The 61,136-nt window shown below is 43.6% G+C and overlaps 5 protein-coding genes across 7 annotated transcripts; 4 read left to right on the top strand and 1 right to left on the bottom strand.

Moving 5' to 3' along the window:
- The first annotated feature begins 8,350 nt into the window (after positions 1-8,350).
- On the top strand, positions 8,351-22,964 carry LOC105183804 (MAP kinase-interacting serine/threonine-protein kinase 1). Of its 2 annotated transcripts, XM_011142162.3 has the most exons (6): positions 8,358-8,746; positions 8,846-10,235; positions 16,595-16,729; positions 20,023-20,379; positions 20,476-21,046; positions 21,163-22,964. In XM_011142162.3, exons 2-6 carry the CDS (start codon positions 10,181-10,183, stop codon positions 21,620-21,622), a joined length of 1,578 nt encoding a protein of 525 aa, XP_011140464.1. In that variant the 5' UTR covers positions 8,358-8,746; positions 8,846-10,180; the 3' UTR covers positions 21,623-22,964. The 2 variants fall into 2 exon arrangements, with proteins under 2 accessions (XP_011140465.1, XP_011140464.1); XM_011142163.3 differs by lacking the exon at positions 16,595-16,729 and having other exon boundaries at positions 8,351-8,746.
- A 7,805-nt stretch (positions 22,965-30,769) lies between these two features.
- On the top strand, positions 30,770-39,268 carry LOC105183802 (uncharacterized). Its single transcript, XM_025301106.1, has 3 exons — positions 30,770-32,650; positions 38,664-38,811; positions 38,883-39,268. The coding sequence occupies exons 1-3, from the start codon at positions 32,515-32,517 to the stop codon at positions 39,016-39,018; spliced, it is 420 nt and encodes a 139-aa protein (XP_025156891.1). The 5' UTR covers positions 30,770-32,514; the 3' UTR covers positions 39,019-39,268.
- An 846-nt stretch (positions 39,269-40,114) lies between these two features.
- On the top strand, positions 40,115-50,187 carry LOC105183801 (uncharacterized). The gene is made up of 4 exons (XM_011142160.3): positions 40,115-41,614; positions 43,673-43,836; positions 49,361-49,569; positions 50,023-50,187. Exons 1-4 carry the CDS (start codon positions 40,735-40,737, stop codon positions 50,099-50,101), a joined length of 1,332 nt encoding a protein of 443 aa, XP_011140462.1. The 5' UTR covers positions 40,115-40,734; the 3' UTR covers positions 50,102-50,187.
- A 4,720-nt stretch (positions 50,188-54,907) lies between these two features.
- Positions 54,908-56,306, top strand: LOC105183799 (vacuolar protein sorting 60). The gene is made up of 4 exons (XM_011142158.3): positions 54,908-55,157; positions 55,346-55,663; positions 55,740-55,967; positions 56,047-56,306. Exons 1-4 carry the CDS (start codon positions 55,089-55,091, stop codon positions 56,095-56,097), a joined length of 666 nt encoding a protein of 221 aa, XP_011140460.1. The 5' UTR covers positions 54,908-55,088; the 3' UTR covers positions 56,098-56,306.
- A 110-nt stretch (positions 56,307-56,416) lies between these two features.
- LOC105183800 (tubulin epsilon chain) lies at positions 56,417-59,145 on the bottom strand. 2 transcript variants are annotated; one of them, XM_011142159.3, is made up of 10 exons: positions 59,072-59,145; positions 58,642-58,678; positions 58,326-58,555; positions 58,112-58,227; positions 57,829-58,017; positions 57,467-57,718; positions 57,252-57,398; positions 57,026-57,175; positions 56,765-56,939; positions 56,417-56,609 (listed from the first exon to the last, which is right to left on the bottom strand). In XM_011142159.3, the coding sequence occupies exons 2-10, from the start codon at positions 58,664-58,666 to the stop codon at positions 56,463-56,465; spliced, it is 1,431 nt and encodes a 476-aa protein (XP_011140461.2). In that variant the 5' UTR covers positions 58,667-58,678; positions 59,072-59,145; the 3' UTR covers positions 56,417-56,462. The 2 variants fall into 2 exon arrangements, with proteins under 2 accessions (XP_011140461.2, XP_025156887.1); XM_025301102.1 differs by lacking the exon at positions 59,072-59,145 and having other exon boundaries at positions 56,436-56,609; positions 56,710-56,939; positions 58,642-58,785.
- Between the last annotated feature and the right edge of the window lie 1,991 nt (positions 59,146-61,136).

Here is a 61,136-nt window from a genome sequence, read left to right as displayed (position 1 = left end):
TTCGCGCTCGACGATACGCCCAATCGCGGCTCGCTCGTCGAGAAGGTCGTCGAGTTCGTAAAACTCGGAGGCGGGAATTAAAAAGAAAAAAAAAGAAAAGAAATCGGGAGAGGAGAAGAGTCGAGAAAAAGAGACGAGAGGGAGAGAGGGAGAGAGAGAGAGAGAGAGGGAGAGAGGGAGAGGGAGAGAGAGAGAGAGAGAGAGAGAGAGAGAGAGAGAGAGAGAGAGAGAGAGAGAGAGAGAGAGAGAGAGAGAGAGAGACGTCTCTCGCGGATCGAGTTCCTCTCGCAGCACTTTTGTGTTCCGAGTTCTCGCGTTCGAGTTCCTCTCGCTGCAGTTGCTACACACAATGTCGATCCGTTCGATCCGCGTCAAAAAGATCGCGAGAGATGATCCGGCTCGGAATTAATTCGCCCGGGACGCAAACGAGAGAGATAATCTCGCGGAGGCCAGGCGAGGGGGGGGGGAATGATTCGCTCGTATAAATCTTACTCTCGATATCTCTCTCTCTCTCTCTCTCTCTCTCTGCTTGAGTTTCTCCTTCGGTATCGCGAAGAATGCATGTGTGCACGCTCGCAGGATCAGACGGCGCATTTAAATCAGACGGCGGCAAAGTTTGCTATATACGTCGCCGGCGAGCGTTGCGGTTAAAGCTGACGTTCCACGCGAACGGCGCGAGCGTGCAGTTGAGGAGTGTCGAAGAAGGCCGGAAGGCTTCTCCGGCCGGCATCTTTCGGATCTCGCAGGATAATGGAGCTCTCGAGGCGCTTTGTCACCGTGAGACGCAGACCTTTTCGGTCTTTTCGGAATCGGGAGTTTGGCCGGCATCGCCGAGGGAACGATACCCGCGTCTGCGGAGTATATACGAATATCTCTTTCTCTCTCTCTCTCTCTCTCTCTCCTTCGAAACCGTCGTTAAAGCGCGATCGATACGCCTCGAGAGAGCGTCGAGTGCGCGCGATAAAGTTTCGTAGCAGATCGAGCGGCCGATGCGTCGCAGCGGCAATAAAGAGCGATCATCCGATCGAGACAAACATCATTATCTGCGAAGATGACTTCACGCGTGCGTGTGCGTGCGCACACGTATGATCGTTAGCCCTGCTTATCAAGACGCTCATTGGCGGAGTCGCGCTCGCTTGGCCGATAGAAAATTGTCCGTTCCTTTGTATTTTAAATTTACACTGAGTCAGCCGCGTGACAATTACCACGCACGATCGTTTGCTTTTTGACTCATACGCACACGCACACACTCACACACACACACACACACACACACACACACACACACACGCGTGCCCCGCCTCGGCTCGATCAAGTCCTCATCCTTTACGGGAAAAGAAGAGAAAAAACAATTCCGCGGAGTCGAGTCGGTCGCGCTCGTCATTGTTATTCGACAGCGTGAAAGCTGTTTTCGCGCGTCCTTATCGACGCGATTCATCCATTCGCGATTTACAAATCGGATCCGACGGGTCCCTTCGAGAGGCCGGGAGATACACGTGTGTGTACACACGTGTGTGCGCAGAAGAAGCATGAGCTCACCGGCGTAAATATTGCGTTACTCAGATTGCACGATCCGAGCGCGTCCGGGCAGATGACAAAATACCGAGGAGGCGGCTCCTGCGCGGGATAATTCATTCTCTTCTGCGCGTTAGACGCTCAGGAGTTTTCGGCCGCTTCGCGCGGCGCACGGAAGTCCGATCGTCGCGCGATCGAAAGACGCCGAGGACGCCCGGTAAAGCTCGTCCAGTAAAAAGAAAGTATTCCATTTGCAAAGTGACTTTTCCCACAGTCTCATATTCTAAGCGGTGTCTTTTACAGAAAAAGGATTCCTCTTTCGATTAAAGTGAATTAAGGTGAAGCATTCATCTGAAATTTATTAGATATTGTTCCGACTGTGTTTCCTCTTATATCAAGAGGATTTTTTCTTATTACTTTCTTTCTCTCATTTTTCTTTTCTCACATATCTTTAATTATATCAATTAATTTCCCTGTGATATGAAGAGCAATTTGTTGATTCAAATGTCGGCTTCTTTTGTTCAGTCATGCTCTACGTCCAGACATGAACGATAAAACAACCACACGCTCACAGGTCAGAATATTTGGAAGGCTTTTTAAAAGAAAGTATATGTGTTGCTGTAACATATAATGAAGATAATTTACCCATATTTCGTTAAATATAGTTTATAATCTATCGCAAGAAGTTGAATAATATATTCTTCCTTTTAACTTTTATGTCATACAATTGATTACGATGAACATCTTTGTAGCTACGAGGTCCATAAGAAAACTGATTGAAAATTTGTTATGATGATCTTATTTCATTCGTGCCTACTTGTTATACAGAACTGGAGGCAGAAGTGCATCTATATATACAGGGTGTCCCATTTTATTTTTGACAGACAAATATCTCGAGAAATATGGAAGATGTGGAAAAATGTTTCAAACAAAAGTTGTGTGGTTTCAAGGGGGACATAAAATAACTATAACAGTGTTTACAGATGGCGCCATTTTCGAAATATTCACTGATTATTACCTTTCTTAAACGGAAACCCCAATTTTTTATTATTACTCCTTTCTTACCAATTAATTTGAACAACTTTTGTCTGAAACATTTTTTTATTTGCCTTATATTTCTCGAGATATTTCAGAAAAACTTGGTAACTTTTTCAATATTTAACTTACGATATCTCGCTAACTGTTTATCGGAAGAGAAAATGGTACTAGACTTTTTTATTCTATTTGGTCACAAGAATATATTGTTACAATAGTGTTCTAACTTTTGTTATCGACTTTTGGAAATTTCAAAATCATCAAATTAACAAAAGTCAGAGCGCTATTGTGACAATATATTTTTGAGACCCATACAACTTTTGTCTGAAACATTTTTCCATATCTTCCATATTTCTCGAGATATTTGACTGTCAAAAATAAAATGGGACACCCTGTATATTACTTTTCGCTGTACATTATAATATTTTTTTTCAAATTAACTAGTATAACCAGTAAGAATAAAGTACAATAAGAATAAATAATAATCCTCTTAAAAACAGATTAAATAATCTGATTAATAATCTCTGTAAGAGGAAATTTATATCAAAATCAATAAGATTTGCATTACACATATAACATATAATCCTTCTAATTTGAAGAATAATCTGTTTATAATTTTTTCTCCCTTATTTTCTTTCTTTCTTCTTTCTTTCCTTTTCTTTTTACTTTTTTTCCCTATTTATTGTATATGAGAATCTTCTTACTCGTTATATACTATTGTCTCAACTATTGCACATCAAAGGGGTCAGACTCGTATATTATTAATAAATAAATAAATAATATTCTTCTTTTAATCTTAGAGGAATCCTCTTGTGAGGCCATACATAAGAATAAAATTCTCCAAAATTTAGATGATTCCGCTTGTTCCGAAATTACTTTTTTCTTGGATGTCGCGCCTATTTGGCGAAACTATTGCGTCGAAGTGCGAGACGCGAGATGCTACGAGGCGATTCGCTTTCGTTGTTCTTTTGCTGGCACCCGGAACCTCGAGCGGCCGGCCGGCCGGCCGGCCGGCTGGCCGGCTTACGTAACTCCACGGCGCCGGCGGGCGGCGAGCATCGTGATCCTTCTTCTTTAACTTTGCGCCGTCTCGAGACGTCTCAAGCCTCGTCGCGGCCAACTGCGTCGCAAATGCGAGCGAGCTGCCGAATCCCGAAATCCCGCCGGCCGAGTTTCATCGGGTTCCTCCGCTCGGCTCCGTATAACGAACGCAAAACTAGCGATATGAACATTTCGTTAATAAGCGAGGAGGGCGAGAACGTGCTGCGGGAATATTTGCCTTGTATCGGCGTGCAGGTGCGCGAGGCGCTACGACACGACACCTGTGCGCCGGTCGCGCCGATACTCGGCCGAGAGTCGCCGCTAAGGAAATATCGCCGTGGTCTCGAAACAGCGTGACGGGAAACGGCGTAATCGCCCACAACTTTCGGCGCCTCGCGCCGATAACGCCTCGCGTTGAAACGGCCGAGTTTCAGCCGCCGCGACTTGTCGCGCGCACGTGAAATGACTGATTATCTGCGGACGAGTCCGGAATCGTCCGGATGAGTCGCCGGGGTAATTAGCGCGAATGCTCGGCGCCGATTACCTCGCCGATTACCGACGCCTGCTTACCGTCGCTTATTATCGGCCTCGCTCTTTCCTTCTTCTTCTTTCTCTTTTTTTTCCCAACGCGCTTAATTAATCGCGCGAGTGCGATTGCTCGCGTTTATCGCGGTGAACGTTATTGACACGCGGAACATCGGTAGGGCGGGGGGCACCGTACGAGGCACGGATAAGCACGGGATAAGCAGCAGATAAGGGAGTGTCGGCTCATGACGAAACGGCGTACGCACGTTTCGTGATGTTCCGCTGCGCAATTCCGCACGCGGAGGACACGAAATGGCGCGCGCGCGCGCGCGCTACTGATTACACAATGCGTGAATCGGCTGCCGTTTCGTCGTCGGGGTTGCACAGGTCGCGAGACGATAAAGATTGCTACCGTGAAGAGTGAGTGAGCCCCGGGCCATCGCCGGGAGCGATACGCACACACATGTATACCCTCCCCCCTTCTCTTTCACTCTCTTCTGCGATAATCTCCCACGGAAAGCGCGTCTCGAATCTTCGATCGCGCCAAGGCGAAAAGAGAAGAGTCACGGTGCGCGTACGAGCTCGCTGACGTAGGTGGGTCCAGTTTTTCGTCGCCCTCGAGCACGGGCGATCGCCGCCACGTGCGGAAACCGGTTCGCGCGTACGCGATTATTAGGAGCGACCGAGAGCGCGGGCCCGGCGGTCTTCGAAATTTCCGGCCGACGGGCGGTCGAAGTGGAGATTTTCTCTCCCACAGAGGGAACGAACGACAGAGTGCGTTTCTCGAACCGTGTCGACGAACCGGCGCGGCGGCTGAAAACGCTCTCGTCGAGGGGAACGGCATTCCGGGCTCTCACGAGCGAATTTGTATCAGCCGAAAGAAAGTAATTTCAGAATAACAAGCGGAATCATCTAAATTTTGGAGGATTTTATTTTTATATATGGCCTCACGAGGATTCCTCTGAGATTAAGAGGAATATATTACTTATTTATTTATTTATTAATAATATACGAGTCTGATACCTTTGGCGTACAGTAGTTGAGACAATAGTATAACGAGTAAGAAGATTCTCATACAATAAATAGGGAAAACAAGTAAAAAAAGAAAAAGAAAAAAGGAAAAGAAAGAAAGAAAGAAAGAAAATAAGGGAGAAAAAAACAGAAAAAAAATTAATAAACACTTCTTAAAATTCTTATTCTTAAAATTAGAGGGATTATATGGTATTTATATATAATGCAAGTCTTACTGATTTTAATACAAATTTCCTTTCATACATAGATTATTTCATCTTTTTTTAAGAGGATTGTTTATTTATATTATATTATTTATTATAAAATATTTATTCTTACTGGTTATATAATAGTTAATTTGAAAAATTATTATAATGTATAGCGAAAAGTAATATATATATATATATATAGATGTATACTTCTGGCTCTAGTTCTACAATAAGTAGAAATAAAATCACCATGACAAATAAACTTCTAATCAGTTTTGTTATACTTCTTAGCTACAAAGATGTCCATCATAACCAATTGTATGAAACATAGTTAAAAGAAAGAATATATTATTCAACTTGTTGCAACAGATTATAAATTATCTTTGACTAAATACGGATAAATTATATTTGTTATATGTTACAGCAACATACATACCTTTTTCAAAAGGCATTCCAAATATTCTGACCCAGGAGCAATATGGTTATTTTTCGTTCGTATCTGGTGGATAGAGCACGACTAAACAAAACAAGCCGGCATTCGAGTCAACATATTCCTCTTCATATGAGAGGAAAATTAATTGATATAAGAGGAGATTCTCTCGAAATAAGAGGAAAACAGTTAGAATAATTAGTCGCTTTGTCGAGAGAGGAATCCTTTCACTGTAAAAGGCTTAATGTAAAAGAATATGCGACTATGGGGAAAAACATTTTACAAATAGAATACTCTTTTGGGGTGGAGGATGATCGCCGGGGGAAGCAGGAATTCCGTTCCCTCTAGCGCAAAACGCGTATGCTCGCCGTTCATCGTCACCTCGATTCAAGCGATCTTTTTTTCTCCCCGTGTGCTTAACCGCTCGCAGCGTGCATTCGTGTTAACGGCCGCTCTAAATATGGAAATCCGACTCGAGTCTCGAGGGTAGATGCAGGCGTTGCGTTGATAAAATCGATGTTTATTTCCATCCAGCCGCAATCACAAGCGTCGACGACGTCGCGTACAATAGTACTCGGCGATCGATCCAACCTTGAGGATACACAAGGAACACAAAGGTCGCGGTGTCGCAAAGTAAAGAGTTAAAGTGAAAACTAATCGATGCTGCGGGAGGGGTGGAATAATGATACACGGAAGAAGATGAGTCTCCCTCCCCTGACCCGCATGGGAAATGGTCGATGGCCCCGCGCCATCGTCCGTTTCCAGGAAGGCTCCCTCGATCCTCGCCGCTTCTAGCACCGATCGTTCTCTCGACGAATACGGCGACTGTGACGCAATTTCGCGAGCTCGAACTCGACCCGGCTGGGATATATATATACTTTTTCGCGATTCTCTCTCCGAGTCGGCCGTAAACACTCGTGAGACGAAACGAGAGCGATAGTTGACCCAGCATCGTCCTCGTCGTCCTCGCCGTCCTCTCTCTCTCTCTCTCTCTCTCCTCTCTCTCTCTCTCTCTCTCTCTCTCTCTCTCTCTCTCTCTCTCTCGACTTCTTTCTCTCGCCGACCTTGAATCGAACGTCGCCTGAAACGTACGCACGCAGGGAGATCAGCTCGCGATGACGCGCGGCATTTTCACCTCTCTCTCTCTCTCTCTCTCTCTCTCTCTCTCAGGCGACAAATTAATCAGCCGGCAGATACTTTCGCCGCGATAACGGCGCTGATATACGCATGGCGCAAAAACACTCGTAGCGCTCGGCGCGCGATAGCGCACAGCTCTATTTTCGATCTCTTGTACATTTTTCCGAAGCAGTCGCCGACTGCAACGTGCTTCGCCGCCTCGTCTTTGCCAAACGCTCGTGCGTTTTTACGCGTGTGCGTGTGCAGAAGCTTGTGCGACTATGTCGGTCAATCTCCCCCCTCCTTCTCTCTCTCTCTCTCTCTCCCTCTCTCTCTCTCTGTCTCTTACGCTCCCTCTCTCAGGAACGACGAGCAAACAAAGTTCGCTAAACGCAATAACAGAGCGCCCTTGTTATCCCCATTGTCTAACCAGGATTACGCAACAGGAGTGTGACGCCATTCTCACGCGCCGCGGCGTCGTGGCGGTTCGGCCGCCGCGAACTCCCGCGGGGCGAGGCGTGTTTTGCGAATTCCACGATTGTCACGCGCGCTTGATACGCGCGCGTGTATGTTTTCACGTACACACGTATGCGCGGTACGCACGTGTGTAGTGTGTTGAACCGCCGTGAATTTAAAAACGAGGAGGAAAAACACTCCGTGACGCATTTAGATAAAACGGATTAGAAATAATCGAACGACGCCACGCTCGTGTACACATACGCACACAGGCGTCCCCGTAAAAAGAGTCCCGCCTTTCCCCAAGCGAGACGACGACAAATAGAGATCGCCTGTGCGATAGCCGGCGAGGTTAGGGGAAGGAGACGAGGAAAGAGGGAGGGAGGGAGCGAGCGAGCGAGCGAGCGCGAGAGAGAGAGAGAGAGAGAGGCGGCTCGCTAATCGCCGGGTTATTGAATCGCTAATGCAACGGTTGCGTAACGATAACGCCGCCGTAAATAAATTCCCGCGGTTCCGATCTTACCCGCCCCGTCTGCCTGCCTCTACCTCACCTACTCACCCAACTACCGGCAACAACAAGTCGCTCGGTCGGTCGGTCGGTCGGTCGAGAGAGAGCGAGAGAGGGAAAGATGAAAACAAGCGCGCACTTGTGCGTGCGCGCATCTCGTGCGCATCGGCGTTACGGGGTGGGAGGGTTAGACGAGCGCGGCATACGTGACCGGAGAACACCTTGCGCGCGCATTCTTGCGCCGCCGAAAACAAGTGACCACGCGATCGCCGGCGTCGCGGCGCGTGCGCGCTCGCGTCGTCCTTAACTAACCGCGAGCTGAAACGAGCGGCATAACAGCGGAGCTGCCAGCGTGCCGGACGTCCCGTGGCTCGGCGAAAGGTCGCCGAAGAGGCGACGATGTCCGTGGTAACGAGAGAGAGAGAGAGAGAGAGAGAGAGAGAGAGAGAGAGAGAGAGAGAGAGAGAGAGAAAAGAGCGAGGAAAGCCGAGAGCGCATTAGAGCAGAGAGAAGTACGAGAGTGGCGCCGTGCGGCGCGCGCGAAGGAGATCGAGCGCAAAGCGCGAGCGACCAATCACAGCCGAGACTTACCGAGCACCCGAGCACCGCCATGTTGAAGCTCGCGGGACTCGTGCGATCGGTCGATTCCTCTCCTCCGCTCGAGCTTCGTCGCTTACGTTTTTGCATGTATGTGCTGCCGGCTTTATTACGCGCGAAATGGCGCGACGCTCCGCTCGCGCGTCGCGCCTCCCCTCGCCAGTCCACCCATTCTCCTGGTACCGGTCTATCCGCGGCGCGAAGGGCGCGCGGGGTCGCTGCAAGTTTGCCGCCGTCGAATCGCGCGAGTGAAGTCGGAGGTCGGTGCAAGGATCGGTGTGGAGGTTCGAGAAGCATGACGCGGTAAGCGCGAGCCTTCGCTCGCTTCGTTGCACGCTCTTTTTTTCTTCATCCGCGAAAAATGATCACGCAATTCTCATGGAGATTTCGTCCGCTCAATAGGTGCTGACGTTTATATCGCAGGCGTATCGCCGCGTATGCACCTCGCAGGAGCAGATTCGAGTCGGCCGCCGCCGCCGCCGCCGCCGAGAAGCCGTAGCCTGAGAGACACGTTGCCTACGTGACTCTCGGGGCGTAGACGATGCCTCACGATTCGCGCGAAGCGACGCAGGCGACGTCGTACGGCGAGGTGAGAGGAGCTGAAGCGGGTCGGCTCGTCGCCGCGGTGGTGGGGTTGGCCGGAGTGTTAGTAAGCAGAGCGGCCATCTTGTCGTGTTCAGTCGGAAACCAACTGCCGAGCAGTGAGGGATGGTGTAGAGAGGAGACGAGAGGTCAGATGTGTTAGGCGAAGGATTTTTTAATGCGCTTCCGAGCCCGGCTGCCGCTACGTGCGAGAGGCTGTGCGATAGCGACGACGGAGCCACAACGACCACCGCGGGATTTTCGCGTGCGAAAAGGCCCGGTGCATCCGGTTAAAAACCTTGTGTGGAGGGGGAGCTGCGGAGGAGCAGGAGCAGGAGCAGGGGGAGGAGGAGGAGGAGGAGGAGGTGGAGGAGGACGAGCGAGAGGCTGACTGCGAGCCTAGCTTCTCATCGGCGAAAAGGCTTGGCCGCTTGGTTGTGTTGAGAGAGGAGTGGACGAGAGAGATACGCGGCGAAGAGGAGAGTGAGAAGAAGACCAGCACGTAGGATGACCGACCGAGAGAAAGTGCAGTGTCAAAGTCTGTGATAGTATTTATTCGAAAACAACAACAACAACAACAACAAGGTTTCGCGCGTCTGTAGCGAAACATCGTCGGCAACAGCAGCAGCAGCAGCATCTCTCGTGGACAGTGTCATCGTCGTTCGAGAGATAGAGATAGAGATAGAGAGAGAAAAGAGAGAGAGAGAGAGAGGAGAGAAAGAGAGAGAGAGGAGAGAGGCAGGACGAAGAGGAAGAGGACGAAGAGTCGTGTGCGCTGAGAGAGACGAAGCTGCGGAGTGTGAAGAGAGACACGTAGAAGATAGACTTTATATATTTATTTATATCTGTGATACCGACGCGCTGATATACATCAACCCTCTTCGCGCGAGATACGAAGACGTGGACGAGCGAGAGGAGCAGAGAGGGGGAGATTATATCAGTCTCTTAGTAGATAGGCGTTTTTGTAAATACGACTGACTCTTTTTTATAATTACTGCTAGCGGTGCGAGTCGTGAGACAGAGAAAGAGAGAGACAGAGAGAGAGAGAGAGAGAACAGAAAACGCGTGCACGGACGGATCTCTCATTGGAGGTGAATCGCCGGAAAACTCCCAGATATTGTCCGAACAAGCAGCATCACGCGGTCGCAGGGAAACATGGTGGAGAAGATCTTGGAGGAGAGAGAGGACGGCACTCAGGAGGCCGGACGGGGTAAGCAAGATTTCTGTTCAGTCACTTCGACTCCCGGAGATTCTTCGGTCGGGAGAGACAATTGTACATTCGGCGAATATGTCAAGACAGCTCGCCGTTTATCGCGCTTGTCCCTCTCTCGGCCGCTAGTTGTACTCGGCAACTAGTCTAATCTCATCAGAATCGTACGATTGTTTGTTCCCTTTTCCCGCTCGCCGCTTTTTTACTCCGCGAGAGAGAAACGCGTCCTCTCGCACCTCGAGCATCATATATCGATGGCTCTTAGACACTCTCCAAAAGGGAAATCTGTTCAAAATTCACCGGGGAATCATTCTCGCCGAAATTAAGGTCGCCAGTTGTCGAGTATCGATGTTTGTTTTTCAAACCGGCTAACCTCAGAGATGGCGGCGGCGGCGGCGGCCATTTTCGCCGGTCAATGTGTAACGACCCAGTAACGAGTCGAGGTGTTGCTGAAGCGAATGTTCCTTCGCGTTTTACGTATTCATCGATGTTGTATGGTGTAGGGAGAAGAAGGCAGGAGGGAGAAGGAGAGAACAGACCGCAAGAGAGAGAGAGAGAGAGAGAGAGAGAGAGAGAAGAGAAGAGAAGAGAAGAGAGATGAGTCTCACGCTCTCGAGCTGCCGATAGGAAGAGCTCGGCGACACGACTCGACTCGACTCGCTCGACGTGACGCGACGCGACGAGAATGTCAGGTTCAAACATGCTGGCCGCGCTCTCAGCCATTCGCTCTTCGTAGAAAATCGCATTGCGAATATGTATGAATCGACGCGGAGGGATCGACGATAGAACTTTCTCGTAGCTGGCGGAGCCAAGGCACACGTCCGTTGAGCCCGCCGAGATGTTTTCTCGTCGTCTCGTCTAATACGGATGAAATAAGGGAGCGAAAATATTCGACTCACCCGCTTCGTCGCTCGCCTCGAGACGCCGCGTACCGTTGCCGACGATCGTCGCCGTGGTGTCGACGACGGGGCTCCGAGTCGCGTAAACGCGCGAGCGGGTTTCGTCAGCCGGCTTACGTGGAAATTGCGTGGCGAAGCGGCTTTTTTCTTCTTCCATCGGGAGGTGCTTCAACGAGCATTGTCGGGCTCGACATCGATTCTTCTCGCCTTACGCCGCCACGTCGCGCCGCCGGCGCTCCGAAGAGAGATTCTACGCGTTTCGCCGCCGCGTTGTGCTACCCCCCTGCGACTGACCGACCCCGCTCTCGGCAAATGTGAGAGGCCGCGGCGTGTGTAAATTTACGCATTATAAACTCGTTCGCTCGGCTTTACCGGCGACGAGCTATTTTCGTTCGGCGTCTTTAACGCGGCGATTTGAACGGAGTTATTTCGCCTTTGCTTCGTTCGCTCGCTCGCTCGCTTGGGTCAGATTTCTCGCGTGCGTCGTCTGACTCGCTGACGCGTCGTTTCTCCTCGCGAGGAAATTTTGCGCCAATAACGCGAATATTCTCTGGTATTATTTTTGGGATTGTCGACGAGAGAGAGAGAGAGAGAGAGAGAGAGAGAGAGAGAGAGAGAGAGAGAGAGAGAGAGAGAGGGAGGGAGAGGAAAGATAGGCCGACGCCGGCACTGGCGTCGCGTTTTGCGACGTTTCCGACTAGCGCGCGTCGTTGGCACGGCGTATTATTTTCGGGGTTAGAGCGCGCGGGGGGTGGCAGGGAGGGCGAAGTGGGTTAGTCGGTATACACGGCGACGGGTTCGGCAAGTTCGGCGCCGTATCACGATGCCGAACGAAGGGAGAACGCGCGCGCGCGCGCGAGTTGGTTGTAGGGCGACCCAAACAAAGAACGGAAGGGAGAAAGGGTCTCGGGACGGCCGCGCGCGCATGTCAGTTCCATGCGCTCTTAAAGGGAAACGCACGATTTGAAGGACAAAGAGATACGCGAGAGAGCTCGAGGCAAGCGCGAGCGCGCGCACGCGGCTCCGAATGCACGCGATGGTATCTCTGGCAGAAAAGAGAGAACGAGGGAGAGAAGCGCGCGCGATAAGTGTGAGTGATGAATCGAGCTTGCGAATCGCCGCCGTTGTCTCGTCGAGTCGTCGTCTCTCTCTCTCTCTCTCTCTCTCTCTCTCTCTCTCTCTCTCTCTCTCGCGAGAAACGCGAACAGCGAGATATACTCGCCTTTATTTACCCGATCCGGGCGGACAAGAGTGTGTATACAAATATCCCGTGAGCCTCTCTGCGCGTGAATATACCCGGGCGTACGGATTTTCGCGAGGCGACGTGAACATTCCGAGATGTAAAAATTGTCGCGTTCGCTCGGAAGGAAATATTTTTCGAGCGGGAGAACGCCTTTCTCTCTCTCTCTCTCTCTCTCTCTCTCTCTCTCTCGCTCGACCGACCTCGCTCGCTCGTCACTCTCGGTTTGATCTCGCACTCGTGTGTTCTTTAATTCCTCGTGACGATTAACGGTGCGTTATTGCCATCGCGGCAGCTTCCACTCGGCGTTGGCGCGAGCACGTGCGGATAGAGCGATATCGTGCATATCTCGCGTAAGATGGCGGCGTTCCTTTTCTGTGCCAGTCATTGAACTCTCGGAGGCTCGATGTGCCGGCCGGCGGCGTCGTCGTCGTCGACATCGACGACCACGACAGCCACGACGAAGACGCACGAAAATACACTCTTCGCCGGCACCGAAATTACGACGACATGAGCGACGACGAGCGCGACGCCTCGGGATGGGATGGGATCCTGACGAAAACAACGTCGTCGATCCTGTCGTCCCCCAAACATACGGGAAACTCCTCTCTGTCTCGCTCGCTCTGAGACGCTCGCGACGAGCCTAGTTTCGACTTTCCAGAACTCTCCTCGCGAGCGCATCAATGAGTGCCCGATGAACTCTGCGCCGCCGCTGCGATTGAATAACTTTCCGTTTCGCCGGATCGTTGACCGTGCGTGTCTCTCTGTCATCGATTGACGCGCACACGCGTACGCATGTCGTCGTCGTCGTCGTCGTGATCTCACGCGAGAGTTTAAATATATCCCGCGGCGTTTCCGCGAGCGAGTCGCGCGCGCGCGCGCGCGCGCGTCCGCTCGGATATCGCGAGCGGCGAGGCGCGTATCGGCGCGGACAATGGCAGAGGAGTCGATCGGCTTACAGTTACGCGCCGTTCTCGATCTGCTCTTGTCGGCTCTGATTTCTCCTCGCGACCCACGCGAGCGAACGGTGGTTGTCCACTCTCGAAGGAGTGGCGCGACGCGACGCGACGCGGTCGAGACTCACTCGCGCGCGCTGTGCTTTATTATTCATCGCCGTTATACGTTACATATTGCGAGGGAGCGCGTCGCGAGAGACGCGCTCCTCGCCCACGCGAACAATACGCGCGTCTTCCTCGCAGCGGCCGCGACGGACACGCGGTTTTATTAATAGGGATAAAGCGCGTGCGCGTTATCTTAACGAACCGCCTTCGATGTGTGCGATGGATTGACGTAATCTTTTCTTATGCAACTTTCGGGAATCTTGGGTCGGGAATCTGACGAGTCTTGCGCGGCGTATTTATTCCGGTGTCTCGATCGAGACACTCTTCTGGTACGTCCAGCCTCGCGCTGGTGGAAATACCGTGACCCCCCGCGATACACATCTCGCGTAAATCGCCACGCCGTATATATTATCTCCGTGAACACGAGGATCGTGAATCGCGTACCGATTACCGGTTCCTCGGCGAGCTGCGCCTTGCCGAGCTCTCGAGCAGCGAGTGAACTTTCCCAACGCGAGAAGAGAGAGAACAGAGAGGGAAACACCGAAGTGCCGCCGCCGGTACGGCGGCTGCTACTATCGGTCGTGTGTCGGCGCGCGACCGACAGTCCCATTTTTAGCAGCTGAATTAGAAAGTGCGAAGACCGAAAGAAAAGCTGCGTGTCACCGTTATCGCGTGTACAGACTAGGGATGCCGATTTTTTTTCAAACAGATCGATCTAAAGATCGATTCGAATCACGAAGAAAAGGATCGATCTTTAAAAAATCGGTTTGTAAAGAATCGATTTCAGAAAGTCGATTGGAATCGGTATACGCATGTAAAGTGGAACCACTCATTAAAGTATACCATCTGTCAGATTTCCACACTCTAAAGTAGATCTCGTGTAATTCATGTAAAGTTTAACATGAATTAAAGAGATTAAACAGATGGGCACCTCTTTTGGTTGTGTTGTGTGGCCATAACAGGATAGAAAAAAATCTTTAAATCTTTATGCTAAGGATTTAATTAGTTTGATTAAACATCAATCAAGGGTTTTTAAATAAATAAACGTTATTAAATAAGAAATCACGTTTACTATTATATGCATATACATATGTATATAATATATGCTATTATATAAAGTGGCTGTGATTGGCTGTGGTTCGCGCGTTCCGTTCCGCTGAAAATTTTCGCCCATGGAACATCGTTGCCTAAAGGGAACGTAATGTGCATCGTGCGGCCATTAAGTGAGTTCAAATATTACAATTGAAAAGAATTAAAAAAAAAAACTATATTACTAGTAGAAACTGAAGGAATCGTGTCGGCGATTTTTTCAGAGTTTACAGATCGATCCTTGAGTCGATTCAGTTCCAGAAAATTGCTTTGAAATTGATCTTTTAGGCTCCGATTAATCGATCTTCGATTAAATCGATTTAAAATCGGCATCCCTAGTACAGATGCCGCGAGGCTGACGCGTTTATTGTCGCTCGCCGGGCCGCGCCTCATTTCGAGCGGATCCTCTTCTTCGGCGGTCCTCTCTCGCGCGTCACTCGTCGCGCGGCGCAACGCGCGAATTCCGGAGCTCGTCTGCTATTCGACCCGCTACTATTTTCAAGCGCCCACACATATATCGGCCGAAGTGCGATAACGCCGAGCGCGACGGCGCGCGGCGCAACTTTCGTCGGCCAGCGCTTTGGCGTAGCCGTTGTCACGCTCGAGCGGAATTATTCCCAGTTTTCATTTAGCCTCGGCCGAATCGATGACGGCGCGCGCCTCTCGTTTCGGACGGATACAAAAGTGTACCGGCCGCCTCTATAATCGAGACTCTCCCCTACGACGGGGACCGCCTCCCGGCTTTCCTCCGCTCTCCCTTTTCGCTTTTTATCGCGCGGGGGAAGCGCCCACGACGACGCGAAAGCCCGCGGCGGAGGAGGAGCCGCGAAATATTCCGTCGATGAAACGGATTCTCCGCAATACCCTCCCCTCCCCTCCCGTCCCCAAGTCGACCTGCCTTCGTCGCTTTTAATCGTTATCTCTCGCCGTTAAGGCAATTTTCAGTACTAATTATTGCAGTCGGCCTTCGTCACGCACCAGTGCGCGAAACGGTGCCGCGACGCACACCGCAGCAGCGGCGTTACTGCGTCGTGTAATTGGCATGTAAAAATGTAAAAGGCAATATTTTATCGCGCGTTGGAAATAACCGAAGATACGCCGACGTCTAGCGACGGCGATGTAATTATAACGGAGCGAGCATTATTTTAAACCTTGGACCTATTAAGAGTACGGCTTTATTCATAAAGACTGAGCGCGCGACTCGATGAATGCTCGAGGAGAGTCCGTCCCCTTACTGGCGCCGTATGACGCGCCGTAATCGCTCCTTTTTTCCCCAACATCAGTTGCGTCATATTTATCGGGAAGAAACGCCAGCCGCCGTTAATTCGGCGCTGGAAAATGGCGCGCACGTGGCCGCGTTTCGCCGCGCCGCGCTGCGCTACGCTGCGCGCTGCTGCGCGCTGCTGCGCTCTCGCACGTCGGCTGCGGCTGAAACGGCAGCTGCGAAAAATTTCACGATCTGCGCGCGCGGCACTTGAACTTACAGTCGTGAGTGAAATTCGAGGCTTCTTGTTTTTCAGCGAATTAAGGCGGGTAATGGGTCGAAGCGAAAGTCTATATTCGTCGCGAAAGTTATCGCTAAGCTGCGATCGCGCGCGCGCGCGCGCGCGCGCACGCGGGCGGCGGTGAACGAACGTGACTCTCGCGAGAGAGTGAGTGACTAATACTCGGTGGCGGCGTTGCGCACGATGATACCGCGGTGTCGATAAGCTCCGCAACAATAAAAATAAACGATCGCGCTTGCGCTCGCGGGCGACGCCGCGATAACGGGAAAACGCGTGTCACGTGTGGCTGGTAGGCGAGCTACTTTTTGTCCGCAAATAAACGCACCAAAGTTGTGCAACAACTGCGTGTGCGTCTTTTTTCTCTTTCTCTCTCTCTCTCTCTCTCTCTCTTTCTCGCTATCTCGCGCGCTCCGCTGGAGGTGCGCGGGGAAGGTGATTGATACTTCCGCGGCCAGCGATTTACTTGGTGCGCGTGAACTTTCCGCTCGCGTAACCTGCTCTCCCTGCAATTGCGAGTCAAGAATATACCGACCGATTTCGACTAACTGTGTTACGCTGCTTTCAGGCGACGGTACCTGCCGGGACGTGGCGTCGACGGGGGAGTCTATGAGCGCGGTGCAAGCCCGTCAGGAAGAAGCGAGACGCAAGAGGCGCAGGAAGAGACGCTCCGGCTCATCCTTGGTGTCCTCCTGCTTCCAAGGTAATGATTCACTCGGATCGCCGGGGAAAATGTACACGCTCTCGTACGCACGTACGCACATCTTGATGGAAATTCGTGCGATCATGTATATGTATCTCCGTCTCACTACGATGTCTTTTGTTTCGAGATGGAGGGAGGATAAGGAGGAGAGGGACAGCGGAAGCGTGCGGGGATTCCACGCCACGCACTCATCCGCGCGACGAGGTCTTTCGCATCGCGGGGTAATTGGCGGTTTTCTCTCTCTCTCTCTCTCTCTCTCTCTCTCTCTCTCTCTCTCTTTTTCTCTCTCTCTTTCTCTCTCTCTCTCTCTCTCTCTTTTTCTCTTTTTCTCTCTCTCTCTCTTTTTCTCTTTTTCTCTCTCTCTCTCTCTCTCTCTCTCTCTCTCTCTCGTCGTAGGTGTACGTGTGTGACCTTGGACAAATTCGGAACGCCCGAGAAACACTCGCGATGGCGCGTGAGGCGGCGATAATCGATCGCGCAGCGGGCGCTCCGGAATTTTGCACGTCCACGCGATACGCCCGCTTGTTTATAAACACCGGAAGTTCGCTGCCCCGCCCACCCCCGAGCGCCCCTTCCCCGCATCCTGTCCCTTGGTTCCCCCACCCGGAAATACTCGGACGGGGTCGCTTTGTCTGCCGTCCTTCAGGGCATCTACGGACTAATAACGACGGCAGAAAATTGCAGCTGCGAAAGTACGGCTCGTTCGGCTGACACGCATCTTTGAATTGCACAGTACGAGAGAGGATCGCCGAAAACTTGGGAGAGCTGAAAACTCGTTTATCAGGATCACCGCGAGGGTTCGCGGAAGATCGAAACTCGCTCCCTCTTTTGTACGAAAACAGGTACGAAAGGACCCATCTCGCCGACACTTGGACTTTCCACACAATTCTCTATTCCGAGTTTCTTTTCCAATTTCCTCGCTTGTCGCTGTTTGCAAAACTTTCTCTCTCTCTCTCTCCGTCGATCTTTCCCACAAATTTTCTCCGTTTCATAATTTAATTCTGGAGAGAGAGAGAGAGAGAGAGAGAGAGAGAGAGAGAGAGAGAGAGAGAGAGAGAGAGAGAGAGAGAGAGAGAGAGAGAGAGGGAGGGAGGGAGGGAGAGAGACATCCCATCGCGGCACGGCCTCGATACGGTCGTTTCTCACCGCGCGCCGTTTGTTATTTTAGGGAAAACGCGCGCGCCTTTCTTCGTGCAAACTCGTAACCGGCGCTTGTCTTATTTCAGAGAGAAAGAGAGAACGCGAGATCAGAGTTAATTCCAGCCACAGCTGGCAAACACGGTTATTCGGGCACGGAGTCGCTCGCTCGTTCGCTCGCACGCGCGATCGATAGCACTGCTGGCCCACAGAGAGAGAGAGAGAGAGAGAGAGAGAGAGAGAGGAGGGAGAGAGAGAGAGAGAGAGAGAGGGGGGGGAGAGAGAAAGAAAGACGGAATCACCCTCCTTTGGCACACATTTTTGGCCCGAGTTTACTCGACTTCGAGGGTGATTCTCATTCGGCGAGTGTTGTGCCGGTTGGCGATGTAAACGCCGTGATGGAGTTCAGTGCCTCGGTCGGATAGCCGGCCGGCCGGCCGGCCGGCTGGTGGTCGATTGGTCGGTCGGTCGGTCGGCAGGCCGGCCGGCCGGCCGGTTGCATCATCTGATCGATTCGCTAGTTCGAGAAGCTTCTCTACCTTGCTTGGCAGCGTACATGTATATCCCAGCACGGTCGATAGAGCTCGGCCGAGAGAGAGAGAGAGAGAGAGAGAGTCCCGAGCGAGAATCTGTATGACGCGAGATTCTCGTTACGTTTCTGCAGGTTGTCTCGCTTGATCACGTACAGCCATCAAAGACAATTCTTCGCGCGAACCGGAGGAAGAGGGAGAAAGAGAGAAAGAGAGAGATAGACGGTGTGTATTCTGTTGTACGCAGAGCGGTGATAGATCGCGGCGATCGATCTTACGCGCCTCCGCGTGCATAATCAGCCCCCGGGAGAATCGGCGCTTAATTCGGCGCGAGTCGACGATCGCGCAATTCTCGAGAGCACTCTATATTTACTTGGACCGCGCGCTGTTAAAATTGGTATAGAACGGCGTAGAGAGACGTGGTGGAGGCGCGTATTATCGGCTTCTGGTTGCTAGGCGCTGGCGACGTTGCCACGCGCAACGCTCGCGTATCCTGCGTATAACCGAGTGGAGGAAGCAAAAAGGGGGATTGCACGATGAGAGGGGCAGAGAGGAGAAGCACGAGGAGGGCACACTGGGGGGGGAACGACACGCAGACGCGGCAACATAGCTCCGTAGCACTCGACGTGGTGGGGATGAACAGAACGATAGGCGTGCGAGGGGGGAGTTACGGAGAGAAGAGGAAAGGAGCCGCGATAGCGCGCACTTCCGAGAGAGAGAGAGCGAATTCGGTGTTATGTGCGTCGTAGTTCCGCGCTGATCTCTCTCTCTCTCTCTCTCTCTCTCTCTCTCTCTCTCTCTCTCTCTCTCTCTCTCTCTCTCTCTCTCTCTCTCTCTCTCTCACACACTCACTCACTCACTCACTCACTCACTCACTCACTCACTCACTCACTCACTCACTCACACACTCACTCACTCACTCACTCACTCACTCACTCACTCACTCTCGGTCACCCCCTTTCGACCTTGACATTGACTGTCCGTCAGGATATACGACACGCTACTCTGTCGCGCACACCGCACGCGTTTGGAGAGAGAGAGAGAGAGAGAGAGAGCCTGTTTGAAGTGCGGATAATTGGGCCTTTCATATCGATCGGCTCGCAGGGATAAAGCTCTTATTCCGAGACCGAGACGAATTTTCGCGTCCGCCTATTTCGAGCTGAAAGACCGTCGACATCTCCCTACTTCCTCGTTATTGATTCAGCATTGGTGTGATTCGCGTGATATGTTGGCAGTTTCACGTGATTCTCGCCGAAGCTCTGAGATAAGCGACGAGATGGCAATAGCCGTGATGATGAGGAGAACTTGTCGAGTCCGGTCTCAGAGTCTCCTTGTCTCTCTTTACCTCTTTCGTTCCGCATACGCGACTCCGAGCGATGCGGCGACGTAATCGTCAAAAGCGTCCGCAGGACGACGCGCAGTATCATGCCAAATGAGTGCCGTATTGATTCAGTAAATTTATGTATCGTCGTCGCCTTTACATTTATAAGGCGGGCAAAACGTACGAATGAGCTGTTCGGATGTGCGATACGTGACATTACTCGTTTTTATACTTTTTCTCCCTTTTATCTTGGATTTTGCGAAATTCTTGTTCAAAGAGGCACTCTCCTCGTCGCGCTGTTACAGAACTGTACAAATTGACTGGTGAGGTACTCGGTGAGGGCGCTTACGCCTCGGTCCAGACATGCACGTCCCTCTACACGGACCTTGAGTATGCCGTGAAGATCATCGACAAGATCCCCGGGCATGCTCGCGCCAGGGTATTCAAAGAGGTCGAGACGTTCCACCATTGCCAGGGTCACCCGAATATCATTCAGTTGATCGAGTTCTTCGAAGATGAGGAGAAGTTCTACCTGGTATTCGAGAAAGTCAACGGTGGTCAGCTGTTGAACAGAATCCAGGAGCGAGTTCACTTCACCGAGAGGGAGGCGAGTCAGATCATCAATGAGATTGCGAGCGCGCTCAACTTTCTTCATAAGAAAGGTAATTTGCCGAGCAGTCGATAAGAATCGAGAGTCATAAATCGTCATGAATAATAGAACGTCGAATAACGCGTGCTCTTCTCTGTGTGCGTTTCAGGGATCGCCCATAGAGATCTCAAGCCGGAGAATATCTTGTGCGTGTATCCGGACAAGTTGACGCCGATCAAGGTGTGCGACTTCGATCTCGGTTCAGGCATCAAGTTCAACAATTCTTTGTCAAGTCCCGTGGCTACACCGCAACTTTTGACACCGGTCGGTAGCGCCGAGTTTATGGCGCCGGAAGTGGTCGAGGCGTTCATCGGCGAGGCCAATTATTACGACAAGCGTTGTGATCTCTGGAGTCTCGGCGTGATCATGTACATCTTGCTGTGTGGCTATCCGCCTTTCTACGGGAACTGCGGCACCGATTGCGGCTGGGGTAGGGGCGAGAATTGTCAGGCTTGTCAGGAATTGCTCTTCACCAGCATTCAAGAGGGCAGGTACGAATTCCCGGACAAGGAATGGAGGTGCATCTCTGAGGACGCCAAGGACTTGATCAGAGGTCTGCTCGTCAAGGAGGCTCACCGAAGGCTCAGTGCAGATAATATTTTGAAACACCCCTGGATCAATCCCGGACCGACCTCCGTCGAAACTTGCGATCGACCACTTACCACGCCTCATATCATAAGGTGAGTCTCACCTTTTCATTTTTCACTTCATTATTCGCTGATTTTCGTTGATCTTCTTCTTTGTTAATACCGACCGCTCAATACCATGCGCTCGTCGCGTGCGTTTGTTTTTACAGGAGGAACAACTCCGCTAGAGAACTCTCAGCATTCGCTGAGTCCGCAATGGCTGTGAATCGTGTGGTACTTCAGCATTTCTCTCTTAACCTCGAGGATTTGACGGAGAACAGGGAGCCGCGATTGTCCACGTCGTCCACCGATGACGACAATCATCCGTACGGACACATGTCCGACTCAAGCAGCGAACTGTCCGAGAACAGCAAGCACTTCGCGACGCATTCCTCCAGCGAGTTCGACGCCACGCGAACGCAGAAGTCGTCCTCCTCCGTGCTCTCCAACGTCGACCTGAGCGATCCGAAGATCATCGGCAAAAATCGCGTCCTCGGCAAGGACTCGCTGCACCTGTTCGGCTTGTCACCGCCGTGCGAGAGCCGTCTGATGCAACGTCGTCTGAAAGCGCGCTCGGATCTGCTCGAACGTCAGTCCGGCAAAGCGGTAATCGCATCCCCGAGTGGCTAAGATGGTTGTTGTAAAGAAAGAAAACAAAGTATATCGTCCTTTCTCTCGCTACAGTATAACTTGTCTCTTTGTAACTTGCACGCGAGAACGCGAAGATGTACAATACTTTTTCCAACGGCTTAGATCGGTAATGATAGTATGTAAAGCGACAAAAAAGATGTGCCGTTGAGTCTTCGACTCTGCGCGGACGAAGGTATATATTGGATACGCGAAAAAAAAAAAATGGAGAGAACAGGCTCTCGATCGTTTACACAATAGAGAGCAGTTACGACGGCAAACACAGTAACTCACCAGATAAATTCTGTAAGATCCTGCCGCGAGATTATTATTGGAGAGAAAAAAAAATATATCGTTATCTTCTTTTTTTTTTTTTTCTTTTTCAGTAGCCGTAAGCCTCATTTGTCTCTGAAACTTTCCTTTTTAGCGTACGGTTCGGATGATAAGCAGATGTTTTTATTTCCAATGTCCAAAGTCCTCCCTCACTTTCTCACGTGTCTCATCGATCGCCCAACAATTAACTTTTAATCAATCGGTTAATAATAATAATAATCATCATGACGTGTTACATAGAGAGCGTAAATACACTAAACGTATTTAAACCAAGAAAAAGGTAAATAAGATATAAGTACACGTACGATTTCGTTTAGAGCGTAAATCTTAATTGTAGCGTGTAATAACAAGGCAATGCGCTGTGTGTGCGCATTCGCGAGAAAGTGTACCTCACTTTACGCGCGGTACGTAAATAAAAATCGATACTTATCGCGGATCTTCGGGCGAAAGGGCGGGAAAAATCCGCTGTTTGACTTCGGCTCTCGACGTCGCGCGCGCGCGCGCGCGAATAATCCTTTCGTTTCCCTTGGAAATAAAAGCAAATCTGATTACATCTAACCCTGTCAAATCATCCGCGCTGCGTGTCATCGGTTATTCCACGCGGCTTATGTATGTACAGTTATACGTTGCATATTGTACAGTATCTAGGAGGTATCTACGCAACACACGCGCATCGACAGCATCCACATCACACGTACACACGACACGAACGAGAGAGTCCATGTACCGAATCTCACACACTCTTCATTCATCCGTACACATCGACGTGATTCGCGCGAGTCAGTCTCGCGATTTGCGCGAGATGACTCGGGAGAATGTATCGTTGCGTCAACCGCCGTTGGCGCGCAGACCTTTATTCTTATCGTCACGATAGTGCACGTCGAGTAATAACACACACACACACACACACACACACATATACACGCATACACACATACACACACGCGCGCGCGCACGCGCGTTCATGTGTAGACAGGCAGATTACAAAGAAAACGTAAAAAAGCAAAAAAAACGAAAAAAAGAGGGAGGAGAGAGAAAAGGAGAGGACCCTCGAGATCGTGTGATAGTTCACGCGCCATCGAACGCACGGAACATCCCTCTTACATTACGTAAATATCATTTTCATTTGTTCGTCCGGGAATTATTTGAATGTGAAAGTTGGGGGAAGAGAGAAAGAACACAGAAAGAGAGAGAGAGGGGGGGGGGGAAGGAAAACGGTCGTTGGACGCGACAAGCGAGAGCGAAAGATGTTCCTTTTACCGCACTTTTGATATTGTTTGAAATATATTCGAGCCATGAATATGCGTATATATTGCCGAACAGAGCAAACCGGTGGTGAGCGTACCTCGGCGCACAGGTGCAGATTATAGTTTGCTCACATTAGGTTAGTGAAAAACGCGAAATAGATCGTAAGAGCCACGAGGAAGATTTCAAGACGATATTCTCGGAGGGCGTACCATACCAGTTACGCGGTATTAAAAAGGGATAGGGCAGGGAGGGAGGGGGGTAAAGGAGAGAGAACAGCCCATTTAATAACGAGATCTCTCAGCTGTTAAATCGTCGGCAACGAATCATCTATCGATTGGCGTTGCGTATTTTTGTAGAGTTTTATCGACCAAGAGTTGTTTTAACGTCGGCCCATCCACTCACGGTAACGCGCCGTATATTTTAGGAGCTGTGTTTTTGCGTTTCTCTCGTTTCTCCGCGCGACCCCACCACACAGACACCACCCCGGTTGTTGTATATCGACGAAAAACGGCCGAGTGAGTTTCGCGCTCGGGTCGAGGGGGCAGGGGAGGAGGCAAATTCGATCGTAGCGAGACGTTTGTTTCCTTGTTTCTTTATCGCGCGTTACCTTGGAGCAGAATATATATATATATATATATATACATATTATACATATATATATACATATATATATATGTGTATATAATATATACGTACGCGAAGGGGATCTTTTCTTTTCATTCGCTTCTTCATGCCGATGTGGCGGACGGATTTTACTCAGGGCAGCTGAGGAAAATGCTGCGCACGTGATTATACATTACACTTGTACAATTCGCGAACGGCGAGAACGAGGGGAAAAAGGGGTACAAATAGCTACTTGTGTAACGTCCACGCGAGTGCGTGGATCTCCAGGGTCGCGGCGTCGTCGTGTAAGCATATACTCGATGCGGGACGCGCTCCTTCACGAACACCTCATATTCTTCCTCCGTTGAGACGCCGCCGCGCGGCCGCTGCAGTGTCTCTCGCGTGGCGACGTTATACGCGTTTGTACGTTACATGATCGCATCGAAAACTTTCGTAGAGAGTCATTCGCTTGCTATTAGAAACACGGCGAATAATATCGGCTTTTGTCAACTTTTGTCTTCTTTGTACTTTATAAGTATCAGTAAGATAACGATTAACGTTTAACGAGCCTGGATAAGAGATATTGCGAGAAATATATATATGTATATGCATATGTACACATATATATTTACATCTATGTAAATAAGAAAGCTATGATGTGCAGATGTGGAAAGCAATATGTATATATATATATGTATATGTATATATATGTATATGTATATATATATATATGTATATATATATATAAAGTATGAGCTGTTTTAAGGGGAATATTGGAAGATTAATATATTATTTATCGGCCTCTCTTCGCGCAAGGCCAAAGAATTCTTTCGCGTTGTTCCTTTATTATTGTCCGTAGTGCGTTCGCCACTACAACGCTTTTCGAGTAACGATCCCTGTCAAAAAAGAAAAAGAAAAAAAAAAGAAACTCTTATTTTTTCCCCGCTTATTTCACTTTCGTTTCCAAGAGTTCATCTCATTATCCTGCTCGAAATGCGAGGTGTGTCGCATTACACGTTAAGCAATCAAGCGTACGCTCGAGAAAAGGTGGATTACGGAAAAAATTCTTTTTTATCCTTTCTATAAAGTCCTAAAGCGATCGGAGCATACTTTCTCGTATCACAGTCACGGCTGCGACGATTGTAATGAAATTGAAGAGCGTGCGTTTCAGCATAAAGCGTAAATACAGAAAGAGAGAGAGAGAGAGAGAGAGAGAGAGAGAGAGAGAGAGAGAGAGAGAGAGAGAGAGAGTGTGTGTGCGTGTGCGTGTGTGTGAGTGTGAGTGTGAGTGTGAGCGAGAATTTTTTTTATTCAGTTTAAAGTATATAACGTAAGGAGATGTAAAAATAGAGGGAGAGAGAGAGAGAGAGAGAGAGAGAGAGAGAGAGAGAGAGAGAGAGAGAGAGAGAGAGAGAGAGAGAGAGAGAGAGGGAGGGAGGGAGAGAGAGAGAGAGAGAGAGAGAGCAAATGTCGGAGTGTGCCGTGTAAGGGAAAAAAATATAAAAGAAAAAGAAAAAAATACAAATGGCCATAATACAGATCTGTTAAGCATTAATGAGTATAAGATTGTACAGTAGAGCGCGAGGGTGGATATGCGTGCGTGCGTGCATGCATATGTGTGCGTTGAAAGAGAAAGAGAGAGAGAGAGAGAGAGTGTGTGTACGTACGCCTGCGAGTGTGATATACGTGGAGAGAGGGAAACTAACTAGTAGCTCGTAAGAGAAGAATCCAGCATCTTGTCGTAAGTTTGTAGGATAAGGGTACCGCTGAGTCGTACCGATCGTGTGTCAAATCGCGTCACGTTTTTTCATCTCCTCGTCCGTCTACATCCTCGCGTCGTATTATTTCGCGAGCGAATCAATAGGGAGTTTTCACAGTACCGTCTCTCAGACACGGTAAACGTGAATCGTGAACGTGATTCGCTCGGAAAAAACGTCGCGGTTTACGCGACCAATAATAGCGTTAGGGAATTTTTGCGATACCGTGTCTCAGATACGGTAAACGTAAGTCGTGAACGTTATTCGCTCAGAAATAACGTCGCAGTGTACGCGACCATTAGCATTTCACGGTCAACGTCTACCGTATCTGAGAGACGGTATTGCAAAAACTCCCCAGTGACGATTAACGTTTATCGTATCTGAGAGAAGACGGTATTGCGAAAACTCCCTAATTTGTCCACTGTCCGTTCGTCCGTTTGTCGATAGCAATACGCTAGAGTTGTCTCCCGAAGTCAAAGTTCCAAGTCAAAACGAGGCGTTCCCTCGTCCGGGGAAAAGACGGGAGACGACGTAACGCCGTTCGCTGCGAGGTACAATTGGTCGAGTTTCGCACGGTCGGTTATAGCGCAGCGGTCGGCAGTACATGCGAAATACGGATGTTATCATTCTTCATTCTCTTCCCGATACACACACACACACACATACATATGCAACGCGTAGGTTTCCTTTGCCGAGCGGCTAATTACGAAAGAGAATGTATCGCGCGAAAGACGAGAACGAGCAAGCGGCGAAACATGTCGTTGATGACGTTCGCGCGTCGTGCCAAGCTCACCACGGTGTGGCGATTTCATTATCCTGGGACGAGCGACGTCCTCGAGGATAGCGAGAGACTTACGTTAGCTTTTTCTCGGAAAGAGGAAAGAGACGCGACGAGAGAAGTAAGAGAGAACAATGAATAATCACGTGTTGCACAGGGTGTTTGGTGACTCGTGTAGGCCAGTGGAGGACGCGTGGAACTGGCGAAGACAAACCTGAAGAGTCTCGTACCATTCTGCGATATTCGCAACAACTATCGAGTTTTGACAATTACAGATATCTAACTAGAGCGCGCGCTGAGACGAATGGTTGGACGAGCATTGCAGCGCGGCTTCAGCAAGTGTTACCGCGAAGAGACGTAGGAATGATGAGATAAGACTGACTGAATAGCGAAATCGTCCTTGCTTTCGGCTGCAACGCTTCTCCGATCGTCCATCTCGTCGCGCACTCGCTCGTCGAATTTTCACAATTAATAACTCGGATTATTGCGAATATATCGCAAAATGGGACTTTTTATGTTCGTCTCGATCAGTTTTACGCCTCTGTTGGCTACATGAGTTAGCAAACACCCTGTGTATGTTTCAAACGATACGCATTCCTCTCATCTTCCGGCCTGCGCATTCTGTAGAATCTTGTCCCTGCTCTTGTCGCGTTTCTCCTTTTTGGGAATGGCAACGGCAGTATTCTGGACACATATCTCGCGAGAAAACGCGTCTTTCTCGACGAAGATGAGAGTAGACTCGTCAGAATTAGCTCGCGAAGCGCTCCGTTGTTCATACATTGTCGCGATAGTCCTTGATTTCGACAAACGTTCACACACCGCGTGTTAGAGAGAGAGAGAGAGAGAGAGAGAGAGAGAGAGAGAGAGAGAGAGAGAGAGAGAGAGAGAGAGAGAGAGAGAGAGAGAGAGAGAGGAAGAGTACGACGAGAACTTGACGCGAGACACAACTTGGATCACTTTTCTTATTCTTCGTAGCGTATTCGATATAAACGGTCGACGATGGGAGAGTGAAAATATCGGAGAATGTAAATAAGATTTATCTAGTAGCTATAGTGCCTATATCCTAAAGAGAGTAGATTGATAAATAGTACTCATCCCCCGATTTTACCCACCACCCTCGTGACTACCCTCCTCTATCCGCCGTCCATCTCCACTCAGTTACCTAGCAATTTTCCCCGCTGTTTCTCCTCCCTCGCGTAGAAGAAGAAGAAGAAGGACAAAGTCCTAAGCACTTTCTCTTATCCTGACGTATCAGCGAAAATTGAAACATTCCTCTCTCCGGAAAATCGCCGCGTGGAAACGCGAGTCCCAGTCCCCCGCTCTGTTCTACCCTTCCTCCACGCGCTTCTTCTCTTTCCGCTTCTCCCCCTCCCCCTCCCGCCCATTCTTCCCACATCCCAAAAAAATTGTTATAAAAGGAAAAATGGCCAAAAAATATTTTTTATTTTTCATACCCACTTGTATGTAGTAAGACATACAATATATTTTTTTGACACGGTTAAGGAGAAGACGGAGCTTGCTTAGGAGGGGTTAAGGAGAAGCCGATCGTCCCATCGGTCGTTCCCGATTTCTTCGAGATCACTCGAACATTCGCGTCACGTTTGCGCTCCTTGCTGTCGTTCCTTAATGCCCGAGAGAGAGGTAGAGCCAAAAAGATCGGGATGCGATCGTGGAACGCGACAGCGTCTCCTTCATTCCTTGCGTTTGGTGCGATATCTTACTGCGCTTAATATTAGACATTTTTGTAAAATGAAGTCGCTCTTCTGTTTTGCGAAAGAGAGAGAGAAAGAGAGAGAAGAGAGGAGAGAAAGAGAGAGAGTGAGAGAGAAAGAGAAAAAGGGCCAAAGTCCACGCGAAGAAACGTGCTCATGTGCGTAGTTTTGAGTTTCAGTACGCGAAACGCGTACTCTCATCGTGTTCCCTTGGATCTTTTCTGTCGGAGAGGTTAGAGGATGGAAGGAAGTTTAAGTACGTAATAGTTTTCGTATTTTCGACTTTAACGTCGCGCGAGATCCGACCGTTTACCGATTCGAAAGAACGTTGGAGAAGACGCTGAAATTTCCGGTACCTCGTTTGAACGCGGGCGATCCTGAAGCGCTCGAAGGTATATATCACGTCGTGAGCACGAGAAGCGCTTCGAGTTTCTCGACTATACTTTTATTCGTATTTAAGTGGCGCGCGTTAGCCTAGCGGAACATGTAAATGTTGAGACTGGATGATGAACGTACAAAAGAACTTTATTATATCTGTAAAACACACGAAGAGGACACACACGCTAAGTTAATCGCTCCACGATTCGATGCGTGCGATCGTCCGAGGAAGCGAGAGTACTCGTAGTAGCGCGCGATTGCTTCGATCGCCGCGAGAGAGCGACGGAGTATAATAATTCCTATGACGATTCGAATTGTCCGAAAGAGAGAGAATGAGAGAAAGAGCATCCGATTGCAATCCGGCAATGGCGTGATTCGAAGAGAAGAACAAAGAACACAGAAAAGGGAAAGAAAGGAGAAAAAAAGGAAATACACGATCTGTCATTAATTCCTCTGATATATTGATCATTAAAATGTATATTTTTTAAGTGAAACATTCAGACACTTTATTTTCACTCACACGCTCACTCTTCCCTCGACGTACACACACACACACACACACACACACACACACACACACACACACACACACACACACACACACACACACACACACACACATACACATGCATTCCTCGGTGATTCACGTCACTCGGCGTTATTTTTTTCATCCATCGATTCGCCTTCGCGTTCTTGGCGAGTTCGCGCCATTGTTTTACTATCACCCGATCGAGACACTGTACTCGTCACGTGTCTCGTCCGACCCGGATAAATAATTAATTGGTCGATCAATCACCGAGAGAGAGAGAGAGAGAGAGAGAGAGAGAGAGAGAGAGAGAGAGAGAGAGCGCGAGGAAGAGACTATCATAGAGTTTCGTCCGCACGTTACGATTGCCGGAGGATTCTGACAGGATCTTCGGCCATGTAAATATATATCACGCGGATACTTCTGTAAAATCGTGCTCATGTCGAAAACTGCGAGCTGTTCCGGCGGATCGGAGGCTAGCCGATTTCAGCCGCTCGACTTCGTCGCCATTGCGGGACGAGGACGAGGCGCGACCGGAAGCGCGAATTGTCACCGCGTCGACTCCGAGAGATCCGAATCTCTCGGCCTTCTCGCGGGGAGACACACACGTGGGCTCGACATAGGGTTGCCAGATGCGAAATGACCATTTCCAGGACATTTTGTAGGTTGAAAAATAGATTGTTGGAGAATTTTAGTTAAATTTTTGAAAGATTGAGGGGCGAGACGAGGGGGGGTTGAGAGATGCCGCTGTACACTCGCGACAAACGAATGCGTGAATCACAGGTAGCAGCAGAGAGAAGTTTGAACATGAACCAGTGCGATTGTATTTTTTATCACGCGAATGGGGCTTTGCTTGACATCAATTTTATCAGGTGGCGCGTCGAAAAATCGCGATCCTATAAATCGCGGTGACCGCTCTTCAGGTTTCTCTCTGCCACCAGTTAGAAGCGTGAATGTTATGATTATGATTTTGTTGAAATTCTCATTTTCCGCGACAGAGGACTTAAATTCCTGGACACGGGACAAGTTTGAGAATTCCGGGACATTCCTGGAAATCCCGGCCACCTGGCGACCCTAGCTCGACATGATCACGATTCGGATCACGCCAACGAGAGATCGTATATTTAATTTCGTATATACCATACACGCCGTCCTAGCGTGTCGACGTTCAAGTCGACCACGAGCGTATACACACGAGTACAAATGGCAGTTTTTTCATTTCGAGGTAACATCCAGATAGATATATAAATATAAATATATATGTACGTGTATATCGGCGAGAAGGCGACCAGGCGGGAACACCCGATCGATCTGTAGTCGCGGAAAGTAGTCACGGAACCGCGCGTCGCGAGACAGTCGTTTCCTTCTCCTCCTCCTCCTCCTCCTCCTCCTCCTCCGCGAAGGAAACGACGCGTCGACGTCGCCGTCGCCTTTGATTACGAACGCCGCGCGCGGCCGCGTTTTTATCGGTCTCGATCGGCGAGCGCCGCGAGCCGCAGGATCTCCGCTGACCGCGGTCGGTCCTGCGGAAAAACGTACACGTCGCTCTCGAGGATGATGCTGGCCGAATTGGATGTAATCGAGTACAAGAGAACGAGCGAGGAAAGCGGAAGCAGAAGGGGAAAATCTGCGAGAGGAGACACATACATACACTGAGAAAACACACACATATTGAGAAAAAATTGTATTAAAATTAAACAAATATTTGTTCGAATACGACTGTGAATACATTTACTTAAACTAAGCAATTATTTTCTAAAATTCCAGAAAAAAGTTTACATTCAGAGAGATAACCCCTGTATTTCATTTTAGACATTAGTCGCTTAATTTGAATAAATGTATTCACAGTCGTATTCGAAGAAATATTTGTTAAATTTTAATACAATTTTTTCTCAGTGTATGCGTACGCACGTACACGCGACTCCCAAAATCCTAAAAGCACTGCCGATCTCTGTCGTGATAATCAAAACGATCGAGGAGCCAGGCAGCATCCTCGCGGGACTCGCGTATCTCTTCCGGAAGAAGGACTCGCGGCGCTCCTCGCGATCGGGTCTCGACAGCCTGCCCTGCTCCTCCCCCCACCGATCCACACCGGTCGCCTGAGGATCCGCATTGTTGAGCCCGATTGATGTTTCATCGCGGTTCCGCGAATTCGGAATTAACGAGAGATGTTGAAGCTAAAGTACGAAAGAGCGCGGGCGTTATCGAGGGGGACGATTCTCGAGCCTCCGCGTATCCTTCGATCACGCGATATTACGGCAGTATTGTTACCGTATTAGTGTGTAACGCAGTCACTCGTTACGCCGTCATGTAACACAATCGCGATCTCGTTCGTGTCACCAGCATCTCTCGTTGATACCAGCTGGACGAAGACGGCGCGACACGACAAAGCGCGACGGACTCGATCGAGCAAGTCGTCGCGGACGAGACGGGAGTTTATAGCGTTAACGTTGTCGATGGCTGATTTTCCAAAATTTACGAAGCGTTATGAGGAATTACGCGAGTTTGCTCTTATAAGGAGAAAGAAAGAGCGAGAGAGAGAGAGAGAGAGAGAGAGAGAGAGAGAGAGAGAGAGAGAGAGAGAGAGTGTGTGCGCGCGTGCGTGAGCGAGCGAGAGAGAAATAGAGAGGAGTGATTATACCGTATGTAAGGATTATTCGTAAGTGATCTCAGCGAGAAGAGCGACGGCCGTAACAACGTTCCGGGATGCGTCGTCGCGAGAGGATCCTCGAGAGGACATTTTTGTATTACACGAGCAAGCGAGCGAGAGGGAACACACCGAGGCGCATTTTGCGATTTTGCGTTTCCTCTCGACAGGGAAGAGAACGTCCCGTAAATTGCGCCAGCGAGAGAGCACGAGAGAGGGAGAGAGAGAGAGAGAGAGAGAGAGAGAGAGAGAGAGAGAGAGAGAGAGGAGAGAGAGAGAGAGAGAGAGAGAGAGAGACGTGAACGAGACCATCAAGCTCAGTCGAAGGGAAAAGAGACGAGATGTAGATACTTAACCGGCAAACAGGCGTGATGAGATTTTTTTGAGCGCGACGAGACGAACAAGAGGAGAGAGAGAGAGAAAGAGAGAGAGAGAGAGAGAGAGAATACATTGAGGCGGCGAAGGAAAGGGGGCAATTTGTAATGTCGGTGCGGTGCGCGTCGGACTAACCATTATTAATCGCGTATACTTTACTGCAAATATATGAATTATTAATGGGGCAAGTCGTGAATAAAGAGAGGCAAATATACGGTGCAAAATGGAGCTCTGGACGGCTGCTGGTCATTCCTCCGCAACTCGCAACCCGCAACTGGATCCGGCTCAGGATCCGCGGAGGACTCGCAGGTTTCGCGACAGTTCGGCGCGGCGTCGCGCGTCCTAGCAAGTGTCACCCACGCCCGCTTATTTCTGAACGTTTGCGTATTTCGCACGGGGTATCGATCAAATACGGTAACCTCGACCGCCGAGGCTGTTCCCGACTAAGGGTTTGATCCGATACTCGGGGGTGGAAGGCACTTAGTCGAGTATCCTCGGCGACGAGGGCGGCGCGAGGACTTTGTCGCGTCCGGGAAACATGTCCGAGCGCCAGAGCGACTCGTACGACTCGAGACCGGTGACGTCCAAGAAGTCGGAGAGACCGCCGTTTAAGCTGTGCTTCTCCAGGGACCAGCAGATCGGAAGATCCAACGCCTGTGTGTCCAGGACGAACGGTATGCTCGTCGTATTCGACAGCGCAGTTTCGAGCCGCTCCGAGGGCCTTTTTTTCGCCAAACAGAGGTTTCTCATGTTTCTTCCGCCGAGAGAGTTTGTCGCTCCTTTCAATCGCTTTTCGAAAGGAAGGATAATGAGTCCTGAAAGCAACGGTGGAGAAAACGGTGGAAACGGCGTTTTACGGACTCCTCGCGCGAAGTTATGACTATTGGGAGGTTGAATTAGTTCTGGTCCTTAGCAGTAGATGGCTAACGAGTTAATGGTTAGTACGAATGTTGAAATCTGGCAACACTGATAGATTTGATATCTCTCTGTGATATATGACAGTTTGTTACTGATAGTTTCATTGTTTATACGCGTCCAAAAGGATCGTACAAAATTGCGTCTTCGATATTCATTAGCTTTTTTGTTTGAATTGAAAAAATCGGCAACTGAAGGTCATGAAATGTTTGTTACAATTTATGGCGATCAAGCTTCATCGTATTCCAACTGTAAATTTTTGTTTCAACGCTTCAAAAATGGTGATTTCGATTCGAGTGACAAAGAACGTACTGGCGAAGCAAAAGAATTCGGAGATTCTGAATTGCAAGCATTATTGAATGAAAACACTGCTCAAACGGAAAAAAATTGGCTGAATAACTTAACATTGATAAATCAACAATTTCTAAACGCGTCATGGGAAAAATTCCAAAGGAAGACAAATAGGCATGAATTGAACGCATGAATTGAACGAAAGCGCAAATCGTTCGAATATCGTCGTGTCTTTGCTTGCCAGACAGAAAAAAAAAGTTTTTTGTGGCGAATTGTAACTGGAGATGAAAAGTGGATTTTGAAATCCAAAGCGAAAAAATCATGCAACTTTGACACCGATTTGGAAGCTTCTTATAATGTTAAATTCATATATGTCACATCATTAAGTTAACAAAAGTCAGGGCGCTATTATAAAAATATATTCTTGAGACTAAAAAGAGCAAAAATGTCTAGTACCACTTTTTCTTCTAACAAATAGTTAGCGAGATATCGTGAGTTAAATATTGAAAAAGTTATCAAGTTTTTCTTAAATATTTTAAAAAATATTAGGTAAATAAAAAATTGTCTCAGACCAGAGTTGTTTAAATTAATTGGTAGAAAAAGATGGTGTAATAAAAAATTGGGGTATCCGTTTAAGATTTTTATGTTGTATGTCTTGACTGGACTTTTTAAGATTATCCCAAGGTCAAATTCATAGCGTCAGAAAATAGATCCTTTGAAACCCTACAATCTTTGTCTGAAATATTTTTCTCTAAAATGTCGTGTTAACGAAAAAATCGGGTGACTCGGGTGGTCTGAAACACCCGGTGTAAACTTATACATATCACATTTTAAAGAAACATAAATTCAATTCGTTAAATTGTGATTGCACATATGCTATATATTTGGTGGGATATGGAAGATATGGTGTACTATGAGCCTAAAACCGAAGGAAACAGTTACGGGGAAGTGATGCCAGCAACAAATGAACAAATTGAATGACGGAATGATGCAAAAAAGGCCAGCGATAGCCAGCAATAGACGCAAAGTGATTCTTTTGCGCGATAATGCTCGTCCACATGTTGCTTCGATCATTAAACAAACATTGTCAGAGCTCAAATGGGAAATCCTTCTGCAGCCAGCGTACTTAACCTAGTAAACACAAAGTGTCATCGATGTTATTAACAGTTGCTTTGTTATATAACAAAGTAACGGTTACGTAACATACCATACGATTTAGCTGACATTGTAACATCGATGATTTACTGGGAAGTTTCTGGCAGACCAGCAACGATACGAATGCAACGTACGATGCCTGATATTTAATAAGCATACAGTTATTCTGGCTGTATTTGGAAAACGCGCTATTATGTTGTCTATCTTTATCGTTCCTTAGGTGTAAACAATGATAAAATAAAGATAAAATGACGCAATAGTCTCCTCACCGTACGCAACCTGTATTTTTTCCAAAATAATTGTACGCCTGTTGGACATTTCAGTCGCGCGTCGCCAGTTCTTATTTATTAACATAACCGTTCAGCTTCCAGACCTAGTACCAGAGTTGGGAAAGTTACTTTGTAAAAGTACCCAGTTACAATTGCAGTTTTTTCACTGAAAAAGTAACTAATTAAAAAGTTACAATTACAAGTTACTGACCTTCAAAAATAACATGTTACAGTTACAACTATTTAGAAAGTAACGAGTCGTTACTATTCAGTTACTTTTTTACAACAATTGTGCTATTATTTTAAATCTCGTAATTGTGTAAATTCCTCCCATTTTATATAAAAACAGTATGTCAATTATTATATTCCTCATATTGTATATAATTTTTACAAATTAGATTTATTAATTGAAGTAAGTAATTCATATTTATTCTTTAAGACTATTAATAACAATTATAAGAAAGTGAATGAATTTGATGAAAATAATAAATATTAAAAACACTAAAACTAATCTTGACATCAAAAATTAGATTTTTTCACTAAACAAAACACATTGGTATTTTATAAATAAAGACTTACCCTCGTATGTTTTCTTAAATTTGCAGTTGAAGTTTTACTTGCATGAATAACTTTTTGCCAGCGCATGTTTTGCAGAGAAATCCTAATTGTTCTTATTTCCAAAGTTTTGCTGTAACTTGAATATTTCTGCATATGCTAGCCATGCTAGGCATTTTACAATTCTTCTTTGAAGATTGAGATGTTTTATCCATTGTTTTTTTTATATAACAAACCATGCAGCGCAAACCACTTCACGCTGAACGATTATGTTAACAAATAAGGACTGGCGACGCGCGATGGAAATGTTTAATAGACATACAATTTTTTTTTAAACACATACAAGTTGCGTTTGGAGAGGAGATTATCAGCGCTATACCATACCGCCATTTTATCTTTATTTTATCCTTGTTTACATCTAAAGAACGATAAAGATACGAAGTGTGTGAGAAAAGTAATGAGATTGATTTTTTATCTACCAAAGATTTTATTTTTTTCAAACAACAATACACAGTCTGTCCCAGATCCAATGAGACTGGTCTAAAAAAAAATACAAAGCGTTTATTATTTTTATTTTTTATTCTTGTTTATTCAAAATAGTCTCCTTCTGAGTCAATACAGCGCTGGAAACGTTCAACAAATTTCTCGAAACATTTTTTATACTCATCGGCTGGAATGGCCTTTAGTATGGCGGTCGAAGTCTTTTGGATGATGGGGATTCCCGAAGGAATCCGGCAAGCATGTCAGCCATTGTAACTGGTGATGAAACGTGGTGTTTTCAATACGAGCCAAAAACAAAACGTCAGAGTGCGGCATGGAAGTCACCAGAAGAGCCAAAAGAGAAAAAATTACGCTTTCAGAAGAGCAAAATCAAGACAATGCTGACCGTTTTCTTCGATTCAAAGGGAATTGTTCACAGTGAATTCGTCCCAGAAGGTCAGACGGTGAACGCAGAATATTATCTGGGAGTTCTACAACGATTGTGGGCCAGAATTCGACGAGTTCGGCCGGAATATCGAGAGCCAGGCAGTTGGTTTTTGTTGTACGATAATGCACCATCGCACAATAGAACAACACAGAATTGCCAGATCGCTCGCAGTGTTGTCAGTCTCGTTACTTTTCTCAAATACCTCGTATGATGACTTGATAGCGCGTTTTCCAAATACAGTCAGAATAACTGTTTGCTCATTGGATATCAAACGGCGCACGTCGCGCGTTATCACGCTGGTCTGCCGGAAAAGCTTAAGTTTGAAATATATGAAATAACTATTAAAATAATTATTACATTAGTTACTAGTTATTCAACAAATGTAATTAAGTTAAGTTACAGTTACAGATGGAAAAAACGGAACGTTCGTTACAAGTAACGAGTTACTTCCCAATCTTGCTTAGCACCATCTAATTACCATCTACTCTAGTCGATGCGACATGCTTTGGTAGACACGCACTTCAATAATTAATTATAATTACGAGGATGTGCAAAAAACTGGGTGTCTGATTGGATCGTTTCGAAAGACAGATCGTTCTATCATCGCGGAATCGCTATTGCCAGGAGGATGGGAAAAAGTCACTGCTAACGACGGAAAATATTTTGATTCATGTAAATCTAACTATTTCTTCAAAAAAAAAAGATACAAAAATTGACAAAATAAGACCAAAATTAATTGAACCTCCCGATAGATCCGCAATCGTTCCTCAAAGACTTGTCTGAGGAAGAGGAAGGTTCCTTCGCCCGGACTCTGTAAAACCGCAGAGTCCGTCTCTCGGCCATTGTCGCGGAATCTTTTCTCGGCGATAAGATCGCTCGGTTATTATTATTTCTCGAGTCGGCGAGAAGCTCGCGATGGATTGCCGCGGCCGGCACGTCGCGGATCTGCGCGCGACGCGAGCACGGTCGGACAGAATGGTGAGATCGCGACGTGTGTGAAATTGGCCCCGCACTTTTCGAATTTCGTATTTTTTCGAATTGTGCTACATTGTGCTACGTTTGTGCCGTATTGTGCCGCAATCCGCAACTCTGTAACTCTGTAACTCGAAGCGTATTCAAGAAAACTAAGAAAAACAAAATTTTTGGTAGCCCCGTACTTTTCGAATTTTGAGTTTCTCTTCACTGTGCCGTATTGTGCAATGTTTGTACTGATTTGTGCCGCAAAGGCGAGATCGATAACTTCAATAACAATGATTTGACGATGATTGAACGAAATTGAATAAAAACGAAATTATACTAGCCCCGCACTTTTGACCAAATAAATCCAACTTTTTTTGAGAGATTGGTACTAATTTGTGCTATGTTGTGCCGTTGGAAGAAACTCGATATCCGCTTCCGTTTAGTAGATAAAAAATATTGAAATTAAAATATAAAGTTACAAATAATTATTTTTATTATAATTTATTTGTGCTACTCGAATACGATAAGAATACGCACAAATATTTTTGAAAAACCACATGGGTGAAAAAATATTCTATTGGAGGTGGGGGTTAACAAACAATTTCACATTTTTGAATTTCTAAAAATTGTGCTGCATTGTGGGGACGAAGTGCAATACTTTTTCCTAATGACAAAATGTCGTCAGACTAATAGATACCGCAGCACAGGTAACGAAGGGAAACAGATTTTAGGAATTAAAAACTTCACACCCCGTAAGAGACAGAGACAGAGACAGAGACATCTTCTTCCTATTTTTATATTAGATTTATAAATTACTGTCTCGGGATCTATGTCGCGCCATGTTTCTTGTGGGATAACAAGAATAAAACATAAATTCCTATCAGTGCCCGAATGATCACTCAGGTTTTCGTCTTCAGTGGATTCAGTATCTGATATGGTATTAGTAGGCTTAATCAAATGATATTTTAAAAACTGATCATACAATCCATGTCTATTTTGTAATATAATGGTATAAATATATTTTTGTGATATTTTTCTGTCTAATAAAGTACTCAATTCTTTATATTATTGCGCTCACTCTCGCACTCGCGCTTGCACTCAGGCAAATGAAAACACTCGCGTAAGAATAACAAGCTTTACTATTCACTTATTTGTAATTTTATATTTTAATTTTATATTTTTTATCTACTAAACGGAAGAGGATATCGAGTTTCTTCCAACGGCACAACATAGTATAAATTAGTACCAATCTCTCAAAAAAAGTTGGATTTATCTGATCAAAAGTGCGGGGCTAGTATAATTTCATTTTTATTCAATTTCTTCATTGTTATTAAAGTTATCGATCTCGCCTTTGCGATACAAATTAGTACAAACATTGCACAATACGGCACAGTAAAGAGAAACTCAAAATTCGAAAAATGCGGGGCTACCAAAAATTTTGTTTTTCTTAGTTTTCTTGAATACGCTTTGAGTTACAGAGTTGCGGATTGCGGCACAATACGGCACAAATGTAGCACAATGTAGCACAATTCGAAAAAATACGAAATTCGAGAAGTGCGGGGCCAACTTCACACACGCGTGAGATCGCGCGAATGACAAACTGTACGATTGCAGCGGACTTCGTCACGCCGAAATTCTACTCGAGAGAGCTCGAGGAAATGCAGCGAAACACGGACGTTACCAGGACGGTCGAGAAAATCACCGCAGCGGAAAACAAAGACCCAAGGGACGCGTACAGATGGCCATTGTTAACCAGCCACACGTAATACCTGCAAAATCCTCTTATTCCTTCGCCTCTCATTCGCTTCAGCTTGGTGTGCGTGTGATTTTCAGGTATGGCTGGTGGCACGACAGAGGCATATATCCCAGGGACCCGCGTTTTAACTTTCATAAAAAAACGTCGGACCTGGTAAGCTTTCAGATGAAGATTTACGCCGAGGACCGAAAGTTGAAGGGCCTTCAGCAGTGAACGATAGCAGCTTCGACTGTGGAATTTTTGTTCACCATTGTGAAATTGCTTGCACTTGTCATGCGCACGCAATAAGCGTCTTATATTTAGTCGCTCGAACAATGATAGTACAATAAACCGTTGTTCTTCTCTCGAAAACATGGAAGTAATGCTTGACTCGTGACGTCGCTCGGCGATGTCTCACATCTTTGTTTTCTTGATTCCGCGTTAAGATATACAGGGTAAAGGAAAAGTATGGAAATCCTTAAAAATCTCGAAAGATGTAAGTTTTACAGAAAAGATGTAAGTTTTACAGAAAAGTGTTTCAGACAAAAGTTATAAAGCCCAAAACGATGTATTTATTGATCTTATCAGTTTGATCTTGAGTGGCATTGCCAATATCAGGTCAAGGTCAATTTATATTTTTTAAACAGAAACCTCAATTTTTTATTATATCATCTTTTTCTACCAATTAATTTGAACAACTTTTGTCCGAAATATTTTTTTATTTACCTAATATGTTTAGAGATGTTTAAGGAAAACTTGATGACTTTTTCAATACTTAACTTACGATATCTCGCTAACTATTTGTCGGAAGAAAAAATGGTACTAGATTTTCTTACCCTATTTGGTCTCAAGAACATATTGTTACAATAGTTCCCTAACTTTTGTTAACTTATCGACATTTGGAAATTTCAAAACCATCAAATTAACAAAAGTCAGAGTGCGATTGTAACAATATATTCTTAAGACCAAGTAGAGTAAAAAATCTTATAGCATTTTTTTTTCCGACAAATAGTTGGCGAGATATCGTAAGTTAAATATTGAAAAAGTTTCCGAGTTTTCCTTAAATATCTCAGAAAATATTAGGCAAATGAAAAAATGTTTCAGACAAAAGTTATTAAATTAATTGGTAGAAAAAGATGATGTAATAAAAAATGGGGGTTTTTGTTTAAAAAAAATAAGTTGACCTTGGCCTGACCTTGGCAACGCCACTCAAAGTCAAACTGATAAGATCAGTAAATACATCGTTTCGAGCCTTATAATTTTTGTCCGAAACATTTTTCTATAAAACTTATATCTTTCGAGATTTTTAAGGCTTTCCATCTTTTTTCCTCACCCTGTATAAATTTTTCGCTCTGTATTTTAGACACCAGAGTGAATAGATTCATTCGTTAATCAGCACTCGTAATTGAGAACGTACGAGAACTAATTATTTGTGCTTCGAAACGACGATTGCGAAAACTGCACTCATCGTTCGATGTAAATCTGCGAAAGTTGCAGCCTCCAAACAATTCAACGGTTTCAGCGAATACGCTGTCGAGAGTGAGTTAGTGTATCGATATAAACACAAAAGAAACGGAAAGATTTCGCTACACAAGTTCCGAAGATTCTTCGGTCGTCCTCGGGTACATAAAGGCGAAGGTAGGTTTCCTTAATCACAATAGTAACCAATAGCGTGAGCGTATCTAGTAACGCCGGACGAATGGTAGGGCTGAGAGATTTCGAGCAATAGTTCGGCTTCGAAGTCATTCTATCAGTGTCGTCGAAGCATATCATATTCCTTCTCGAAGTGTGACTAATGATCAAGTAACATCGGAAAATAGACAACAACATTGATACAATATACAATTGGACAATATACAGTTCAACAATCGTTTCGTCGTGCAAATTTATCAAGTTCGGTGAAAAATCGTCGAACGCGTGTGGCGGCAAGACCAACAAGTCATTGTGACGATGTATGAGCACCCTAGACATCCTCTCTCGGAGACTATGAAATGGTGGAAGCTAATCGAAGACGAGGAATTTGTGGAAAACATATTAAGAAAATACACTTCGAATATAAAATATCCACATAGCGATGAGAAACAGAAGGAGGACAATGGAATACGCGCGAATCTAGATCAAAAGTCTGCGCCATCGTCTGTAGCATCTGAGACCGAACGCCAGGATAAATATTCGTGTAAAAAAAATAGACGGGCAATTGCCGGGATTAAGGTGAAATGCGAGTACACGTATCCCGAATATAAATACACATGTTCGCATCCTTCGCTGCGCATGCCGCTAATTGAGCCGAAACCTATTGTCTTTCCCGACCTCAATGTACCGGAGTTACGTCGGTCCAAAACAGCGTCACAAGCATCAACAAGCGTTTGTGAGAAAGTTGCGCCTTTAAAGCCGTCAGATAATACGTTGGAAAATTCGAAAGATGAAACGCCAACACATAAATTCCTAAACCTCGAGAATAAAAAATCGGTGCCTAATATCTTGGCATCATTTTATGAGTCGCCAAACAGATATTTGATTGTAGAAGACATGAGGAAGGTCTCAGGACTCCGTAATATGTCCTTGGAGGAAGAAATCAATAGTTGTGATCAGTTTATGGAATTTAATACCTTCGCTATTTATCAGGAGATGCCTATAGAACAGAAGCAAAACGGGAAGGAACAAGAAGAGTCAAAGATTAAGCCGCTTTGTAAATTGGAACTTGGACAACCAACTGCTACTAATTATAGAACTATTTTTTACCTCAAAGGAACGATAAAATGCCTGTTTTGCAAAGAAAGGATGAAGGCTGGCTTCAACATCCGCGGCGATAGCAGAACGGTAATGTACGGTGAGTAATTTTCCGTTTTAACTAGTTATATACATATTTGTGATATTAAATTTATACGATATTAAATTTATGTAGGGTTGGGAAGTAACTCGTTACTTGTAACGAAGTTACAGTTATTCTTTCTTTTTTTTAGTAACTATAATTTAACTTTATTCCGTTTTTCCCATCTGTAACTGTAACTTAACTTATACCCGTATTCATAGTCTTTCCTTACTTTAAGGATGGAGGAAGCCTCGATGAAGGATTCCTTGAATCTCCAAGACTATCTTATTTCATAAATGGATTCCGACTCTTCCTTCCAGAAGGAAGGAAGAAAGGAAAGCTGCGTTCCGATATTCACTGTCAGTACTGAAACTCTATAATATACGTGACACGAGCTATAGATTTTTAGTAACAGTGGATATCGGAACACAGATATAACTTAGCATCGGTTTAGTAGCAGTGCATATTGCAATATGGATAAAGATAATAAAAACGTAAAAAAACATTGTACGGAGCAAGAGCGAATGCTCTTGGCGCAGCTTATCGCTGAGGAGGTTATCGAAAAAAAAAAAAAATCCTTCGTCAGAATCATTTAAAAATTCGTTGTCCATTATCCTTTTTTTCTTTTATATATTTTCAGTTTGAAAGCGCGATATCACAAGTAAATTGTAATGGAACAAAAGTAAGTGTTGCAGGTTATGTTTAGTTTATTCTGCACATCATGTGCTAAAAACTTATTACACTTCTGTGCGTTAGTTCAGAAGTGCAACGAAAACGAACAAATTTAAGATAACATTTCCTCCTCAAGGAAGCTCGTGATTTCCCTTGAGATAAGCGAGCTAGTAAGGCTCCTTGTTTGGTCAAAGAAGGATATAAAATGTAAAATGAGGATTAGGCATAAAGGAATCCTTATTTCTCAAGGAAGGACTATGAATACGGGTATTAGTTACATTTGTTGGATAACTAGTAACTAATTTAATAGTTACTTTAATAATTACTTTATATATTTCAAACTTAAGTTTCCGGCAGATCAGCATGATAACGCGACGTGCGATATCCAATAAGCGTATAGTTATTTTGGCTGCATTTGGAAAACGCGCTATTGTGTCATCTATCTTTATCATTGGCCGCGTTCAGCAGAAAAAATGCTTACTAAGCGCTTAGTGATTATCGTTTCTGATTGGTTCATTCCCCTGGATTTGTTAAAGATCTAAAAGAATACTCCAATAATAGATAATAATCACTAAACGCTTAGTAAGCAGCTTTTTCTGCTGAATGCGGCCATTCATCAGATGTAAAACAAAGATAAAATGACGCAATAGCGTCTGATAGTCCTCTCCGAACATAACCTGTATTTTTTTCAAAAAAATTGTACATTTATTAGACATTTCTGTCGGGCGTCGCCAGTCCTTATTTGTTAACAAAACTTATGTTCAGCGTGAAGTGCGCTGCGTGATTTCAGTTATATAAAAATTTCAAGCAATGGATAAAACATCTTAATCTTCGGAGAAGGATCGTAAAATGCTATGGCCAGCATATGCAGAAATATTCGAATTACAGCGAAAACTTGGAAACGAGAACAACTGGGCATTTTTCTGCTCAATTGTTATTAATAGTCTTAAAGAATAAATATGAATTGCTTACTTAAATTAATGAATTTAATTTGTAAAAATTATATACATATATAATATGAGGAATATAACAATCAACAAATTACTTTTATATGAGGTTATAAAGAATTTATTTCAATGAATTACAAAATTTAAAATAATAGCACTATTATTGTAAAAAAGTAACTGAAAAGTGACTCGTTACTTTCTAAATAACTGTAATTCTAATATGTTATTTTTGAAGGTCAGTAACTTGTAATTATAATTAGTTACTTTTTCAGTGAAAAAAACTGTAACTGTAACTAAACTGTAACCAAACACTTTTACAAAGTAACTTTCCTAACCTCGAATTTATGTAACATCATGAGATACGTAGCGTTGGATCTATTGGATCAATACGTAAAGTTAAGTTTCGTAGGAGCTGCGATTTTCACGGCAATTGTAATGTACGTTTATTTATGTGCAGATGAGATAAAAAATGATTACGTATTAACCTATAGACAGAAAGACGTCACAGGTTTGATCCACCGCTCATGTAAGATGCTAAAGAAGGTGGATTGCAACAATAACGAACCGTATCTGTATTGTACGTTATCGCATGGGAAGAAATCAGAGAAGGTGCATACGATGGTACGTACATTGCGAGAAACCATATGCAGGGTGTCACAGACCACCCGTACCACTCGTACCCGTTTTTGTCGGAAGAAAAAATAGTACTAGACTTTTTTTATTCTATTTGGTCTCAAGAATATATTGTTACAATAGTGTCCTAACTTTTGTTAACTTGTCGACTTTTGGAAATTTCGAAATCATCAAATTAATAATTAAAAGTCAGGGTGCTATACTTAACGTAGTAATGTATTATGAAAATATGAAAATGGCCACGAAAATTACTAGCGGGAAAGATTTTAAGACTTTCACATAACGTTATTTTTTATTACACTTTTATAATGCATTACCACGTTAAGTACTTATATCTATTTGTACTAGGGTCTTAGCTCAAGCAGCCGAAGAGTCGACCACTTGAATTTGCCGATAACAACACGATGCATATACTAGGTGCGCAACTAAGTTTTCGGGTTTTTTTATCAATGAAAAATGGAAAATTCCAAGAGAAATACAAAAAAACGGTTTATTCAAAGTATCGTCCCTCGCTAGCTACACATTTTTGCCATTTCTCTGGCAAGACATGAATACCGCGACGATAAAACGACGCGTCTTTGGACCGAAACCATTCATCCGACCAATTTTGCACTTGTTCGAAATTGGCCAAGTGCTGCCCAGCCAAGCTATGCGCCATCGACCAGAACAAGTGATAATCGGAAGGGGCCAGGTCTGGCGAATACGGCGGGTATGGTAGCAGATCCCATTTCAGCGTTTTGATGATGTCCTGGACGATGGAAGTGCGATGGTACGGAGCGTTGTCGCGCTGCAATATCACTCGTTCGTGTCTCGTGTCCCATTCTGGCTGTTTTTCGAGCAATGCATGGTTCAAATTGATCAGTTGTTGTCGGTAGCGATGCCCATTGACAGTTTCGCTCGGTTTCAGCAGCTCATAGTACACGATTCCTTTCTGGTCCCACCAAACGCAGAGCATTGTCTTCTTTCCGAAGCGATTTGACCGTCCCGTCGATGTTGATGCTTCGCCAGGTGAAAGCCACGATTTTTTGCGTTTGGGATTCTCGAAATCCACTTCTCATCGCCAGTAACAATTCGATGCAGGAAACTCTTTCCTTCATGCCGCAAAAGCAAAATTTCGGAAGTGGCTCTTCGATTTTCCATCTGTCTCTCAGTCAACTCATGCTGCACCCATTTTCCTTCTTTTTGAATTTTGCCATGACATGTAAACGTTTGGAAATACCTTGGCGAGTCATGTTTAATGCCTCCGCAAGTTGATCTTGTATTTGCGTATCGTCTTCATCCAATAACGCTTGCAGATCGGCGTCCTCAATTGTTTTTGGTCTTCCGGAGTGCTCCTTGCCCTCAGTGTCGAAATCGCCATTTCTGAAACGTTTAAACCAATCTTCACAGGTAGTTTTCGATGGTGTATGTTTGCCGTAGGCCTTCTCAAGCAAACGACGCGCTTCATGTGTCGACTACATGTGTCGTTAGCGCCATCCATGTGTGAAACCCGGAAACTTAGTTGCGCACCTCGTAATATCTATACGCGACTCAATTAACTATAGTGCTATCTAGGTAATGCTAAATTGTGTGGTAAAAAGGGTGCGTTCCGTTTCACGCATATGCGCGCATGTTTTATAGTATACGTGACATAAACTGTAGATAAATGCGCGCATATGCGTGAAACGAAACGCACTCAAAGTTATATCACTTACTCGTGTACATCCTGTATATATATATATATATTGGGTCTGGGAAAAAGTTCGTGGCGTTTTTCCCGATAGATGGTGTCAATTGCAAATAGCTCAGGAAACACAGATCGCAGCGACATCACTAAATGCTAGTTGCAAAAGGTGACACTTCGAGCGTTACTTTGAGTGTATAAACATCGAAATTGGTGCAGTGGTTGGAAAGTTTTTTGCGTTTGAAAGTGGAGAAAAGTAATGAAAAATTGCGCTATATTTTGCAATATTATTACGACAAAGGGAAGAACGCTGCGCAGGCTTGTGAAAAAAATTTGTGCTGTGTACGGTGAAAGTACTTTATCAAAATCTGCTGCGCGGAAATGGTTCGCTCACTTTCGTTTTGGTAATTTTGATGTGAAAGATGAGTCACGCTCTGGTCGTCCAATCACTGAAAAAGCTGATGAAATTCTTGAAAAAGTCCAGCAAGATAAGCATATCAGCAGTGTCGAATATTGGTATGGAGCTAGGCATTGACCACTGTTTTGAACCATTTACATAAAGCTGGCTACAAAAAGAAGCTCGATGTATGGGTTCTCATGAGTTGAGCGCGAAAAACATGATAGACCGAATTCAAGACATCTGCGATGCGCTGCTGAAACGGAATGAAATCGAGCCATTTCTGAAACGTGTCATAACCGGTGATAAAAAATGGATCACGTACGACAATCGGAAGCGTAAAAGATCGTGGATAAGGGATGGTGAGCCGTCACAAGCGTTCGCGAAGCCAGGATTAACGCCGAAAAAGGTGATGCTGTGTATGTGGTGGGACTGGAAGGGAATCGTCCACATGAACTACTTCCAGTTGGTCAGAGGATTGATTCTCAACTCTACTGTGAACAACTACAGAGATTACGCCAGGCAATTGAAAGAAAACGGCCCGAATTGAATAATAGGAAAGGTGTTGTCTTCCATCATGACAACGTCCGACCACACACTTCTTTGATGACCCGTCAAAAATTGCGAGAGCTTAATTGGGAAGTTTTGATGAATCCACAGTGTAGTCCAGACATAGCACCCTCTGACTATCACTTGTTCCGATCTCTGCAGAACTCTCTCAATGGAATTAAGCTGGATTCAAAAGAAGCATGTGAAAACCACTTGATTCAGTTTATCAACCAGAAACCATAGAAGTTCTTCATCGATGGCATCATGGCTCTACCCGAAAAATGGAGAAACATTGTCGATAATAATGGAGCATATTTGGTTTAAATAAATTCATTTTCACACTATAAGAAACCAGTTGAATTTTACTAAAAAAACGCCACGAACTTTTTTCCAGACCCAATATATTTATACAAATGGAATTATATATATATTAACAATCATTATATTTCTAAATTATATTACCAATTATATTACCAAAAAAAACAAGATAGAAAGAAGAAAAAGACACAAAAACCATGTTTATATTTTAATTATCAGGTTGTCTAAAAAGTATTGAGCCTTTTGCGCACGAGATAGCGTTAGTGTCCTAAATCTCAGGGTATATAAGTCGCAGCAGGTCAGGCCTAACGTCATTTGACAGCTGACAGTTAAAGCTAGTAGACGTATAAAAAGTGTTGGAATTCTTATAATCAGACATAAGGTATTGCATTGTGAAGATGAGTGAACTTTCCGTAAAACTGCGCTACATTTTACAATTTTATTTCGATAAAGGCGCAAATGCTGCGCAGGCCCGTGAAGAAATTTGTGCTGTTTATGGGCAAGATACGTTATCAAAAGCAACAGCCAAAAGATAGTTCAGTCGCTTTCGTTTTGGAAATTTCGATGTCCAAGATGCTTCTCGCAGTGGGCGACCAATCACAGAAAAAGTGGATGATATTCTGGCAAAAGTCGAGCAAGACCGGCATGTAAGCAGTCATGACATCGCCAATGACCTAAACATCCATCACCAAACAGTGTTAAACCATTTGGAGAAAGCTGGCTACAAAAAGAAGCTCGATGTTTGGGTGCCACATGATCTGACTCAAAGAAATTTACTATCTGCAGAATTTCTATCTGCAAGTTTCTACTGAAACATAACGAAATCGAACCATTTCTGAAGCGGTTGATCACGAGTGATGAAAAGTGGATAACCTACGACAACAATGTGCGAAAAAGATCGTGGTCGAAGCGAGGAGAAGCTCCACAGTCTGTGGCAAAGCCCACACTGACGCCCAGGAAGGTTATGCTGTATGTTTGGTGGGATTGGAAGGGCATCGTGCATCACGAGCTGCTACCGCCAGGCAGAACGATAGACTCGAATCTGTACTATCGACAATTAGCGCGATTGCACGACTTAAAAGAAATGGCTGGAACTGGTCAACAGAAAGGGTGTCGTATGCCACGCTGACGACGCCAGACTGCATACATCTTTAACGACCCGTCAGAAATTGAGAACTTGGCTGGGAGGTTTTAATGCCGTCCACCGTATAATCCGGACTTGGCACCGTCAGACTATCATTTGTTTCGGTCTCTGCAGAACTCCTTGAATGGTGTTAAGTTAGTTTCAAAAGAGGCCTATGAAAACTACGTGTCACAATTTTTTGACCAGAAACCACAGAAGTTCTATAGCGACGGGATTATGGTATTGCCGGAAAAATGGCAGAAAGTCATCGAACAAAATGGTGCATATGTGATTTCATAATGTTATTTTCAAATAACAATAAATGTATTCTCAATTTTGACCTCCAAAGGCTCAATACTTTTTAGACAACCTAATATATTTACATTTATATTTTAATTATATATTTATATTTTGATATTTTAATTTATAGCTTAATAATTTTTATAAGAACGAAAAAAAAGAAGGAAGAGATTGCTTTCTATCTTTCCTCCTTCTAACCCAAAAACTAAAATACAAAACAAAAGCAAAAAACATTTATATTATTTAGCAATTTGTAGAAGGACGAAAGAAAAGAAAGTAAGTAGTGCAAAAAAGTCTAGAAACCATTGTTTCTTTCGACAAATATTTAGCGAGATATCGTAAGTTAAATGTTGAAAAAGTTACCAAGTTTTCCTTGAATATCTAAAAAAATATTAGGCAAATAAAATGTTTCAGATAAAAGTTGTTAAAATTAATTCATAGAAAAAGATGATATAATAAAAAATTGGGGTTTTCATTTAAAAAAAGTAATGATCAGTGAATATTTCAAAAGTAGCGCCATCCATAAATAAAATGATATAGTTGTTTTATGTCTCCCTTGAAACCAAACAACTTTTATATGAAACATTTTTTTCTGAAATGTCTTTTTTTAAAGATATTTTACCGGTCCGGGACTTTTTGGATACCCTGTATATACAGACTGTTCCATTTTAAATGCCGCCATAAATATTTTGAAAAATATAAAAGATATGGGAAAACATTTTAGACAAAAGTTGTTCAAATTCATTGGTAGCATGAGACGATATAATAAAAAATTGGGGTTTCCGTTTAAGAAAAATGATGATCAGTGAATATCTTGAAAGTGGCGTCATCTATAAGCAAAATAATGCCGCTGCCTTATATCCCCCTTCAAACTGAATAACTTTTGTCTAAAACGTTTTTCCGTATCTTTTATATTTTTCGAGATATGCCTACGGTGTTAAAAATGGGACACCCTGTATAAATATAAGAAATTCTTCATCACGAACTATGAGAACTTCATGATTTCCGATCTGCATCATTTTCGCGAGTTTCCCAGCGGAAATAAAATTTCAACCTTTTCCGAAGTTCACATGTTGCTTTAACGTTAGTCGTAAGGATTATGATTATAATGCCGAGATAAAAGTTCTATTAATCATAAGCAATGTTGATTTCTTATTCACAGAACATGAAATACAAGTTCGGCCTGCTGCTAATCATGCTTGCATTGACCCTACTTCCGATAAGTCTAAGTGTGACCCAATACTCAATCCTCGATATGCTAGGGATAAATCTAAAACTAGAGGGCTTTAAGGAAGGAATGTGGACCATTATTTCCTTGTTCTCTCTGTATTACCTGTTCTTTGCATCCTTAATCGCGATTGATTTATACAGGTAATTATATGGATACGTTTAAATCTATTCTACTATTTTCGCGACATTCAAGTACTTTATAATCGAAGGATCCGTCGACGCTCTTATTAAAGAAGCATACGATTATAAATCTACCTAATCTAAGTAATTGGCACAATCGACTAGATCCGAATTTAATTATCAGTGGCGGAAAAACTACATAACTTTCGTTGTTCAATGAGCTTCACTACGCATCTGTACCCAGAAAGAGAGTTTATTTCTTCAGCGATTCTCTGAGGATAAATTTTCGCATCTGATACCATATGCTCTGATATTCATCGAGATAAGAACGTTGTAATCTTTTCGCCATTGACTATATATATCGTCAAAATAAAAGATTGATAAGCGTTAATTTTATCAGACATAGAGTACTCGTACATTTGGCGATATAATCTTATGCAACAAAATAATTTTTTATCTTATCCAATTTTACAGATACTACAAAAGAAAGAATGACGTAGAGACGATACACTTGACTCTATGGGATCTTCCGCCTTTCATAAAGAAACTCTAAACTTATTATAACTTAGAGAATAAGCTTATTGTTCGGGAAATAATATACACATAGATATATACATGTATATACACACATAAATACATACACACATATATATATTTAAATATATATATATATGTATGTATGTACGTTTAGACATGTATGTATATATGTATGCATATATGTATGTAAAATATTCGTATATGTATTGGAATATACAGGGTGTGGCAAAAGTCTAGAAACACTCAAATATCTGTTAAAAATGAATTTTAGAAAAAAACGTTTCAGACAAAAGTTATAAGGTTTAAAAAGACGCATTCAATGGTAATATCCACTTGACCTTGAGTAGCGTTGCTAAGGTCAGGTCAAGGTCAACCTGATATTTATAAATAGAATCCCTCACTTTTTATTACATATTCTTATAGTTTACCTCGAGAGCTTTTTAAAATACTATAACGAAGTTTTTTTTCGTTAAGTACTTTCCGAGCCGATGAGGCACGAAGGTTGCAGTACGACCGACATTAGCATTACCCAAGATGTACCGCTTAGAGATTGCACGGTCGGATTTATATCTCGTGTGTGCGTGTGTGTGTAAAAAAGTGAGTGAGTGAGCGATTGAATGAGTATGCGTCTACAAATATAAATGTTCGAATTGTTGACCTCCTTCAATTTGACACTGAAGCAGTCGATCATGAAAGCTCCTACTAATATTTTCCAATGTTTCGGAGGTAATTAATACTACTTCAGTGGTAATTCGGTGTCGTAAATCATCCAAATTTTGAGGTTTTGTTTTGTAAACGCGATCTTTTAAATAACTCTAAAAGAAAAAATCTAAGGGATTCATGTCAGGTGACCGGGGTGGCCACTCGATTAGTCCCCTCCTTGCTATTAATCTTTCAGGAAAAGAGTCGTTTAAAAACTGTCGTACCTGCAATCCAAAATGTGGAGGGGCATCATCCTATTGAAACCAAACTGTATCAAAATTTAAATCGAAAATATTGCGAATAGCAGGAATAATATCGTTTCGATATTTAAAAGATCGCGTTTACAAAACAAAATCACAAAATTTGGATAATTTGCGACACCGAATTACCACTAAAGTGGCATTAATTACCTACGAAACATTGGAAAATGTTAGTAGGTGTTTTCATAATCGACTGCTTCAGTGTCAAATTGAAGAAGGTCAACAATTCGAACATTTATATTTGTAGACGCATACTCATTCAATCGCTCACTCACTCATTTTTTTACACACGCACGCACACATGCATGCATACACACACGCACACACAAGATGTAAATCCGATCGTACAACTTCCACGCGGTACATCTTGGGTAATGCTAATGTCGGTGGTACTGCAACCTTCGTGCCTCATAACTCGGAAAGTACTTAACGAAAAAGAACTTCGTTATAGTGTTTTGAAAAGCTTTTGAGGTAAGCTATAAGAATATGTAATAAAAAGTGAGGAATTCCATTTACAAATATCAGATTGACCTTGATCTGACCTTGGCAACGCCACCCAAAGTTAAGCGGATATTACCGTTGAATGCATCTTTTTAAACCTTACAACTTTTGTCTGAACTTTTGTCAGAAACATTTTTTTCTAAAATTCATTTTTTAAGAGATATTTGAGTGTTCCAGACTTTTGCTACACCCTGTATATACATATATGTATAACATGCATAAAGTATATTCATAATAATTAATATTCAATAATTAGTTTAATTATTAATTCAGTTAATAGTTAATACTTCGGGGAATAGGTGATAACAGCAGCAGCAGCAAAGCAACCACGATGACATGTGATTGGCTGTCAAAAATATTAATATTGACGAGAGTTGTTAATAATTTAATTTAATTATTAATTTAATTGATAATTAATACTTAACAATTCTAGAGTAGTAGATAAATGATCGTCAACATATGTACCGCGTTATCACCGATATATTACCCTCTTATTTTATAAATTTTAAGAAAACATTAATTGTCTATATTAGCAATGTTAGATCTCTATATTAGATCTCTATATTAGCAATGTAAGATTATCGATATTTTTAACGAATATTCTATATGCATTTATAAAGAAACTATAATAAATGACAAAAAAATTAAAAAATATTGCAATAATACAAGTACCTTTATTAAAGTGTACAAATATTAAAAGAAATCATGTTTCTTCGAAAAATGAAAGATCGGTTAAAGTAAATCTCTAATTTTTTCCCAGTCAGACCCACAATGTTAATTCGACGTCGATGAGGATCGAATTAACGTTGATTCAATATGTCATCGGCTATTTCAACGTCAAATCAACGTCGAATCAACGTTATGGTTCTGACTGGGTTCGATTCCTCCCTACAGATGTCTATACAGAGAGAAGAAGGAGAGACGTCACGGGCCACTTTTAGCCGAGTCCAGTGTGAGTCGCGCTCTGCACAACCGTGCACATGAACTACGATGCCAATGTCCACGACTCTTGTCTGATTTCCCCCACCATGCACGCACACTAGCCGGCGCAGTCTATGGGCAAGAGCACAGGCTTTTGCATAACGCATAATACATAACGCATAAGAGAATAAACCAATTAATTTTCTTCATTTCCCTCCTCAGGATAAAAATGAAGAACTTTGATTGGTTGATTCTCTTATGCGTTGTGTATTATGCGTTATGCAGAAGCTGTGCTCTGGCCCTATCCGTGTGGACCACGCGCTCGGAAATCGTCGGCGCGCCGAGCGACAGAGAGATATCATTCCCTCCTTATCGCTCTCGTGTTCGCTCAGCGACGCGAACGAAAATATCTTTCCCTCTTTCTCGCTTTCGTTCTCGCTCAGCGACGCGAGCGAGGCTAAGGGCAAGAGCACAGGCTTTTGCATAACACATAATACATAACACATAAGAGAATAAACCAATTAGTTTCCTTCATTTCCCTCCTCAGGACAGAAATGAAGAACTCTGATTGGTTGATTCTCTTATGCGTTGTGTATTATGTGTTATGCAGAAGTCTGTGTTCTGGCTCTTAAGGCCAGAGGCGAGCCAAGTAAGGCAAGAAGAACTTGCACTTACATTAGAAGTGACTCAACAAGCAATTTCACATCGTTTAAAATCGTTGGGAATGATTCAAAAACAAGGAAATTGGGTTCCATATGAACTGAAGCCGAGAGACGTTGAACGCCGATTTTGAATGTGTGAAGTGCTGCTTGCTAGACATAAAAGAAAGGGTTTTTTTGCATCGTATAGTCACTGGTGATGAAAAATGGATCCACTACGATAACCTAAAGAAGAGAAAATCATGGGGACCACCTGGCCATGCTTCAACATCGACAGCCAAACCGAATATTCATGGAAAAAAACTCATGCTGTGTATTTGGTGGGATCAGCTTGGTGTCGTGTATTATGAGTTGCTCAAACTGAGCGAAACCATTACTGGAGCTCTCTACCGAATACAATTAATGAGATTGAGCCGAGCACTCAAGGAAAAACGCGCCCATTACTACTCCAGACACGACAAAATTATTCTCCTACATGACAATGCTCGGCCACATGTTACAAAACCGGTCAAAACCTATTTGGAAACACTTAATTGAGAAGTCCTATCCTACCCGCCGCATTCACCAGACATTGCCCCTTCCGATTATCACTTGTTCCGGTCGATGGCCCATGGCCTGTCTAAGCAGCGCTTTACATCATATGAAGATACTAAAAATTGGGTCGATTCGTGGATAGCCTCAAAAGATGAAGAGTTCTTCCGACGTGGTATCCGAATGCTGGGATGGGGGGGGGGAAAGATGGGAAAAAGTAGTAGCTAGTGATGGACAATACTTTGAATAAAACGTAACGTACCGTTCTTTCACAATAAATTCCTAATTTTTGATAGAGAACGGCGGAAACTTATTTGTACTCCTAATAACATTTCTCTTATAACTATTTTCAAACATTCTAAATACAATAATAACTTTATTTTAGATCAATGCGGATATTGACTTTTGGCCACATTTAGAGATATTCTGGCCCACTGCGCGTGGCCGCGGAGCCGCTAGGTTGAAATCTGCTATCACTGATTATGAGTAAGTTGTTTCGCTCAGAGCGACAAGGCGAGCATGAACGGGCTATCTCAATCTTGCTCAGTACACCAAGCGCGTAAGAAGACAGAGAAGACCGAGTGGTGGGGGTAAGCCTCGATCATGCGCGTAAAGCCCGTGTCACGCTACGGATTGAAGATTAAGGATTGCGGAATGAAGATTAGATTTCGACAAATCAACGAACTTCGGTTTTGATTTGCTTTATTCCGATTGGTCAAATTCAATCTTCAATCCGCAATCCTTGATCTTCAATCCGTAGTGTGACATGGGCTTAAGAATTTCCCGCATTAAGCCAGCGGCACACGGTGCTTGTTTTCGTGTTGGATTGCTTGCTGGATGAAAATACTGCGTTCTGATTGATGCATTTCCGAAATGCACCAATCAGAACGCAGTATTTTCAACCAGCAAGCAATCCAGCACAAAAACAAGCACCGTGTGCCGCTGGCTTTACTTGTGCCTGTGTCGTCTGTCTGCTCACTGGTGGTGAGACAAAGTTAAAGCGATTCAATTGTTATCCTTCTCTTACTCATATATATATATATATATATATATTATATCATTTTCACTATAGTCTGTTTTAGTAGTTCGGATATTAACCAGACTCAAATCACAGACACAAACCTCGTATCGTTGCCGAGACATCGAGTTAGTTGACGTCTATTTTCTCAGGGGGCATATCAGGACAGACATATAGCAGACACCGGGCTTTCGCCCGGTGGCCGCTCTCAGGTTTCTCTCTGGTCGTTGCAGTTGTTAGCAATTGTTCACTGCGACATTGGCTATCCTGTCTATAGTTTGTGTGTCGCGATATTACGTACCTGTCTCGTTTATCCATTTCATTGCTATCAACTAGTTCTGACATTTCGGCACAGTAGAGGATTTACGTGGAAATTGTTTCCTCGTCTGGTATCGAAGTAAATCCGCGAAGATGAACAGGCTCTTTGGACGCGCTAAACCTAAAGAACCTTCACCGAGTATAACGGACTGTATCGCTGGGGTAAGGGCGATTTATTGATGTCACCAAAGACAAATAGATAAATTCTTTCCTAGTCATTTATTTATTTTGATATTTCTGATATTATATCGACGAAGACTCGTGTCATCTGCATTAAACAGTGTGTAATAGAAAGTTGTATGACCTGCTACAGCAGCAAAGGTCTGTTTTGCAAATGTCACCTTTTCTAGGTTGACAGTAGAGCAGACTCTGCGGAGAAGAAGATAGCCAGGCTAGATGCAGAGCTGAAGAAATATAAAGACCAAATGCTGAAAATGAGAGATGGTCCAGCTAAGAATACAGTAAAGGCCAAAGCTCTGCGTGTATTGAAACAGCGAAAGATGTACGAAACTCAGGTGGACAACTTGCGGCAACAGGCGTTCAATATGGAACAGGCAAACTATGCGACTCAGACGTTGAAAGATACTCAGGCAACTGTGGTTGCTATGAAGGAAGGTGTCAAACAAATGCAGAAGGAATTCAAAAACATCAATATTGATCAAATTGAAGTAAGCTGGTAATTTACTAACAATATGATGTTAAAGGCCTACTTAATATTGTATGGATCGTTTCTGTTATTTGCAGGATCTACAAGATGATTTGGCAGATATGTTAGAACAAGCTGATGAAGTACAAGAAGCAATGGGTCGTAGTTATGGAATGCCAGAGATTGATGATGATGAACTTGCAGCTGAACTGGAAGCTCTTGGTAATGATCTAGCTTTGGATCAGGATACTAGCTTCTTAGATGATGCTATTAAAGCACCTAGCGCACCAGATAAAGAACCTGGGGCAAATTCTGTCAAGAACAAGGTCTGTTTTGGAATAATAATATTTATTAGTAAAGTTTCCAATTGATGAAATAAGATTAAACTTACTTTTATATTTACAGGATGGTGTGCCGGTAGACGAGTTTGGATTACCGCAAATACCTGCTAGTTAAGTTTGAGCGCATCAAAAGTTGAACAAATAAGAAAGTGTAAGCTTTAAAGTACTTGCGTGTATGCCCAGACACAATTTTCTGCAGAGACACAAAGCTTTTCTGATCTATACTCCAAATACCCAATTCAAATAACGTTCTAAGATTTTGTTGACAAAATTCACGCAACAGATATATTTAGTTCTGTACTAATAAGATTTTGTTATACTGGTCTTTTAAAGCTAATATTTTTATTAAATTAGAATTATGTTGTACATATATAAATAAGAAGATTATAATAAATATCGATAAATATCGAGAATTTCCTGTGATACGTGCGAGCGGTATGAGACACTCTCGTGCTCCACTTCCGATTTCTTACAAGATTATTAAATCACTTGCAATCTAGAGATATCTGTTTCTCCTATACGTCGTACTTCCATGTAACGTTCACATAAATCGAGCATGCATTCTTTGCTCTCGTCGAAATGTGTCTCGTCAAATCCATGTACCTGCGTATAGTGGTGAACGTATGCCTAAAATATAATTTCATAATACTTGACAATTATGCAACAGACTAAACTTTTATTAAGGAACTTTTGCACGTTTATTCGTTCGTTAGCAGGAAAAAAATACCTCAGAGACAAAAACACCATTTTGCTTGTTCACTAAAGCAATATATTGTTAGTACCTTTTTCCTATACAGTTTCGAAAATTCTTGTACTATATCTTCGAATAATAAAGATATACTGGACGAATTGAGCAGACACAGTAGTGATGAAGTATGTCCTGCTGGAGGAATAGAACATAATCCTATTTTCATGCAGTCCTTACTCCAGGAAGTAAATTGTACCTTATTTTGAAATCTATATAAAAGAATAAATATAGTCATATAATGAGACGATTATCAAGCGGTACACAAATTTGAATTCAACAAAGGCAGATTAAGTACCTTTCAACATTCCGCTTCATATCGGTCAAAGTGATATTTCCCCTTGCAATATGTGCAGCAGCAAGAATCACGGAGGTGCGTTGTAGAGGGTCCAATTTGATCAGTTGATTACTTCGCGACCATGCATTGGTGAACAGTTCATCCTGCAATCTTAAAAATTATCACTGATGTCTCTTTGCATTTATGGTTTAAGATGAAAATCTATAGGGAAGATGTAAATATATACTTTGTCTCTTGCATGTTGCACACATTTGGAGCAGCTAAAGTTACAGGGCTAATACTGCTGAATATATAATGCAACTTTGGATACGGCACCAAATTTGTGGCCACTTCGTTCATATCCATGTTTAAACTTCCCGGAAATCTGGATCCACTAAAAGAAATTATTATATGTTCGTAACGTCAAATGTTGTGTAGTGGTTTCACAAAAAATGTTCTCACCTGGTCAAGTGTAAAAGCATATTGACGATAATGCTGTTCATATCTTGAAACGGTTTGCACGATGCATTGTAAGTTATTTCACTAGTATTCTCTCGTTTGTTTGTTTGCGCACTACATATATCCAAGAGTGCTTTGTTCTCTATAGGAAAGACACAAGTGGCGTGTTCCACAAGCTCTCGGGTCGCAAGTATAGTGTTGTAAGGTGCTGTTATAACATCTTGCATATTTGCTGGATACACGCAAGTCACGAGCCTGCAATATTAATACTGTAAATGTACAGTTCTCAATTTATTACCTTGCAAATATTATACACATATAATTACACTAATTTAATTAAAAATATTCATTATAAAATAATATACCTTTCCACATGAGGATAATTATCCTCTAACAGTTTTAAAGTTGCTGTACCTAATCCAGACCCAGTACCACCTCCTAAGGAATGCATCAACAAAAACCCATCAAGTCGATCACATTTTTCAACCATGTGTCTTATACTTTCCTTCAAATGATTGCGATACTCCCTACAGTGAATATGGTATCCTATTGCCCTAGAGATTAAATTTTCTAAGATTATTATAATATATATTTCCACATCTTTGTTTATATTATAATCCCAAAATAAATACGTTGTGTATAATTCACCAATTATTCCCAGATCCTGGATAATTTGTTACAAAACAAGTTTGATCAAACAATCGACGCAATGGACCTTGTTTAAACCTACATACAACACTATCCTCCATGTCTATTAGAACACTCTATTAAAAGAAATAAAAAATTCTAAATTTGAGGAACTTATTTCTTATTATGTTGCTTTTAAGGAAGCTAGAAACCAACTCTAGAGGACCATACATACCCTGGCTTTAACTTTAGCTGCATTTAAGTCAGCTATATTTTGAAAATGCATACTGTCAGCATTATCTGGGACATGAAAAAAACTGGAGAATCCTTCAGACATATCCTTGATGTGTTTAACATGAGTTCGTTGAACTTTGAGCATATTAACATTACCAGTAGTCTGGATGCCGTATTCATGTAAAGCCAAAGGCCAGAAAGCTGATCCTATCTGATTCCCACATTGGCCAACTAAAATACATAAAAAGAAATTTGAAATTTGAAGAATTTGTAATGTATATTAAAATCTTAAATGTTGTCACATTATATATGCTTACCTTGTATTGTAATGAATTGACTCATTATATCCAGATTCTAAATCATCCACATATACATATGAAACAGTTGTTATTAAGTTGTAAAAATTTTGAAGATCAAAATTATATATTATTTTCTATAAACATTTGTTATTTCTGCATCCATCAAATAGACCTAAATCAATAGTAAGTTTCTACAAATAAGATATTGTTTGATTCACTTTTAAATCTTATTAATTAAACAATAATTCATTAAATTACAGAAAAGTTAAATTAAAAGCCAAAAGCGTTCACCTCAAGTGCTATCTAGTGACACTACGTAAAAACTCGTAAGGCACATCCGAGTAAAAAATGGATTAAAAATGATGACAATACAATGATTAAGAAAGCATTCTGTAGCTTAATATTTCTAATTTCCAATAATGTTATTAGATACAACGTTTATACTGACTTGTTATAATATAATAGTACGCGGTATGTCTTCCTTCATTGAATTGTTAAACGTTGAAACAATCAGAGAAAATAAGGAGATAGGTCACGGGCCGCTTTTAGCCGAGCCTAAAGTCTCTAGATTTATAAAGTACCGCAATCCTCCGCCATTTTGGCTCCAATAACGCGGTACATTCAAAACGCACAGATATGGTATTTTGTAAATAAAATAGGAAAATTGTTCGTGATATTAAATAATGTTTTTATTGATATTTTTTGGTCTTGTTAATATAAGATTTCATCGCAACGCTTCTACTATTATATACAGTTTGGTGCTGAACGGTCAAATTGTCCTTTTTGAGCGAGAAATAGATACGTGCTATTACAAATGTTTTTAATAGTTTAAAAACAATTATTATTAATATTATTATTATTATTAATTATTATTATTATTATTCTAATATATGATGTGTTACACACGATTATAACTCATTAACTATACCTCACAAATTACAGCTCTTGCTGGCAATGTATCTTTGCCAATTAATCGCAACCATTCATTGCGTCTATCGTTATTCCTAGCAGGGTTGGGAAAGTTACTTTTTAAAAGTAACTCGTTACCGTTACCATTACTTTCGGTAAAAAGTAACTCGTTATCGTTACTCGTTACTGATCTTAAAAAATAACGCGTTACCGTTACTTGAAAGTAACGATATTTTATTTCGTTACTTTCCGTTACTTTTTTTGTTGTAAATCCAGGATTATAAGAAAGGTGCTAAGACAAGATATAAATCGGACATAAACGATTAGAAATATATATATATATATATTTAAATATTTTTATTATTTTATGTTATTAAGTGTTGTACTTAATGAAAAGTTTCTTAATTAGTGGATATGAATTTAATATTTAGACATTAGTGCCTGTTGACTTTAAAAATCTTTGCCATTCATCATAGGCAGATTTCTCATTTGATGTTTGCTATTTAAAATTAAAAAGGTCATCGTTATTATTGTGTTTATCAGACATCAAAAAATTTTTAATTGAAGGAATTCCTTATAAATCTTCTAAATACGTTTGCGCAAGTTTTCACTTATCTCCAGCTAACCAACTCAATTTGGGATGCAAACAGCTGGCAATTATCAATTCTTCTTTTTCGAATGTAGTACAAAACCTAAAGTTAAATCAATAAAATTAAATATGAACATATTGATTTTTCTTTTTGATCAGATGAATGTTATTTGATGAACATATGTATTAACCAAATTACACCAACTTACCTTTCTTTTAAACCTTTCTGTGTAGCTAAGGCCAATGGATGACAATATGTGAGTCCATCTTTATTGGTTATCATTAAATTCAGCATAAAACAAAAAATGCATAGAAATTAAATACAATTAAATTTAATTTTATAAAAATTAAAAAGTAACGATTAAAGTAAGGACGTTTTGTTACTCGTTACAAAAAAAATGTATCGCCGTTATTTTTTCGTTACTGACACCAAAAAGTAACGGCGTTACCTAATCGTTACTCAAAAAAGTAACGATACCAGTAACGGCGTTACAAGTAACGCGTTACTTCCCAACCCTGATTCCTAGTACCTGTCGGTAAACGAAATAAGCGAAAACCTTTTTCGCTATGATTTGTATATCCATCCACGCAACACCCTGGCATGTTTTTCAATGTTCCTCTTCAACAAGCATTCCTTGTGTCAAACACAACTCACGTTAAGCCCGTATCAGACTACGGATTGGGATTGAGTATTGGATTGAAATTTAACCAATCAGGAGTAAGTTTACTATACTTGAGATTATTTTCTCTTTTTCAATTGGTCAAATTTCAATCTAATCTCAATCCCAATCCATAGTCTGATACGGGCTTTAGATAAATTGCACTTAATGTGTAGATACATTATGAAAGTTGCACTATGTACACTTTTTAACGCCATTTTGGCTCCAAATTCTTATACATTGAGTCTTATGGATTGCAGTACTTTATAAATCTAGGGACTTTAGCCAAGCCCAGTGTGAGGCGCCCTCTGTACAACCATGCACATGAACGATGCCAATGTCACGACTCTTTTCTG

Source organism: Harpegnathos saltator, unplaced genomic scaffold, assembly GCF_003227715.2.
Source record: "Harpegnathos saltator strain DR-91 unplaced genomic scaffold, Hsal_v8.6 scaffold402, whole genome shotgun sequence".
Classification (NCBI taxonomy): Eukaryota; Metazoa; Arthropoda; class Insecta; order Hymenoptera; family Formicidae; genus Harpegnathos; species Harpegnathos saltator.
This window is presented reverse-complemented; position numbering and strand designations above follow the sequence as displayed.

Excerpts from the sequence above, each read along its gene's own strand:
- LOC105183804 (XM_011142162.3), top strand. The coding sequence starts at position 10,181 with ATGGTGGAGAAGATCTTGGAGGAGAGAGAGGACGGCACTCAGGAGGCC. Across the intron at positions 16,730-20,022 it reads GGTGTCCTCCTGCTTCCAAG|AACTGTACAAATTGACTGGT; the intron begins GTAATGATTCAC and ends GCGCTGTTACAG. Across the intron at positions 21,047-21,162 it reads ACCACGCCTCATATCATAAG|GAGGAACAACTCCGCTAGAG; the intron begins GTGAGTCTCACC and ends TTGTTTTTACAG.
- LOC105183802 (XM_025301106.1), top strand. The coding sequence starts at position 32,515 with ATGTCCGAGCGCCAGAGCGACTCGTACGACTCGAGACCGGTGACGTCC. Across the intron at positions 32,651-38,663 it reads CTGTGTGTCCAGGACGAACG|CGGACTTCGTCACGCCGAAA; the intron begins GTATGCTCGTCG and ends GTACGATTGCAG. Across the intron at positions 38,812-38,882 it reads CCATTGTTAACCAGCCACAC|GTATGGCTGGTGGCACGACA; the intron begins GTAATACCTGCA and ends TGTGATTTTCAG.
- LOC105183801 (XM_011142160.3), top strand. The coding sequence starts at position 40,735 with ATGTATGAGCACCCTAGACATCCTCTCTCGGAGACTATGAAATGGTGG. Across the intron at positions 43,837-49,360 it reads CAGAGAAGGTGCATACGATG|AACATGAAATACAAGTTCGG; the intron begins GTACGTACATTG and ends TCTTATTCACAG. Across the intron at positions 49,570-50,022 it reads ATCGCGATTGATTTATACAG|ATACTACAAAAGAAAGAATG; the intron begins GTAATTATATGG and ends CCAATTTTACAG.
- LOC105183799 (XM_011142158.3), top strand. The coding sequence starts at position 55,089 with ATGAACAGGCTCTTTGGACGCGCTAAACCTAAAGAACCTTCACCGAGT. Across the intron at positions 55,158-55,345 it reads TAACGGACTGTATCGCTGGG|GTTGACAGTAGAGCAGACTC; the intron begins GTAAGGGCGATT and ends CACCTTTTCTAG. Across the intron at positions 55,968-56,046 it reads CAAATTCTGTCAAGAACAAG|GATGGTGTGCCGGTAGACGA; the intron begins GTCTGTTTTGGA and ends TTATATTTACAG.
- LOC105183800 (XM_011142159.3), bottom strand. The coding sequence starts at position 58,666 with ATGAGTCAATTCATTACAATACAAG. Across the intron at positions 58,228-58,325 it reads CAGCTAAAGTTAAAGCCAGG|AGTGTTCTAATAGACATGGA; the intron begins GTATGTATGGTC and ends TTCTTTTAATAG. Across the intron at positions 57,176-57,251 it reads TGCAACATGCAAGAGACAAA|ATTGCAGGATGAACTGTTCA; the intron begins GTATATATTTAC and ends ATAATTTTTAAG.